Consider the following 72,089-nt stretch of genomic DNA (forward strand, 5'->3'; position numbering starts at 1 on the left):
GAAACACATCAACTAACTTGGTGCCAAGGGCTAGAAAGCAAAGACCTTCATAAAAGATGAATTAAAGCAACAAGGGCAGACACAAAAGTAACATTATCTTTATTTTCCCTTGCAAACAGGTATGTTCTTACATTACCATACTGACCAAGTTCATAAAATGTTATGAATACATCAAAATTGTGGAGAGTTTGTTTAGGCTAAAAGAAAGAGGGGAGCTAATTAAAAGAAAGAAAACTTGTTGTTGATCCTTAATTGAAACAAAATAATTATTTTCCTGTTTTATTTAATCACGGGTGGTTGTTGTTTGAGTTCTACTGCTTTACTAAAAACAATCTCAGAAATTCGTCAAAATTTCCTACAGAGCTTTTAAAAACTGTCTAACCCTCTTAAGTGCCCAGGCCCTATCCCATATAGAATCTTCAGAGTGGGCACCCAGTAATTTGTATTTTTAAAAATCCAACATCATACACAATGGTAAAATGCTCTTTAAATAAGTCCCAATATGCCGTGTGTGGGGCAGGGCAAGAGGTTGTTGATATCTTTCTCTTCCTATGATCTTAAGCAAGTGTCTCCAAAAGCCTTTCAGACAGTCTATTTAGAGATTTTTACTTTATTATTTCTCTTTCCTTTGCTGTTAGTTTAAACAACAGCTATCTTTCCCACTCCCAAAGTTTTTACTAGTTTAAAAAAATGAAACTCAATGAGGTATACCAGATATACAGAAGAATGTATAAAACATACATGTATAATTGAAGAATAATGATAAACATTCACGTAAACATCACCCAGTCAAAATATAAAACATAGCCACCCAGGACCGCAGAAAACCCTCATATGTCCATTACCAGTCACAACCTTGTTCACTCCCATGGAAATAACCATCCTTCCAATTTTTATGACTGTTATTTCCTTACAATTTTACCACTAATATCTGCATCTCTTACAATTTTGTTTCATTTTGACTGCTTTTGAACTTTGTACAAATGGATTCATACCGTATGTATTCATTCGTATTTGACTTCTTTCAGTGAGTATTATGAGAAGCTATAGTTCATTGTTTCATTGCTATGTGACTATCCATAACTTTTTATCCATTCTACTGTTGAAGGACATTAGGTTTGCTTCCAGTTGGCAGCTGCTAAAATAATTCTTACATGAACATTCTTGTATAGTATCCTAATCCTCCACAAGTGTACATATGTAGGAGTGATTTTGTCAGTGGTAAAGTAATCTTAATAACGACAGTACTAGCAAATAACAATGATAGCAAACACTTTATAGTGTTTATTTTCCAGGAACTGTTCTGAGCAGTTCAGCAAACATTTTATAGTGTTTAGTTTCCAGGAACTGTTCTGAGCATTAACTCATTTAATCCTCACAAGGGCAAAAATTGATTCTTGGAGGCAGGGTAGGAGGACAAAATCTTACTCTTTTCATGTATAAAGTCATATGCTCGAGATCACAGAACTAGAAAGATGGGCTTCAAATCCATATAGTTGGCAGCAGAGTCTGTACTCAACTACCGCATCATAATGTAATAGTATGTATAGGCTATAAACATCTTCAAATTTGTAAGAGAATGTTAAAATGTTTTCCAAAGAGGTTATACTAATTTATACTCCCACAAGTAGGATAAGAGAGTTTCCATTATTTCCTTTTACAACACTTGTTATTTGTCAAATTCCTTATTTTAATCTGGAGGTTGTGTAATACAATATCATTGTGATTTGCATTTGCATTCCTCTATTACAGATGAGGCAAAGGGTATTTTTTATGTTTACTGATCACGTGGGTTTCCTATTTGTGATTTTTTAAGTTTTTTGCCTATTTTCTATTGGATTTTACATCTTTCTCATTGATATGTAGGAATTCTTTAGATGTTCTGAATACTATTTCTTTGGCCACGATACGTGGTGCAACCATTTCTTCACACTCTGAGGCTTGCATTTGCACGCTTTACTCCTTTTAATGAAAAAAAGTAACATGTTAATATATTCAGATTTATTTACTTTTTTCCTTTACAGTTAGAACTGGTTGTGTCTTATTTTAAAAATCCTCTACCACCCCAACATTTTGAAGATATGCTCTGTATTATATTCTTACAGTGTTGTAATTTTGCCTTTAACATTTCAATTTTAAGAAACCTACAGCCAATTCTAGGCACCAAAAAAAGTTGTTGTTTTTTTTTTCCGCAAAAATACCCAATTGTCCAAGAACCATTTATTGAAAGGGAGTCCTTTCTCCACCACCATTATGGCAATGGAAGTACCACCATTGCCATAAACCAAACCTCCATATAATTAAATGCTACACTGTCTTAATAACTATAGTTACGTTACCGACCGGAGTTCTCCGAATCTTTAATCAGTAGAAATTAGTAAGAGGCCAGACAAGAAATTCAGGCAAGGCTTTATTGGGACTCGTGCTGCAGCACAAGGGAGCGAAAGCAAGCAACAGTTTCCCTTGCTAGCTCTCTGGGGTGTGGCCGAGCTGGTCCCTTAAATGGGGTGAGGGTAGGGGCAGGTCCAGGGGTCGGACAGGAGGGGTGGCTTGGGTGGTCTGCCCACCCCTTTGGTGGTGCTGTGATCACGCGGAGTAGCCTGTTTTGCTCCCAACACCTCAGAAGTGGTGGCTGGGTTTTGGTCTTTTTGTTTCTTGTTTTTCATAATTTGCCCCAAATGTACATGCACACAGTTACTTTTCAGTCCCTTGTAGTTTCTTTGTATTCTGCTGCTTGAGGAGACGTTTGTCCAGGTTGCAAGCACTGCAGCAAAGGGTCCCAGGTCCCAGCCTGTCTGTTGTGTTTGGATATCTCACAGGCAGGGTAAATCCTATTACATTGTTCTTCTTAGAGTGTGCCTTGGCTATTCTTGGTCTTTGCATATCCATATGGATTCTAGAATGTGCTTGTCAATTAGAAAAAGATCATCTGGAATTTTGATGAAAATCGCAATGGAACTACAAACCATTTGGGGATACTTAAGATATTTACAATATTCAATCTTTAAATCTTTGAGCATGGAGTTCAACTTTATTTGTCTTCTTTTAGCGTCTTTAAGTAAAATTTCACAATTTTCTTCAGAGAGTTTTGAATATCTTTTGTGAAACTGCTTTCTAAGTATTTAATACTTGATATTATTTTAAGGATACTTTCATAAATTTTCATGTTGTTTGTTGCTATATAGGAATGCAATTGACTTTCATATAGAAATTTTTGCATCTAACAAACTTGCTAAATTCTCTTATTCATTCTAATGATTTATAGATTCCTTTAGGTTTTCTACATATATGATAATGAGACTAACAGTTTTGACTTGAAGAGCAGTGATGATAGACATTCTTGTCTTTTCCCCAGCCTCAAGGAGAAAGCTTTCAAGGATTCTTCATCATGTTTGCTGCCAATGTTTGGTAGAAACCATGTAATCAGATTGATGAAGTAACCTTTATACCTACTTTGTTAAGAGAATTTCTATCATGAGTTGATGTTGAATGTTAAGCAAATGCTTTTTCTACATCTAACGAGATGATCATGAGTAAATCTCCTTTAATTTGATTATGTGGCGGATCACAGTAATTGATTTTCTAACAACTTTGGATTTCTGGCATAAACCTGACCAGGTCATGATGAATACTTAGTTTAGGATTTTGCAACTATGTTCCTAAGTGAAATTGGCATGTAATTTTCCATTTTATCATTTGCTATCAGGAATTTGCCAGTCTGATATAAAGTTAGTTAGGGAGCAACCCTCTTTCTCTATTCTCCGTAAGGGCTTAAGTTCGGAATTATTTATTTATTGAATACTTGGCAGTACTCGTGAAAGAAGTTATTTAGGCCTAGAATTTTCTTTCTAGGAATATTTATTAATTTAATAACTGTAAAACCATTCTTCTATTTTGGTAAGCTATATATTTCTAAAAATGTGTCCATTTCTTCTACATGATACAAATTTATTGGTTTTTAGTTGCTCATATCATATTTAAAAATCACAGAAATAGTTATGTCCTCTTATTCACTCCTGATATTATTTGTGCCCGCTCTTTTTTTTTCTTAACTTCACCAGAGACTTGTCACTGTTGTCTTTTTTCAAAGAATGAACTTTTGAATTTTTAAAATTTTCTGCCCCATCTTGATTTTCTTTTCTTTGAGATTATTTTATGCTGTTTTTCTTATTAAGTTAGATGCTTCTCTCATTAATATTCAGCCTTTCTTTTTTTCTTTCTTTCTTTCTTTCTGCTAGACACATTTAAGGCTATTAATTTCCTTCAACTACTGCTTTGGCTACAACCCACGTATTTTATTAAGTATTCCACTAGTGCTCAGTTTCACTTATATTCTAGGATCCATTAGGATTTCTTGATTAATTCATGGGTTATTTGGAACTGTTAACTTCCTAGAATATGGGGCTGTTTAATCACTTACTTCCCAGGTAAATACCAATTTAAAATGATCCTCCTAGTAAATTGAACCTTTCATTTTATGAAGTTACTTCCTTTAGCAATCTCTCTGCCTTAAACAATTTTTTTCAAATATGTATATATCTACATCAGCTTATTTCTGATTGGTATAACTTTTACCATCATTTTACTTTCAAACGTTCTGTATTTTATGCTTTAGGTGTGGTCTCTTACCATAGCATATAATTGGTTTCTTTTAACCAGTTGAACAATCTGCCCTTAACTGGATAACATCATCCATTTACATTTAAGATAATTACTGACATTTTGAGTTATACCTCTCAATTTTTCTCTCTCCAGTTATCTCCTCTTCTATGTTTTTTCTCTTTCCTTATTTTATAATGATTATTTTTTCCTATTTCATTTTTCCCTTCTACTAGCTTGGAAGTTATATACTCATTTCTATGTAACAACCACTAACATGTTATATAGAAATGAGTTACACACTAGAAATCACATTTCCACTTAGTTAATCAGTACTTTTCTCTTCTCAGTCCATCCAAACTTAGAGCACTTATTCCAATCACTACCCTACCAACTTACATATTATTGTTTTTTAAATCCCTCATTTCTTAACCCCAGGAAACATCATTATTGTTCCATATGGTCAATGTTCCTTTAGATTAATCTATATTTACAACAATCTTGGTCCTTTATTCCTTCTTTCATCACCTTTCTACTATACAAAGCACATCCTTTAGAATTTCCTTTTGTAAGAACCTGCAGGTGGCAACTGTGCTCATGCTTTGTTGTCCGAAACTGTCTTTATTCCACCGTCATTCTTGAAATATATTTGCTAAGTATAGAATTTTAAGTTATTTTTTGCTCACGCATTACAGTTATCCAACTGGGTTCTGGCTTCCAAATCAGCTAAAGAAAAGTCTAGCTGACGTTGCTCTGAAGGTTATCCGCGACTTCTGTTTTAGCTGCTTTTACAAGTTTTTGTCTTCAGCGTTCCACTGTTTCACTGCAGTTTATCTAAGTGAGGATTTCATATTTATCCCACTTGGGATAAATCTGTGGACTGGTATTTTTCATTGATTTAAAAATTCTCAGCAATGGTTTCTTCAAATATTGCTTGTGCCCCATCATCTATTTGAGACTATTATTAGCTATACATTAGACCCTTTGGATTTCTCCACTCTGATATTTTAACATTTCTCCTCTATGTTACATTCTGGATCATTTCTTCTATTTTGTACTCACTGATTCTCTTTTCAGGCCCATCTAATCTTGTGTTAAACCTCCACATTGGCTTATTTTTAATTTTAATTCTTCTATTTTCCATTTCCAGAATTCCTATTTGGTTCTTTTTTAAATATGCTAGGTCCGTTTTTATAATGCCTTGTTTCCTGTAGATATTTTAAAACTTTTTATTTTTTAAACATATAAACATAGATGTTTTATATTATACATGTGCTAATTCCAAAGTTATTTTCTGCCTTTCATTCATGATGCTAGTCTTCCTTATGGACTTTATTTAAACTTAAGGCATTCATTTCCTAGGAAAACTGTCTAGCATCCTCCAAAGATTTGTTTACATCTGCCAGGCATTCATTCTGGGGCCACTAAATTCATAGCTCAAGTTTTGTCTGTTGTAGCACCCAGATAACTTGAATTTGGGGTGACTTCACTTTGCACAAACACTGGAGCAGGTTTGCTTCTGGCTCACTCTTACCCTGATGGTGTAGCCCTTAGCGGCTGGCTTTCTCCACCTCTGGAGGGCTGTATGCTTTGTCCTCTGCCTACTGTTCCAAAGGACTATCAAAACCAAAGCTGAAATTCACCCTCGGAGCCAAAGAGGCTTCAGCAGTTTCACTTAGATATTGGCCTTGTAGTTACTTAATCTCTTAGAATACTGCCAACTCTAAATGCTTCTCAAAAATACTTTTATATTCTACCTAAAAGTTTTCATTTTCATGAGGAGAAATGCTCAGATTAACAAAGTCTGCCACATTACTGAAAAGGAAATCTAACATCTTTGTGAAATGTTGTCTATTTCGTAGCATCCTTTTCGTGCTTATCAATGTCAAGTAATTTCCCATGTCGTTAAAAACCCTTTGTAAATCTAAATTTAAATTGTTTGACTATACATGTTATCACAACTCACTTAACCTTTCTGATGTTTGGGGAATTTTTGTTCTCAAATTTTGACTCTTTTAAACACCAATAATATGTTTATATCAAAAACTTTGTCCACATTTCTAATTTTTCCCCCCCTTAGGGCAGAATTCTAGAAATAGAGTCAATGGGTCCAAGAGGTATGATAATTTTTAAAGTTCTCAATACACATTGCCAATTTCTATAAACTGTACTAGATTCCCCTCAACCACCACCACCAATGGTAAGTTGATAACTGAACCATCTCTAGATCAAATTTGCATGTCAATAAGGCGATGTTTACAGCCAAATGGAGAATAATATATTAAGGAGTATGCCAAAGACAAGGAAGCCATATACAACTTACTACAGAAAAAGAAAAAAATTCTGAGTCTGAAATATCAGCCTAGGTAGAGAAAAAGTAATGTTTCTGAAATAGTAAAGCAGTAGAGTTTATCAGTTTTAACTATATAACAAACCACCACAAAACACATAGTGACTTAAAAGGACTACCATTTACTTAACTTACAATTGGCAATTTGGGCTGGGATCAGCTGGGCAGTCCTTCTGGGCTTGGCTGGGCTTATTCATGTAACTGCAGTTGGCTGAGAGCTGGCTGGTCTAGGATGGCTTCGTCTCTGCTCCACATTCTCCACAAGACCAAGTTTGTTCACATGGTAGCCGGGTAGGTTTCCAGTAGTGCAGGTCGAAGTGTACAAGGCTCTGAGGCCTAGAGCCTGAGTTGGCATAATGTCATTACCCACATTCTTTTTAGCAAATCAAGAAACAAGGCCAGTTCCAGGTTTGGGGAATTCTAAAACGGATGGAATTCCTGACGGGAGGAACTGCAAAGTCACACTGCAATGGGTATGGGTACTAGAAGCAATAGAGAACTATGGCTGTTTTGCAGTCCACCACATGGCGTTGTCAGAATTGAATAATGAGAGGGAGGCCTCCAGGAAAATTGTGACAATCTAGGCTAAATTACAGAATTCTGGACTGTGTATATGTTGATATCATTCATTCCCTGAGGAGGGAAGAAAAGTAATTTTAAATATGAGTTGGAAAATGCCAAATAGAATTTTAAACACAGATCTGAAGGTAAGAAATGAGATTTAGGTTGGTGTTATAGATTTAAGAGTATAGCTAATATCTGAAGCAATGGATGTGTAAAGTAGGAGTCCTAAAGACGAAATCCCAGAGAACATCACTTTTTTAAAAACGAGAAAAATTATAACCTAAAGGAGAGTTAGACAGTATACAAACCAAGCAGGAGTGAGTTAAAAGCAGGAGAGAGTAAATAATACTATCAAGCCTCACAGGATAACATATCAATCTTTTTTTTTTTTTTTATTTTTTTTTATTTTTGGCTGTGTTGGGTCTTCGTTGCTGTGTGCAGGCTTTCTCTAGTCGTGGCGAGCAGGAGCTACTCTTCGTTGCGGTGCGCAGGCTTCTTACTGCGGTGGCTTCTCTCGTTGCGGAGCATGGGCTCTAGGCGCACAGGCTTCAGTAGTTGTGGCGCGCGGGCTCAGTAGTTGTGGTTTGTGGGCTCTGGAGCACAGGTTCAGTATTTGTGACACACGGGCTTAGCTGCTCTGCAGCATGTGGGATCTTCCTGGACCAGGGCTCGAGTTCCCTGCGTTGGCAGGCGGATTCTTAACCACTGTGCCACCAGGGAAGTCCTTAACATATCAATCTTATACTGATTAATACCCTATTAATTTTGGCAAGTGAGTGGTTACCTTGGTGAGAGCAGCAGATGAGGTAAAAGGAAAAGGAGACAGTGACATTGAGGGTATTGCTAAATGGCTGGAGGAAGTGAAAGATCACAGAAACTAGGGCAGATTGGGATGGAAATGAAGGCAGTAAAGGAATGATACTGAACAAACTGAGTGGTCAAAAGACTAATGAGTTCACAGTTACAGACCACTCTCTGACATGCTGCTGCTTTCATCAGTTCCCACACTCTTAGCGTCTCAGTATTTACACAGCACACCTACAGCAAACAAAACAAAACCCCACAACAGTTTCACTACATAGTTCAAACAACTCAGTAGGTATTTAAGTACTAACAAACAAGTTAGCACCTACTGGACACTACACAGCTTCTCAAACACTGTAATCATACTGGACATTTTCTGTCACTAATTTTTGTGTGGTATTTGCTTTTCTCACAGCAATTGCTAAAGTCCAGGTTTACAAAGATAGATATGTCATCCAAAAGAATGTTGCAGTACAACAGTAAAACTGAAATACCTCAAGCTAGTAACTGTGTGGTGTCCAATAAATATGGCTGTGATTTCCTGAAAAATCTGAAATATCCTGCAGCACCGCTGTGGTTCTCTGTGGTGCCCTGGGGCATCTCAGTTCATATTTTGGGAACCACAGCTCTATCCCCTATCCTTGCTTTATTTCTTCATAGTTCTAACCACCCTACCTACTTTATTTATGTATTTTGTTTCCCTCCTTTAGAATGTAAATTCCATAGGGATAGACATTTTGTCTTTGATAACTGCTGTATCCCAGTCTCTAAAATGATGCCTGGCATATGAAGGTTCTTTGGTATCTGTTGAAAGGATGACCAGGTGCAGAAGGAGTAAAAAACTAATCACATTAAGATGCAATGACAAAAGCATGGAATGTAGTAATTCATAATTTCAGAATTGGAGCTTATTCAGTTTTGAATAAAGTAGGTTTAAGTGTAGCCAAGAAAATGGGTGGTTGGATTAGTGAAAGTGACTAATGAACCATCAAAGAACCATCTGGCTACTAGGTAAGTCAACCACATAGATTAGTACTAATGTCACCAAAATGATGGCAAGACATGAGATGAAGAGGTATGAGCCAGGTACCAAAGAACAAGAAAATGTATAACCAAAAAGAAAATACTACAAATGAAAGAATTCTTAAGTAAGGGTGACATAGTGATGGGTTGAAAGGGACAACAGGAGGGGGTTCTATGTTACAGTGAGTTCTAAAGGATCCCCAACTCCCACATCACAAAACACAGAGAAGCAGTGTCCTTGCAGGTGTTAGGTTTCTATTAACCAAGAAGATGAAAAAGATAGATAGTACTATTAAGAGTTTAAGGACGTAACGTATTCGTTCATGATGAAACAGGGTTCCTGAATGCACAGTTAAGACTAACTTCAGGGCAAGGGCTTTATCTTATTCATTGTTTTATTCCTGGAGCCTGTTATAACGTAAAGACTAATTACTGATTGACTGACTTACGAGAAAAGACTCACTGATCAGTCTATAGACTGATCAGAGAGGAATAGGAGAAAGGACTGAGGGACCCAGCAGCCATACACATAGAGAAAGCACAAGACAGAAAAAACAGAGCAAATATGAATTAATTTTTTAAAAAGCTGACATAAACACAATTGCATCTGAAAAATGATCACTTAAGAATCTCAGAGTACACGTACATAATTATATATGCAAGTTGTTTTAGTGTACAATATTTTTTTTAATTCATAATCCCAGTCACATTCTAAAATGCTTATTATTTGTTTTTCAGTGTATAAATCGACTTAAGTGTAAGAAAAAAATAATGAAAAAGTGTTTTTATCTCCCCATGAATTAGGCCATAAATGAGATTCTCAAGGTAACTACAAATTAATTTAAGGGGTCATCTGTTATTAACAAAAACACCAGAGAAATGTATTAAACATTGTAAAATCTAGTAGACAAATGGTAATATGTATAATACTGAATCCTAAAGCATCTTTTTAACCTTTCATTGTAAATAAACAATGACTCAGGGAGAAGGGACACTTAAAAGAATAATCATATGTATTATTAAAGCAGAAGTGATAAAATTTTCAGGGTAACAATGTATTTAAATAATAACCTTGCTGGACTTGAGCTCACCTCCTCTTGCAAAAACTCCAAAATCACAATCAGCTGATTTTTCAGCAGAAACTCTGCAGGCCAGAGGGAGTGGCACGATATAATTAAAGTGATGAAAGGAAAAAACCTACAACCAAGGTTACTCTACCCAGCAAGGATCTCATTCAGATGTGATGGAGAAATCAAAAGCTTTACAGACAAGCAAAAGCTAAGAGAATTCAGCACCACCAAACTAGCTTCACAACAAATGCTAAAGGAACTTCTCTAGATGGAAAAGAAAAGGCCACAACTAGAAACAAGAAAATTATGAATGGGAAAGCTCACCAGTAAAGGCAAACATACAGTAAAGGCAGGAAATCATCCACACACAAATATATCAAAACCAGCAATCATGAGGAGAGTTACTAATGCAGGATATTGGAAATGCATTTGAAATTGAGACCAGCAACTTAAAACAATCTTGTATACATATAGACTACTAAATCAAAACCTCATGGTAACTGCAAACCAAAACTACGATGCACACACAAAAAAGAAAAAGCAATCCAAACACAACACTAAAGATAGTCATCAAATCACAAGAGAAGAGCACAACGGAGGAAGGGGGGGGGGGGAGGAAGGCCTTCCTGGGTGGCAAAGTGGTTAAGAATCTGCCTGCCAAAGCAGGCGACACAGGTTCGATCCCTAGTCTGGGACATGCCGCAGAGCAACTGAGCCCATGTGCCACAACTACTAAGCCTGTGCTCTAGAGCCTGCATGACAAAACTACTGAGCCCACATGCCACAACTACTGAAGCCCACAAGCCTAGAGCCCGTGCTCTGCAACAAGAGAACTCACTGCAATGAGAAGCCCACGCACTGCAACGAAGGGTAGCCCCCAGTCCCTGCAACTAGAGAAAGCCCACACACAGCAACAAAGACCCAACACAGCCAATAAATAAATAAATAAATAAAAGAAAAAGAAAATTTAAAAGAGGAAAGGAAGACCTACAAAAACAAATCCAAAACAATTAACAAAATGGCAGTAAGAACATGCATATCGATAATTTCCTTAAATGTAAATGGATTAAATGCTCCAACCAAAAGACACAGACTGGCTGAATGGATATGAAAACAAGACTCCTATATATGCTGTCTACAAGAGACCCACTTCAGATCCAGGGACACATACAGACTGAAAGTGAGGGGATGGAAAAAGATATTCCATGCAAATGGAAATTAAATAATAACCTCGGAATTCTACATCTATCAATCATTATCATAATATACTTATAAAGCTAAAGCCATGAAGCTAATGCTTGAACAAGAATAGCATTAAAACGAGTTTATACATAAAAAAATTTTGGGCAAAATTTCATCAAGCTTGTCCATTTTAGAGCCATTCTTTCTTGTTCAATCCAAAAAACAAATCTATCCAGCAAATGCTGTTACTTCAATAATGTAAAGTTTCATCCACTTATGATCCTGATCTGTATATTACAGAGAGCATTCATCCCCAGATAAAAGAATATTTCATTAACACCAGGCATTCTCAAAGCCTAAAAGCTTACAAAATAAATTTTAAAAACCAATGATAGTTAAAATAAGGGGCTCTGAATTTGAAATGCTTTGTTAAACTTTATTGTATAGACTAAAATTTTGGTTTCCTGGACTCAGTAATACTAAACTGCCTATTGGGTTTAGTAGCTTCTTGCATCAGCTCCTGCAACTGTCCAATTTGTTCATCACGAAAGTCATTAAGTCTTTCTTCTGGTAGGAAGATTCCAAAACATGCTTTTTCAGTTGAATTGTGTCTGTTTTCATTAGCTTGTTGCCGTAGCACTGCTGCATATGCCTAGTAAAAAGAAAAAAAATTGAAGGTTATAGATATTAAAATGAGATCTGTATTCATTTAATGTTGAAGAACTTACTTAAAGAATTCTATCACTGAGTCCTGTGCATTTGGCAAATAAGACACGAACAATATAGAGCTGTGTCTTTACTATTCAGTGATAATTTCAAATACATATATCTTATTTTTAGCATTTTAAGAGTTTTATTACCAAAGTCCTGAATCTGGAAATCTAGAAGGTTCAAGGCAGGTAGGAGTGGTCCATGAATGGCTTTGAGAGCATGCATGAACCACCCAAAAATCATACACAAAATTGTATGTACACAAACATGCACAGAGTTCTGGGGCCATAACTTTCATCAGATTTTCAAAGGGGGAGCCATGGGTCTTATAGGCTTAAAAGTGGGTCTCAAAATTCTTTAGGTTCATTCCCCTGTCTTCAATTTAAAAACGAATTTAAATCACACTTAGAAAAAATTTTCAAACCTTTAAGCTTTCAATATTTAACAACCATCTTTGCCAGAAAAAAATTCTACATTTTTCACACTGTAATTTTTCTCTCATTCGGTCTTCACTTTCAACTTAATATTCCAACTACCATTATCTAGCACAGATTAATTAAAAGCAGATTCTCACTCTAAAATCAATATTTTAATCAGGCAGGAAGTACCACTGTATTTCAGTTCATGAAGTTAAATTATGTGCACCCTCTGGGTAAGTAAACAAATTAGTTAACTCTGGATAATGCTGCTATTCTATCTGGTTTAAGATAATTAAATTGCTTATAACTAACTGTTAGATACCAGCATCACCAAAGAAACTTTAATTTCAGATATTCCAAACCTTTATTTGAATTGGAAATAATATCTTTGTCACATTTTACAGAAACCCATTTCATATAATACCAAAAAATTGCACACACCCTAGGGCTTTATAAATTCCACTTCTAAGTAATTGTAAAATTTGGATAATACTTTGTAATAGGGTGGGTGGGAAATCTGTTTCTGCATTGTAGGATGTTTAATAGTGTCCCTGGTCTCTACCCACTAGATGCCTGCAGCACCCCTCCTCTTAGTCTTGATAATCAAAAATGTCTCCAAAGACTGCCAAATGTTTCCTTGCAAGCAAAACTGCCCAGGTTGAGAACTACTGTCCTAAAGACACTTTCCAGCATGTGGACAAGAGGCATTCAAAGAATGTTCATTGTGGCATTCCTTTTAAAAGCAAAACATTGTTTATTAATAAACAAAGTGTTTATTTAGACACTTCTTTATAATCCATTAAGTGAATTAAATGTCTGTATTAACATGAATAAATCTCTAAAATAATCAGAATCCAAAAAGCAAGTTAAAAAAATTTATTCATTTGTAGAAATAGAAAAACCAATACTCAAATTCGTATGAAAATGTGAGAGGCCTTGAAGAGCCAAAACAATCTTGAAAAAGAAACAAAGTTGGAGCATACACAGTTCCCAATTTCAAAACTTACTGGCTTTAGGGTAGATATATATAGACCAATGGAATAGACCTGAGCATCCAGAAATAAACCCTTACATATATGGCCAACTGACTTTTGACAATGGCGTCAAGTCCATCAATGGGGGAAAGAATATCTCTTCAACGGGTACTGCTGGGAAAATTGGATTTCCACATGCAAAAGAGTAAAGCTGCATCCCTACCTCCCACCATATACAGAAGTTAACACAAAATGGATGAAAAACAAACACAAGAGCTAAAACCATAAAACTCCTGGAAGAAAACAGGGGTAAATTTTCATGACCTTGGATTTGGCAACGAGTCTAAGATATGACACCAAAAGCATAAGCAACAAAAGAAAAACTAGATAAATTGGATTTCATCAAAATTAAAAACTTCCGTGCATCAGAAGACACTCAGAGTGAAACGGAACTGCAGAATGGGAAAAAATATTTGCAAACTATATGTCTGATAAGCATTTAATAACCAGAATATATCAAGAATTCCTACAACTCAACAATAAAAAGACAACTCAAAAAATGGGCAAAAGACTTGAGTAGACATTTCTCCAAAGATATATAAACCATCAACAAGGACATGAAAAGATACTCAACATAATTAGTCATTAGAGAAATGAAACTCCAAATCACAATGAGATACCACTTAATACCCACTAGGATGACTATAATAATAGATAATAAATAAAAGGAAAATAACGCATATGGGCAAGAATTTGAAGAAACTGGAAACTTGTACATTGCTAGTGGGAATATAAAATGGTATAGCCACTGTGGAAAACAGTTTGGCAGTTCCTCAAGATGTTAAAGAATTACCATATGATCCAGCAATTCCACTTACAGGTATATACCCCAAATAAATGAAAGCAGGAACTCAGACACTTCTACATCCGTGTTCATAACAGCATTCATTATTCACAACAGCAAATATGTGGAAACATAGCCATCAACAGATGGATAAATAAAATGTGGTATGGACATATAATGGAATATTATTCACACTTAAAAAGAATTCTGATACATTCTACAGCACAGATGAAACTTGAAAACATTATGCTAAAACTGAAATAAGCCAGACACAAAAAAAACAAATATTGCAGGATTCCACTCACGTGAAATATGTAGAATAGGCACATTTATAGAGACAAAAGTGTAATAGAGGACACCAGGGGCTGGGGGAGAGGGAGTGGGGATGTACTGCTTTTGGGGCACAGAGTTTGTTTGGGTAAGAAAAAGTTTTGGGTATAGACAGTGGTAACCGATGAACAAGACTGTACATGCAATTAATGCCTCTGAGTAGTACACTTAAAAATGGCTAAAGTGGTAAATTTTATGTTATATGTATTTTTACCACATTAAGAAAAAGCTATGCAAGGAGTTCTACTCCCCTTAATAGTGGAGTGCCTTCTATCAGACCAACCCTCCTGCAGATAACATAAAGTCTACACAAAATATAATCAAACAACAATCCCAAGACACTGGAGAGCAACCAAATCAGAAAGTAGAAAGGAGATGACAGAATGGAGAATGGCAGGGAACACAGGGTTAGATTGCCACTTTTATGGCATTTTTCCTGAAGGAAGATGCCAGTTGGTGCTGCAAGGTTACTGAGGACTCAGAGCACAGTGCGGGAGAACAGCAGCAGTTGGAAAGTAAGAAAGGGAAATCTCAGAAAAAGAACTACAAAAGGGGAACCCCAAATTCTGCAAATAAGTTCTGCCAAAATCTCTGGCTAACCCCTTAACTAAGCATGCTCACGACAGACTACAAGCCCAGCTAAGGCAAAAAGAACTAAATAGACACTTCTTGTCAAGGGGGACACAGAGTTTGGAATCTGAGTTCTGCCAAGTTAACTGCTTGATAAAACAAAAATCAATACACTTTGGAAGAACATAGTGGAATAATGTCTCTACGATGTATCTATCATTCACAGTGTCCAGAAAAAAATCCAAAATTACAGGAAACATGAAGAAACAGAAAATGTGACCCATAATCAAGAGAAAAGGCAATGCCTGAAATGGTTCAGACATTGCCTGCAGCAAAAGATTTTGAAGCAGCTATTATTTATGTTCAAATACATAAAAGAAAATGTCATAATAAATTCATAGATGAGAAATCTCAGCAGAAAATGAGAAACTGTAAGAACCAAATGAAAACTCTAGAACTGTAAAATGCAGTTATCTGAAATTTAAAAATCCTCACTGAATGGGCTTAACAGCATACTAGAGATGAGAAAAGAAAGATTCAATGAACTTGAACGTATGTCAGCAGAAATTATCCAACCTGAAAGTGAAAAACTATTAAAAAAATGAACTTAATCTATATTTCTGTTTTTGTGCCAGTACCATACTGTCTTGCTTTGTAGTATAGTCTGAAGTCAGGGAGCCTGATTCCTCCAGCTCCGTTTTTCTTTCTCAAGATTGCTTTGGCTATTCAGGGTCTTTTGTGTTTACATACAAATTGTGTGATTTTTTTGTTCTAGTTCTGTGAAAAATGCCAGTGGTAGTTTGATAGGGATTGCATTGAATCTGTAGATTGCTTTGGGTAGTAGAGTCATTTTCACAATGTTGATTCTTCCAATCCAGGAACACGGTATATCTCTCCATCTATTTGTATCATCTTTAATTTCTTTCATCAGTGTCTTATAATTTTCTGCATACAGGTCTTTTGTCTCCTTAGGTAGGTTTATTCCTAGATATTTTATTCTTTTTGTTGCAGTGGTAAACGGGAGTGTTTTCTTAATTTCACTTTCAGATTTTTCATCATTAGTGTATAGGAATGCAAGAGATTTCTGTGCATTAATTTTGTATCCTGCTACTTTACCAAATTCATTGATTAGCTCTAGTAGTTTTCTGGTAGCATCTTTAGGATTCTCTATGTAGAGTATCATGTCATCTGCAAACAGTGACAGTTTTACTTCTTCTTTCCTGATTTGGATTCCTTTTATTTCTTTTTCTTCTCTGATTGCTGTGGCTAAAACTTCCAAAACTATGTTGAATAATAGTGGTGAGAGTGGGCAACCTTGTCTTGTTCTTGATCTTAGTGGAAATGGTTTCAGTTTTTCACCATTGAGGACGATGTTGGCTGTGGGTTTGTCATATATGGCCTTTATTATGTTGAGGAAAGTTCCCTCTATGCCTACTTTCTGGAGGGTTTTTATCATAAATGGGTGTTGAATTTTGTCGAAAGCTTTGCATCTATTGAGATGATCATATGGTTTTTCTCCTTCAATTTGTTAAAATGGTGTATCACGTTGATTGATTTGCATATATGGAAGAATCTTTGCATTCCTGGGATAAACCCCACTTGATCACGGTGTATGATCCTTTTAATGTGTTGTTGGATTCTGTTTGCTAGTATTTTGTTGAGGATTTTTGCATCTATGTTCATCAGTGATATAGTAATCAAGACAGTATTGTACTGGCACAAAAACAGAAATATTGATCAAAGGAACAGGATAGAAAGCCCAGAGATAAACCCACACACATATCGTCACCTTATCTTTGATACAGGAGGCAAGCATATACAGTGGAGAAAAGACAGCCTCTTCAATAAGTGGTGCTGGGAAAACTGGACAGCTACATGTAAAAGAAGGAAATTAGAACACTCCCTGAAACCATACACAAAAATAAACTCAAAATGAATTAAAGACCAAAATTTAAGGCCAGACACCATAAAACTCTTAGAGGAAAACATAGGCAGAACACCCTATGACATAAATCACAACAAGATCCTTTTTCACCCATCTCCTAGAGCAATGGAAATAAAAACAAAAATAAACAAATGGGACCTAATGAAACTTAAAAGCTTCTGCACAGCAAAGGAAACCATAAACAAGTTGAAAAGACAACCCTCAGAATGGGAGAAAATATTTGCAAATGAAGCAACTGACAAAGGATTAATCTCCAAAACATACAAGCAACTCATGCAGCTCAATATCAAAAAAACAAACAACTCAATCGAAAAATGGGCAGAAGACCTAAATAGACATTTCTCCAAAGAAGATATACAGATTGTCAACAAACACATGAAAGAATGCTCAACATCATTAATCATTAGAGAAATGCAAATCAAAACTACAATGAGATATCATCTCACACCGGTCAGAATGGCCATCATCAAAAAATCTACAAACAATAAATGCTGGAGAGGGTGTGGAGAAAAGGGAACCCTCTTGCACTGTTGGTGGGAATGTAAATTGATACAGCCACTATGGAGAACAGTATGGAGGTTCCTTAAAAAACTACAAATAGAACTACCATACGACCCAGCAATCCCACTCCTGGGCATATACCCTGAGAAAACCATAATTCAAAAAGAGTCATGTACCAAAATGTTCACTGCAGCTCTATTTACAATAGCCAGGACATGGAAGCAACCTAAGTGTCCATCAACAGATGAATGGATAAAGAAGATGTGGCACATATATACGATGGAATATTACTCAGCCATAAAAAGAAACGAAACTGAGTCATTTGTAGTGAGGTGGATGGACCTAGAGTCTGTCATACAGAGTGAAGTAAGTCAGAAAGAGAAAAAGAAATAACATATGCTAACACATATATATGGAATCTAAAAAAAGAAAAAAAAATTGGTCAGAAGAACCTAGGGGCAAGACAGGAATAAAGATGCAGACCTACTAGAGAATGGACTTGAGGATATGGGGAGGGGGAGGGGGAAGGGTAAGCTGGGAGAAAGTGAGAGAGTGGCATGGACATATATACACTACCAAATGTAAAATAGATAGCTAGTGGAAAGCAGCCGCATAGCACAGGGAGATCAGCTCGGTGCTTTCTGACCACCGAGAGGGGTGGGACAGGGAGGGTGGGAGGGAGGCAGATGCAAGAGGGAAGAGATATGTGGACATATGTAGATGTATAACTGATTCACTTTTTTATAAAGCAGAAACTAACACACCATTGTAAAGCAATTATACTCCAATAAAGATGTTTAAAAAAAAATGAACTTAAGATCAATTATCTGTGGGACAATGTCAAAACTGTGTTTAAATGGAATCCCAGAATAAAATGAGGCAAAAATTGTTTTTGAAAAATAAATGTACAGGTTCAAAAAGCTTAGCGAGCCCCAAGCAAGATAAAAACATAATGAAGCCACACCTGGGCATACAGTAGTCAGATTGTTGAAAAGGACCCATAAGGTAAAAATCTTAAAAGAAACTTATATAGTATGACCATACGTATAGAAAATATATATTCTTTAGAGTTATATACATATGTCCAAACTGAATGAAAACAAGCATGGAAACAACAGACACCAATGTCAGGATACTGATATCCCCCTTCCTTGTTTTTTGAGGCAAAGACTGGGGTAAAGTTTTAGCTGTACTTTTAGTATTCTATTTGCTTTTTAAAAGACTGACTTAAGCAAATACTGTAAAATGTCAGTATTTGTTAAATCTGGGTGGTGGACACATGAATGTATTTTATACAATTTTCTTCTTCCTATATTTTGGAAATTTTCATAATTTTACACTTATAAATTTAAGTATACAAAATTCTAGAACATTTCACTGGGGTATAATTTATAATAATTAAGGTAACAATCTAATGCTTATCTTAAATTCTTATGTTTCTTGAGAAAACTAGAAATGCATTTCACACAGAAGTGTGAGGAGGAGGTCCCAATTCAAGATGACAACAAAGAAGGCTCCTGAACTCTTCTCTTCCCACAAACACCAAATCTACAGCTATACATAGAACAATTTCCTCTGAAAAAAATCCAGAAACTAGCTGCACGACTCTTACATATTGGGTAAATAAGAAAAAATCCACACTGAAAAAGGTAACAGAGGCTGAGACACAATCTCCCTATAAACCCCAACCCAGCACTGAGGATCTGCAAATAGGTGGGCACCATCCTGGCATGCTCCCATTGCCCTGCCACAGGTTGTCAGTATCTCTATGAAAGAAGCTTGTAAGGCTGGTCTAATAGTGATGAACTCTTTCAGCTTTTGCTTCTCTGTCAATAGTAAGTCCATATCTATCAATAATTATTTTAAATGTCATGAACTAAATTATTCAATCAAAAAACACAGAGTAGCTGAATGGATTAAAAAAACAGACATAACTATATGCTGCCTATAGGAGACTCAATTCAGCTTTAAGGACACAAACAGACACATGGAAAAAGATATTCCATGCAAGTGGAAACCAAAGGAAAGCTGGGGTAGCTATACTTAACATCAGATAAAACAGACTAAGGATAAAACAGACTAAGACAAAGACTAAAAGAGAGACAAGGAAGGTCACTGTAAAATGAAAAGGGGGTCCATCCAAAAAAGAATGACATTTTTAATATGTATGCAGCAAATATTAACAGATCTAACGAGAGAGACAGGAAATACAATAATAGTAGGGGGCTTTAGTACAATACTTTCATCAATGTACAAATAATCCAGACAGAAAATCAGTAAGAAAACATTCAAGTCCATCTGGTGTAACAAGCACTTTAACAAACACTTACAGAACATTTCATTCAAAAGCAGCATAGTACACATTCTTCTTAAGCACACATGACACATTTTGCAGGATAGATCTTATGTTAGGACACAGATTAAGAAGACTGTAATCATATCAAGCATCTCTTCCAACCACAATGGTATTATTACGCTAGAAATCAATTCCAGAAAGAAAACTGGAAAATTCATAAATATGTGGTGATTAAATACCATGAAATTGAACAACCAATGGGTCAAAGAAGAAATCAGAAAATATCTTGAGACAAACAAAAATGGAAATACAACACACCAAAATGTATAGGATGCAGCAAATGTATAGGATGCAGCAAAAGCAGTTCTAAGAGGGAAGTTCATAGTGATAAATGACTACATTAAGAAAAAAGAAACACCTCAATAAAAAACCTAACTATATACCTGAAGAAACGAGAAAAAGAAAAACCTAAGCCTAAAGTTAGTAGAAGGAAGAAAATAACAAAGATCAGAGCAGAAATAAATAAAATAAAGATAAGAAAGGACAAAAGTTCAATGAAACTAAGCTGATTTTTTGAAAAGATAAACCAAGTACACATACCTTTAGCTAGATTCACTAAGGAAAGAAGAAGACTCAAATGATATTAGACATGAAAGAGGAGACAATACAACTGTTCCCATAGAAATGCAAAGGATCATCAGAGACTACAATGTACAATTATCCATTAACAATTTAGACAACCTACAAGGAATGGATAAATTCCTAGAAACATAAAACCTACTAAATAAGACTGAATCATGAACAAATAGAAAATCTGAACAGACCAATTAGAAATAAGGTGATTGAATCAGTAATCACAAACCTCCCAAAAAACGTAAGTCCAAATGGATTTACTGGTAAATTCAACCAAACATTTAAAGAATTAATACCAATCCTTTTCAAACCCTTCCAAAAGACAGAAGAGAACACTTCCAAACTCATTTTACGAGACCAGCACTATTACTCTGATACTGAAACTAGACAAAACAAACAAGAAAAGAAAATTACAGGCCAATATTCCTCATAAACATAAATGCAAAAATTCTCAACAAAATATTAGCAAGCCCAATATAACAATACACTAAAAGGATCATACACCATGATCAAATGTGATTTATCCCTGGGATGAGATGGTTCAACATTAGCAAAACAATCAATGTGATACACCACATTAACAAAACTAAGGATAAAAATCATATGATCATCTGAGTAGATGCCGAAAAAGCATTTGACAAAATTCAAATTCAATTATGACGAAAACTCTCAACAACTGGGTACAGAGGGAACATGCCTCAACATAATAAAGGCCATATATGACAAGCCCACAGTTAATATCATACTCAGTGATGAAAAACTGAAAGCTTGTCCTCTAAGATCAGCAGTAATAGAAGGATGTCCACTCTTGCCACTTTTATTCAACATACTACTAGAAGTCCGAGCCAGAGCAATCAGAACAAAAAGAAAAAAAAAAGAAAAGGCATCCAAATAAAAAACAGTAGTAAAGCTGTCATTATTTGCAAATGACATACATAGAAAACCTTAAAGACTCCAAGAAAAAACCTTATACATGAATTTGGTAAAGTTGCAGGATACAAAATCCATATACAAAAATTAGCTGTATTTTTATACACTAGTAACAAACTATTAGAAAAATTAAGACAATCCCATTTACAACTGGATCAAAAAGAATAAAATACTTAGGAATAAATTTAACCAAGGAGCTGAAAGACCGGTATACTGAAAACTGTAAGACATGGATGAAAGAAATGGAAGAAGGCACAAATGAAGAGATACTCCATGCTCACGGACTAGAATATTGTTAAAATCCATACTACCCAGAGCAATCTATGTATCCAATGCAACCCCTATCAAGATTCCAATGGCATTTTTTTTCACAGAAATACAGTAAACAATACTAATATTTGTATGGAACCACAAAATACCCCAAATAGCCAAAGCAATCTTGAGAAAGAAGAACAAAGCAAGAGGCATTACACTTCCTGCTTTCAAACTATATTACATAGCTTTAGTAATCAAAACAGTATGGTATTGCAATAAAAAAACAGAAACAGATCAATGGAACAGAAATAGCCCAGGAGTAAATCCGTGCATATGTGGTCAACTAATTTATGACAAAAGAGCCACAACTATACAATGGAGAAAGGACAGTCTCTTCCTGGATAAAGAAAATGTGGTATATGTGATTTTATATATATAATACCATATATAATACGATATATATACACGCACACACACAAAGGAATATCATTAAGCTATTTGCAACAACATGGGGGCATTGTGCTAAGTGAAATAAGTCAGATAGAAAAACACAAATATAGTATAATCTCACTTATATGAGGAATCTTAAAAAAAAAACCTCACAGATTCAGAGAACAAATTGGTAGTTACTAGAGGGAGGGAGCTGGGCAGAGAAAGGAGGAAATGGGTGACGGTAGTCAAAAGGTACAGACTTCCAGTTATAAGATAAATAAGTCCTTGACATGTAATGTATACATGGTAACCATAGTTAACAATACTATATTGTATATTTGAAAGTTGTTAAAAGAGTAAATCATAAAAATTTTCGTCACTAGAAAAAACGTAAATGTGTGGTGATGGATGTTAACCAACTTATTCTGGTAGTCATTTCACAATATATACATACATTAAATCATTATGTTGTAGACCTAAAACTAATACAATGTTATACAATCATCCCTTGGTATCCACAGGGTATTGGTTGCAGGACCCGCTGTGGATACCAAAATCCAAGGATGCTCAAGTCCCTTATATAAAATGGTGTAGTACAGTCGGCCCTCTGTATTAGTAATTGCAGAACTCACAGATACAGAGGGCCAACTACATGTCAATTATATCTCGATTTTTAAAAATCTGATAATTCAAGCCCATATTGGTTTGATAAAATGCCAAAAAAAAAAAAAAAAAAGATCTAAGAGGAATGATCAGTGAACACTTTGAGTGTAAAGATTGTCACAGCAGGGAAAAAGAATACCCTTCCCCCCTGCTGTCACCCTCTATTGCCTACCAGTCTGCCCCATGCACTTTCAACATTCCTCTATTGACAGGATACAAGAAAAATGTAAAACAAACAAACAAAAACCCCAACAACTTTAAGACAATTTGTATGTGTCCAGATACAGGGAGAAGCAGCAATAAAATATTAATTTTCTGACTAGATCCCCTGCCAAGAAAACCTACCTAGAGGGAGAAAGACAGAATAGAAAAACATCTCATATGAGCTACAGCACCCTTTGGTTTCAAGCTTGTCATGCTAGCCTCTAAGAATAAAGCTATCCCAGAATTTTCCTAAAGTTAGAAGACTCCTATGATTTGATCTCTTGAACCAAAAAGAATGCACAGTGCTTCCTCAGGTAGCAGAAAGCCATCAAAGGAAGACTCTTTGAGTATGGTGAGAGAAGATGTAGTGGGTTGAATGGTGTCCTCCAAAGATAACAAGTCCTGATTCCTGAAACCTGTGTTACCTTATATGGTAAAGGGTTTGCAGATGTACTTAAATTACGAATCTTTGAGCTGAGGAGATTATCCTGGTGGGCTCTACATACCATCACAAATGTTCATAAAGGAGAGAGACTGAGAGAAATTAGACACACCAGAGGAGAAGGTATTGTGAAGATGGAGACAGTTTGGAATAACATGGCAACACGTCAAGGAATGCCTTCGCCCACCAGAAGCTAGGAGAAGCAAAGCATGGTTTCTCCCTGAGAACCTCCAACATCTTGATTAGGACATAGAGCCTCCAGAACAGTATGAGAATAAAATTCTGTTGTTTTAAGTCACCAAGTTGTGCTAATTTGTTACAGCAGCTCCAGGAAATGAATACAGCAGTAAACTACAGAAATATGATGTTAGGAAAGGCTTGTAACAGGAAAAACTACCCTTCATGCTATGGTAACAAATTGAAGTGTGGCTTGCTAATTCTCTTTCTCACTAGAGTTTTTAAGAAGGCAGAGAACCTAGAGTACCAGAGTACCTAGTCTTATCTGTGACAATAATTAGAAATATTTTAAGAGACTAGTTATGCCTTCACTGTACTTTCTTATTCTTTATGTATTAAACTTGTCTATAGTCTGAATCCAATTGATTACCATTAAATTACTGGTAACAAAGTAAATAGAATCTTTTATAACATGACTTTAACTTAAAAGATAAAAATAAACTGTCCATCTAATAAAATTACCTCTAAAGCAAAGTATTAGCAAAATGCAGGCAAAGACTTTTTTAAGAATAAAAATGAACTGTATTAGATCTTTTTTAAACCAGCTTTGGGACTTAAAAAACTAAAGGAATAACTCAACAAGAGAAACAACCAGATATTATGGGCCTCCTGATGGAAGTACTTAACACAGAAAATCTATCTGCACTGACTATCCTCTACATTTAACCCAATTTACAGAATATGTTAAATATCACTATGGAAATTCAATCAGCAGAATCCAGACTTTGAAAAGCTACAAAAACAAACAACCCCAGTCTTAGAGCTAATAAAGAAAAAATAACTTTACAGTGGAGAAACCTAGAAGATACCACATTAACCAAATGATCAAGATTAACATTACCAGTAATAAGTGATACTGAAAACATCATGGTGGATTAAGATGCTCCCTTTGTCTCTCCCCTTCAATCTGCAACCACTAAAACATCTGCCCTCAACAAAGGTACCTCTGCCCAACACATCAGGATGCCAGAGATCCACACATCTGTACATCTAAAGGTGGGTAGACTGGAACACATAGAGAAGACAGAACCAGAAAAAGAGCAAAGGCAGTGCCTGCAATCCCAGCTACCTGGTTGTGGCAGCAGAGCCCACAGCCCCAGGGAGCCCAGTAACAGCAGAGGAGGTAGCACACATGACTCCAGACACCTGGCCACGTTGGCACTCCTGGCCATGGTAATTGGGCAGCAGCAGCAGAGGGGCCTATGACCACATTCCTCCAGCCACAGAGGCACTCACCACTCTGACCCCTTGCTCAGAGCAGTGGTGCCTGCAAACACGATAACCCCAGACACAGCAGAGGCAACCTTGCCCCAGCTCCTCCCCATTCCCCTCCCCCCAGCAGCAGAGCCTGTGGCTTGGGAGATCCTGGACACAGCAAAGCGCTTACCATCCCAGTGCCCCTGGTGGCAATGCCAGCAATACCGCAGCAGCAAGGCACCAACAACCCTCGAGGCACAAGCAGCAACAAGGTCAACTGGCAACACCTATGACAGGTGGTAGAGGGTGCAAAGTGCCAACTCTCAAATATAACCAGAGACAGCTAAGGTAAGAAAAACAAAAAACTTGTGCCATAGTGTCACCCACTGGAAAACAAAAGAAAGGACTCTAATTTCTAACCTGTTGAATCATTAGAATGAGAAAACCAAAACTAAAACCAATCACTTTAAAGAAGAAAGATGTTTGCTATTTAAAATGCACCAGCAGAGGAACAAGTCATCAAGTACCATGAAGAACCATAGTAACACTATATCAGCAGTCCCCAACCTTTTTGGCATCAGGGACCAGTTTTGTGGAAGACAATTATTCCATGGACCGGGGCTGGGTGGGAATGGGAACGGTTTCAGGATGATTCAAGCACATTACATTTATTGTGTACTTTATTTCTACTATTATTACATTGTAATATATAAAGAAATAATTTTACAACTCACCATAATGCAGAATCAGTGGGTGCCCTGAGCTTGTTTTCCTGCAACTAGAGGTCTTGCCTGGGGGTGATGGGAGACAGTGACACCTGAAGTGTGTTGCTTATTTCCAGTCTACTCCATAAGATGCAGCTTAATTGTCACTTGCCACTCACTGATAGGGTTTTGATATGAGTCTGCAAGCAATTGATTTATTATGGTCCCTGTGCAGTCAAACCTCTCTGCTAATGATAATCTGTGTTTGCAGCCACTCCCCAGCACTAGCATCACCACCTCTGCTCAGATCATCAGGCATTAGATTCTCATAAGGAGCACACAACCTAGATCCCTCACATGCACAGTTCACAGTAGGGTTCACGCTCCTATGAGAATCTAATGCTGCTGCTGATCTGACAGGAGGAGGAGGCTCAGGCAGTAAGGCGAGCAATGGGGAGCAGCTGTAAATACAGATGAAGCTTCGCTCCCTTGCCCAGCACTCACTTCCTGCTGTGCAGCCCAGTTCCTAACAGGCCGTGGACTGGTACCAGTCTGTGGCCTGGGGGTTGGGGACCCCTGCACTATACCACAAAAAGAGAATGACAATTCTCCAGAAACCAAACTTAAAGGCATGTAATATTGTGATCTAACTGATAGAAAAGTCAAAATAGCTGTCACGAAGAAACTAACAAGCTTCATGAAAACTCTGAAATGAGCTCAGGAATAAAATTAATGACAAGAAGGAATACTTCACCAAAAAGATTGAAAGGTAAAAGAACCAAACAAATTCTGGAGATGAACTCAATAATCAAAATGAAGACTGCATTAGAAAGCACTAAAAACAGAGCAGACCCCATGGAACAAGGAATTAGTAAGCCTGCAGATAGAAATCTATAAATAATATAGGTAGAAGAAGAAAAAGAATGAAGATCCAAAAAAAATTGAAAAATAAAAAAGAAAGAATGCCATTTGCAATGACATGGATGGACCTAGAGATTGTCATACTAAGTGAAGTCAGACAGAGAAAGACAAATATATGGTATCACATATGTGGAATCTAAAAACATGGTACAAATGAACTTATTTACAGAACAGAAATAGAGTCACAGATGTAGAAAACAAACTTATGGTTACCAAGGGGGAAAGGGCGAAGGGACAGATAAATTGGGAGATTGGGATTGACATAAACACACTACTATATATAAAACAGATAACTAATAAGAACCTACTGTACAGCACAGGGAACTCTACTCAATACTCTGTAATAACCTATATGGGAAAAGAATCTAAAAAAGAGTGGATATATGTATATGTATAACTGATTCACTTTGCTGTACAGCAGAAACTAACACAACATTGTAAATCAAATATTCTTCAATAAAAATTAATAATAAATATTTTTTAAAAAGAGGAAATTCTCTAAGAACTATCCAACTTTTTAGGAATGGTAACATTAGGATAATGAGTATCCCAGAAGGAGAAGGGAGGGAGAAGGAAACAGAGAGTTTATCTAAAGAAATAATAGCTGAGAACTTCCCAATCCTGGGGAAGGAACTGGATATACAAGTCCATGAAGCTAAGAGAACACCTAATTACCTCAATGTAAAAAGACTTTCTCCAAGACATTCTATATTTAAACTGTCAAAAGTCAATGACAAAGAATTTTAGAGGCAGCTAGGGAAAAATGTATAACTGACAAAGTAACCACCACTAGGAAATGAGCAGATTTCTCACCAGAAATTCTACAGTCCAGGCGAGTATGAAATGACCACCTCAAAATTCTCAATGATAAACACTGTCAGCCAAGGACACTCTATCCAGCAACGTTATTCAGATATGAAGGAGAAATAAAGACTTTCCCATCTCTGAGGGAGCTCATCAACACTACACCTGCCTTACAAGAAATGTTGAAAGGAGCTCTTCTACCAGAAACAAAAGGCAAGAGTACACAAAACTTTGCATAAAGTGATAAATCTGAACATTTCAACTCTACATCAGAATAGGTTTTTTAACACATTATAGAATAAAGGTTAAAGAGGAAAAAAAGCAGCAAAAATAACTATAGCTACTTAATTTGGTAACGAACTCACAATATAGAAAAGGATAATTTGAGACAACAAAAACAAAGGCAGCAGGGGAGAGGAAAAGGACAGAACCCATGTAGGCAAATGAAGACAAGATGCTGTCATCACAAAAAGGACTATTCTACCTATGAGACATTTTATACAAACCTCATGTTAACCACAAAACACAAATCCAGAACACAGACACTAAATATAGAAAAAGAGGAAACTGAGAAAACATAGAAGACCACCAAAGGAAAATGGCAGACAGAAACATAAGAAACAATGGAGATAGAGAGCAACCAGAAAACAAAGCATAAAATGGCAATACTAAGTTCTCATTTATTAATAATCATCCTAAATGTAAATGGAATGAATTCCCTAATTCAGACACAGAGTGCACAGATGCATTATAAAACACGACCCAACTATATGCTATCTCCAAGAGACTCATCTCAGCTCTAAAGACAAACTTGGGCTCAAAAGTGAAGGGATAGAAGATGATACTACAAGCAAATGGCAGCCAAAAGAAAGCACGCATAGCCATAATCACATCAGACAAAATAGACTTCAAGCCAAAAAAGGTAACAAGAGACAAAGATGGACATTAATAATGATAAAGGAGATAATTCATCAAGAAGACATAACAGTTATTAATGTAAATGCACCTAACATAGGAGCACAAAATATATACAGCAATTATTAACAGACCTAACAGGAGAAATTGACAGGAACACAATAATAGTAAGGGACTTTAACACCCCACTTACATCAATAGATAAATCATCCAGACAGAAAGTCAAAAAGGAAACAGTGGCCTTAAGTGAAGCACTAGACCAGATTGATTTGCTATGTTTTTATAGAACATTCCATCCAAATGCAGCAGAATACACATTCCTCTCAAGTGGACATGCAACATACTTAAGGACAGACCATATGTTGGGATGCAAAACAAGCATCAATAAATTTAAGACTGAAATCATATCAAGCATCTTTACTGATCACAGTTGTATGAAATTAGAAATCAACTCTAAGAAAAAAACTGGTAAAATCAGAAATACGTGGAGACTGAACAACAGGCTACTGAACAACTACTGGATCAATGAAAAACTCAAAGAAGAAATTAAAAAATACCTGACTAGAAATGAAAATGAAAATACAACATACCAAAATCTATGGGATACAGCAAAAGCAGTGCTTAGAGGAACATTTACAGGAATATAGGGCTACCTCAAGTAACAAGAAAAAATCTCAAATAAATAAACTTACACCTAAAGGAATGAGAAAAAGAACAAACAAATCCCAAAGTCAGTAGAAAGAAGAAAATAAAAGAGATCAGGGGAGAGATAAATGAAACTAAAAGGACAACAGAAAACATCAATGAAACTAAGAGCTGGTTCTTTTAAAAGATAAAATCAACAAACCTTTAGTTAGACTCACTAAGAAAAAAGAGAAGGTTCTGATAAATCAGAGATGAAAGATAAGAAATAACAATGGATAGTACAGAAATACAAAGGATTATAAGAGAATATTATGAACAGCAACATGCCAACAAATTGGACAACCTAGAAGAAACGGACAAACTCTTAGAATCATACAACCTTCCAAGACTAAATACTGAATAAAACAAATCTGAATAGGCCAATCACTAGTTAAGAGATTGAAACACTAATCAAAATCTCCCAGCAAACAAAAGTCCAGGACCAGACAGCTTCACTGGTGAATTCTACCAAACATTCAAAGAAAATCTGATACCTATCCTTTTCAAACTCTTCCAAAAAACTGAAGAGGGAGGAATGCTTCCCAACTCACTTTATGAGGCCAACATTACTCTAATACCAAAACCAGACAAGGACAACACAAAAGAAAATTACAGGCCAATCTCTCTGATGAACACAGATGTAAAAATTCTCAACAAAATTATTAGCAAGCCCAATACAACAATACATTAAAAGGATAATACACCATGATCAAGTGGGATTTATTCCAGGTATGAAGGATGGTTCAACATCATCAAACCAATCAACTAACAAAATGAAGGATAAAAACCATATGATCATCTCAACAGATGCATAAAAATGATCTGAAAAGATTCAACACCTATTTATCATAAAGTCTCTCAATAAAATGGGTATAGAAGGAATATACCTCAACATAACAAAGGCCATATATGACAAACCCACAGCTAACATCATACTCAATGATAAAACACTGAAAGTGATCCTTCTAAAATCATGAACAAGACAAGGATGCCCACTCCCAGCACTCTTATTCAACACAGTATTGGAAGTCCTAGCAAGAACAACTAGGCAAGAAAAAAATAAATAAAAGGCATCCAAACTGCAAAGAATGAAGCAAAACTGTCACTATTTGCAGATAACATTTTATTTAGAAAACCCGTAAGACTCCACCAAAGAACTATTATAAATAATAAATAAAGTAAAATTGCAGGATACAAAATCAAAAAAAAAAAATCTGTTGTGTTTCTAACACTAACAGTGAGTTAGCAGAGAGAGAAATTAAGAAAACAATCCCATAAAAATGTTATAGACAAAAGTTACATGTGCCTTTTCTTTACATTGTTAATTCATGGATTTATCATTTCATACTCTGCTCTTTATTAAATATTTCATAAAATTAATCCATATCATTAAAATTCATCACAAACTTAAAGAAAAAAGAAAATCCCACTTACAATCGCAATAAAAAGAATAAAATACCTAGAAATAAATTTAACCAAAGAGGTGAAAGACCTATACACTGAAAACTATAAGACACTGTTGTTGAAAGAAATTGGTGAAGACACAAATAAATGGAAAGATAGTCAATGTTTATGGATTGAAAGAACTAACACTGTTAAAATGTCCACATTACCTAAAGCAATCTATGTAATATCTATCAAAATCCCAAGGACATTGTTCATAGAAATAGGACAAAAAATTCTAAAATACATATGGAACCACAAAAGACCCCAAATAGTCAAAGCAATTCTGAGAAAAAAGAACAAAGCTGGGGGTGTCACACTCCCTGATTTCAAACTATATTACAAAGCTATAGTAATCAAAACAGCATGTTAGCAGAAAAACAAATACACAGATCAATGGAACAGAATTGAGAGCCCAGAAATAAACCCCTTATATGTGGTCAACTAATTTATGACAAAGGAGCCAAAACTATACAATGGGGAAAGGACAGTCTCTTGGGAAAACTGGACAGTCACATGCAAAAGAATCCCTATCTTATACCATACACAAAATTAACTCAAGATGGATTGAATATCAGACCTGAAACCATAAAACTCCTAAACAAAAACTATAGGCAGTACACTCTTTGACATCAGTCTTAGTAATATCTTTCTGGATATGTCTCCTCAGGCAAGGGAAACAAAAGCAAAAATAAACAAATGGGACATCAAACTAAAAAGCTTCTGCACAGCAAAGGAAACCATCAACAAAATGAAAAGACAATCTATCAAATGGAAGAAGATATTTTCAAATCACATATTTGATAAGGAGTTAATATTCAAAATACATAAAGAAGGCATACAACTCAACAAACAACCTGATTAAAAAATGGGAGGAGGAACTGAATAGACATTTTCCAAAGATGGCCAACAGACACATGAAAAGATGTTCAGCATCACTAATAATTAGAGATATGCAAATCAAACCCACAATGAAATATCACCTCCTGCCTGTTAGAATGGCTATGGTCAAAAACAAGTGTGGGCAAGGATCTGGAGAAAAGGGAACCCTCATACTGTACTAGCAGGAATGTAAATTGGTGCAGTCACTATGGAAAACAGTATGGAGATTCCTCAAAAAACAGAACTACCATATGATCCAGCTATTCCACTTCTGGGTATTTATCCAAAGAATATGAAAACACTAATTCAAAAAGAAATAAGCACCCCTAATATTAATGGCAGCATTATTTACAATAGCCAAATATGGAAATAACCTAAGTGCCCATTAACAGATGAATGGATAAAGAAGAAATGGTGTGTGTGTGTGTGTGTGTGTGTGTATAACCATTCAGACATAAAAGAGATGAAATCTTGCCTTTTGACAACATGGATGGAACTTGAGGGTATTATGCTAAGTGAAGTAAGTCAGACAGAGAAAGACAAATATATGACTTCACTCATATACGGAATATAAAAAACAAAATAAATGAACAAGCCAAACCAAACAAAAAACAGAAACAAACACATAGGTCAGAGAACAGATTAGTGGTTACCAGAGGGGAAAGGGTTGGCAGGGCAGGGTGAAATGGGTAAAGAGGATCAACCGTATGGTTACAGGTGGAAACTAAATTTTTGGTAGTGAGCACAATGTAGTGTATAGAGAAGTAGAAATATAATGTACACATGTTTAAAACACATATGAAGTTATAATCCAATGTTACTTCAATAAAGAAAAATAAAAAATAATACATGATATTAATATCATGACCCTCAGATAATTACACACTGAGATGGGTATATAAGCTCTGTAATATTCGTCTCAGTAATATACAACCTCAATCTAATCATAAGAAAATATCAGACAAACCTCAATTAAGAGACACTAGAGGGACTTCCCTGGTGGTGCAGTGGTTAAGAATCCGCCTGCCAATGTAGGGGACACCACTTTGACCTCTGATCCAGGAAGATCCCACATGCCACGGAGCAACTAAACCCATGCGCCACAACTACTGAGCCTGCACTCCAAAGCCCACAAGTCACAACTACTGAAGCCCACGCGCCTAGAGCCCATGCTTCGCAATAAAGAGAAGCCACCGCAATGAGAAGCCAGCACACCGCAACGAAGAGTAGCCCTCAGTCGCCGCAACTAGAGAAAGCCTGCGCACAGCAACAAAGGCCCTATGCAGCCATAAATTAATTAATTAATTAATTAATTTTAAAAAAAGACACTCTAGAAAATAACAGACCAGGAATCTTCAAAAGCTTTAATGTCACAAAAGACAAGGAAAAACTAAGGAACTATCACACATTAGAGGAAACTAAGGCAGCATAACAGCCTAATCCAATGTGTAATACTAGATTAGGCCCTAGAACAGAAAAAGAATATTTAGTGTAAAAACTGGTGAAATTGAATACACTTAGTAACAAATATTGCACCAATGTTAATTGCTTACTTCTGATAATTGTACTATAACTCTGTATGAAGCTAAAAAAATAAGGAAAAAATATCTAAAAGAGATTTAATGGACATATCAACTAATCACAATGCATCAGTTTATTTGGATTCTTATTCAAACGAAAGTGCTATTAACAAATAGACAACAAGGAAATTTAAAAAACTGATTAGATGTTTGATGATACATGAATTAGGAATTATTTCTAATTTTGGAGGTATTATGGTCATTATTTTAAAGTCTCTTAAATATTGAAATATTTGTGAATAAAATTATATGCCTGTGATTTGCTTTAAAATAACCTAGGGGTGAGAGGAAAAGTAGGTGGAAGTACGGATGAAACAAGACTGGCCTTAAACTGATGTTAAAATGTTGGAAGCCAAGTGATAGGTACATGGTGGTTCTTTATATTCTCTCTATATTTGTATACGTTTGAATTTTTTTCCATTAACTAAAAAAAAATGTACATACATATACACATATGCATATATAACATATAACTTAAACAGAATTAACTGTGTACAAATAGCATTAAACTAAAACTATTCCAATCACTTATAAATTTCAACTATGAGTATGAAATTTAACTTACCTCCAAAGCTTCCCAGACACTGAAACGCTACCTTTGGCCTAATCTAACCCCAAGCCTGCAACTCTAGAGAGTGCTCTCATGTTGCTTTAACTTCTCAAACCAAAAATCATAGCTCTCAATTCTTTTTGTTTCAATGAGTGAGAAATATTAGGTGTCTTCAATGTTAAATTTAAATTAATTTTTATGAATCAGCACAGAAAAAAGCAAACTTTTATTCAAATTCGAATATTATTTGTTCTTTGCCGTCTCAACTTGTAAATTACCCTTCGGAGTTTTTGTTTGTTTTTGTGGATTCAGCAGGGTTCAAATAAGAAAACTAGTTAGCTTTGAGGGTATCTTTTCTCAGTCCTGAGAACTTTGTTTCCAATGAGGTCATAATGATTACCTGGGTAACAAAGTTTCATCCCTTTTAGTTCTTGTTAATTAATCTTATTTGAGCCTCAGTCTCTCCTGCACCAATTAACCATTTCCTTAGGTTTCTCCTTCTTCTCTATTAAGTGTTCATTAGAGAGCACACTAATGTTCTTTAAAAAAATCCTACATTCATCATCCATTTTTCTTTTTTCTGTTTCTGACAATATTCTTAAACACCTTAGAATTACTATAATTTTTAAGACAGACACATTTTTAAAATCTAAGTAAAACATACCAAAATCATTTTTAAATAGGCTTCACAACAATTTCCTCACCAAAAGAATAGAATTTTGAATTGATACTTTAACACATGCTTGTGATTGTTGATTAAATTCACTTTGTGCACCACTTAATTACCATTTGTATTTATAATTAATGTGTATCACTGGATTTGTGCTACCTGCCCCACAGGCTAGCATCAAAGTAGAATAAAATTCCTTATACACCTGACACACAAAACTTGAGACTGATTGGTTCTTATAAACAAAGCTGGGCCACAATTTTTTAAGATGCCAATGAGAAACACAGTTGGCAAGAAGAGAAGAGAATGGGATTGAATATGAGATGGTGATAGAATCTCAGAAAACCCAGAAGCTATAGATTTCAGAGAATTGAGACTTTAAGTGCAAGTAACAGGAACATGTGGGCAGAAAAGATACTGGACATATTCATATCTTTAAAAAATACATGTATATAGAAAAAAATATAAGGATTGGTCAAATTAACTGTGGTACATCTATTCTATAGAATAGTATGCAACAGTTAAAAGGAATAAAGTAAAAAATGTACTGACATAAAGAGCTCCCCAAGACAAGTAAAAAAAGCAACTTGCAGAATATTATGTGAATACAATTTCATTTGCATATGTTTTTAAAATATGTACAAATTTATATATGTAATAGAATGTTTATATATTTATGTAAACACAGAAGCTGAAAGAATGCCCACAAAAGTTTGGGGGGATGTCTTTCACATTTTGTTCTGAACATCTCACCTCTGTACTGTTTTGATCTTTTATAATGAACATTATTTTAATAGTTAATATTATTTAAGTAGTTAAACGGGAGGGAAAGAAAGCAAAGAGAAGCTTACATGAGAAATTTTGGAATGGAGGAAGTTACAACTCTGCTTTTTCATGATTTATCCTAACAGCAGAGACCAAATCAATTTGCCTATTGTGCTTAATTAACTTGGCCATAAAGATTAACAAAAGAAAACTCAAATTCCATTATTTTGTTTAATCACATACCTACTACTTGTCCTTCTTTGTTCTTTAAAACAAAATTACAACTAAATATCCCAAAAGCACAGTCAGAAACACTTTTGATTCTGTAAGAAACCATGACATATGACAATCCAAACCATCAAACTCTGTAAATAAAAGGATTGCATCCCAAAAGGATATTCATACTTAGAAAAGCATTTATCATAGACCCCCTTTAATGAAACCAAATGGTTTAAGATATCTTTCTTCTGAACTATATAAATCATATTATTAATTCCATTACAAGATAGGCATATATGGTGCTGCCATGCCCACAATTTCCTGGAAAGCTAAAATGACAATAATTTTTCAGAGTTTGTGGATGACGTGACACTATACATAGAGAATCCTAAAGATGCCACCAGAAAACTACTAGAGCTAATCAATGAATCTGGTAAAGTAGCAGGATACAAAATTAATGCACAGAAATCTCTTGCATTCCTATACACTAACAATGAAAGATCAGAAAGAGAAATTAAGGAAACAATCCCATTCACCACTGCAACAAAAAGAATAAAATACCGGAGGAAAACCACGGTGGGGTGGGGATGGTGGTGTGCTGAATTGGGCGATTGGGATTGACATGTATACACTGATGTGTATAAAACTGAGTGACTGATTAAAAAAAAATAATAATAAAATACCTACAAGTAAACCTACCTAAGGAGGCAAAAGGCCTGTAACTCAGAAAACTATAAGACACTGATGAAAGAAATCAAAGATGACATAGACAGATGGAGAAATATACCATGTTCTTGGATTGGAAGAATCAATATTGTGAAAATGACTATTCTACCCAAAGCAATCTATAGATTCAATGCAATCCCTATCAAATTACCAATGGCTTTTTTTTTTTTTTTACAGAACTACAACAAAAAATCTTAAAATTTGTATGGAGACACAAAAGACCCCCAAGTAACCAGAGCAATCTTGAGGGAAAAAAACGGAGCTGGAGAAATCAGACTCCCTGACTTCAGACTATACTACAAAGCTACAGTAATCAAGACAGTATGGTACTGGCACAAAAACAGAAATATAGATCCATGGAACAGGATAGAAAGCCCAGAGATACACCCACGCACCTATGGTCAACTAATCTATGACAAAGGAGACAAGGATATACAATGGAGAAAAGACAGCCTCTTCAATCAGTGGTGCTGGGAAAACTGGACAGCTACATGTAAAAGATGAAATTAGAACACTCCCTAACACCAAACACAAAAATAAACTCAAAATGGATTAAAGACCTAAATTTAAGACCAGACACTATAAAACTCTTAGAGGAAAACATAGGAAGAACACTCTTTGACATAAATCACAGCAAGGTCTTTTTTGACCCACCTCCTAGAGTAATGAAAATAAAAACAAAAATAAACAAATGGGACCTAATGAAACTTAAAAGCTTTTGCACAGCAAAGGAAACCATAAACAAGACAAAAAGACAACCCTCAGGATGGGAGAAAATATTTGCAAACGAATCAATGGACAAAGGATTAATCTCCAAAATATATAAACAGCTCATACAGCTCAACATTAAAAAAACAAACAACCCAATCAAAAAATGAGCAGAAGACCTAAATAGACATTTCTCCAAAGAAGACATACAGATGGCCAAGAGACACATGAAAAGATGCTCAACATCATTAATTATTAGAGAAATGCAAATCAAAACTACAATGAGATATCACCTCACACTGGTCAAAATGGCCATCATTTTAAAAATCTACAAACAATATATGCTGGAGAGGGTGTGGAGTAAAGGGAACCCTCTTACACTGTTGGTGGGAATGTAAATTGATACAGCCACTCTGGAGAACAGTATGGACGTTCATTAAAAAACTAAAAATAGAACTGCCATATGACCCAGCAATCCCACTACTGGGCATATACCCTGAGAAAACCATAATTCAAAAAGACACATGTACCCCAACGTTCACTGCAGCACTATTTCCAATAGCCAGGACCTGGAAACAACCTAAATGTCCAAAAACAGATGACTGGATAAAGATGTGGTACATATACACAATGAAATATTACTCAACCATAAAAAGGATGAAATTGGGTCATTTGTAGAGATGTGGATGGACACAGTCTGTCATACAGAGTGAAGTAAGTCAGAAAGAGAAAAACAAATATCGTATATTAATGCATATATGTGGAATCTAGAAAAATGGTACAGATGAAGCTATCTGCAGGGCAGGAATAGAGATGCAGATGTAGAAAACGGACATGTGGACACAGCGGGGGAAGCGGAGTGTGGGAAGAATTGGGAGATTAGGAGTGACATATATACACTACCATGTGTAAAACAGATAGCTAGTGGGAACCTGCAGTATAGCACAGGGAGCTCAGTTTGGTGCTCTGTGATGACCTAGATGGGTGGGATAGGGTGTGGAGTGGGAAGGAGGTCCAAGAGGGAGAGGATATATGTATACATATAGCCGATTCACTTCGTTGTACAGCAGAAACTTACACAACATTGTAAAGCAACTATACTCCAATAAAAAAAAAAGTTTAAAAAAAAAAAAAAAAAAAGACCCCACACTTCCACTGCAGCGGGCACAGGCTAGATCCCTGGGTGGGGAACTAAGATCCCGCATGCCGCGCGACACGGCCAAAAAAAAAAAAATTTTGTCCAAAAATGCTACTATAAATGGAGATAAAAAGACAGTACCTGTTAAAATATTGTGGCTTAAATATTTATACAATTCCAATACAAAAAATACTGATTTGAAAATATTCTCCATCGAGCAGAATTTGCCCTGAGCTTCTTTGATATCTCAACATTTATAGAAAGATAGTTTTCTCAATTAAAGAAGTCAACAATTCAAATGCATTAGTCATAAAATGTAACTTTGATAAAGTTTGTTGCAAGCAATTTTAAGAAAAAAATTTAAATAACAAAACCATATTGCAAAACCTATATTCTTCAGAAAAAATGACACGTTACAGACAACAACATCTAAAAAGAAAGTACTTTAATATATCCCAAGAGTAATTATTCTATTTATGTTCTTTTTGTAATGGTCATATAATCATCATAAAGGCCATTTTTTTTGGCCTTAAACAGATATATATAATTTTTACATTTTAAAAACAGTTTTCATAAAGAACTATTTTATAGCTCTATCAACATAATAAACCAAATTTATAAGTCAATAAATATACATTTCAGATGTGTATGTGTGTTTTATGATTTTATTTTAGTACTTCTAAACTTCCAAGTGTCCCAGTTTTAACAACAAATTATAAAATCAAATTCAGACATAAGATAAAACTGCACATTGAAAAAGACCAGATCAACTATACTTCAATAAAAAATTTTAAGAAGCTTAATGAATATCAATATGTAAAAATAAAATAGCTTCTTGATACATATCATTTAAAAAAAAAAACGACAGAATGTTACTAGCCAAAACAAAAAATGCCATGTTATTCCCCCATCTCTTTTTTAACTAGATCATCTATCATCTAGTGGTCAAAAAACAAACAAACAAAATACCTTGGTCTATTTACATTTTCACAAAATTTCCAAATCTTTATATTGATGTTTTTCAGGTCATTGTTCATCTAATTCATGCTTTCCCAAGTAATCTACCATACCTATGTAAAAGCTGCATACTCTTTAAAATTTTATGCAAAGTATACTGCTTTATAAGAACCACAAACATTAACTCAAACACAATAATGTATTTGGTAGCTATCTGCCTTGTAAGACTGTGAACTCCAGCAAATGAAGATTACATCTGGTGAATTTTTTTTTTAACACTATGAATTATCAATGTTGAGGGCAGTATATGAAGCATGGTAAATATTTAACAAACATATACAGAATGAATGAATTTCTCTCTCTCTCTTTTTTCTTTTTTTTTTTTGCCACACTGTGCAGCATGCAAGATCTTAGTTCCCCAACCAGGGATTGAACCCTAGCCCCCTACATTGGGAGCGTGGAGTCTTAACCACTGGACCGCCAGGGGAGGCCCCAGAATGAATGAATTTCTTAAATTAAGACAGGGAAGATTACAGAGAAGACCTGACAGTGATAGAGAAGGGAGGCAAAAAACAAAACAGTCAAGAGAGCATGAGGTGGCCATTCACACAAAAGAATGTATGTTGAATCAATTCCTTAATTTCTAAAATAAAGTCGAATAAAAGTCCACATATTTGGTTTCACACATTTATCTATAAATAGTAAATAACAACTCAATCTCCACTAAACTGGCTTACTAAGAAAAATGACATTTACCAAAACAAGTCTTTAAAACACTATTCAGGGGAAACCCATGAAACCTTCAAAAATGAATTTAAATTATATAAAAGAAATTGGGAAAAAAATTATTCTTTTTAAAATTTTAAAATGAGTGAAAACATTTAAAATGTTCTAAATAGCAATAACTATCTCTATCAGACAATACAAGCGTGAAAATTACTAGTAGAAATATGAAAAGACACTATTTCAGATAAAACTGAAATACAAAGTTTTCTGAATTTCATTCAATAATGTGTTTCCAGGTATCTTCTGCCATCACGTGGAAATTTTTGAAATTACACTTACACAAAAAATTCCTGTATCTGACTGGAGTATTCCAGTCAATACTATAAGGAATGAATGAATCCGGTTGTAAAAAAGGTAAATATTCTTAGAAGAATTTAGTGAAAATGACCATGCACAGTTGCTCCTAGTTTCTCTCTTCTTCCAGAGAGAAGATGGTGCTCATTGTAGCTTAAGGAAACTGCATGACAGACACTCAACTTCTTTTTCTGTTTCCAAGATTCTTAGCAATTATGCCTGTCCTAGGACTCTCCCAGTTCATGATCTTAAATTTCCTAAATACTCTTTAATTATCTCTCTCCATTCTTAGGCACTTAAAACACTATATTAAATGGAAAAAGAAACAGATATTAAGCTACTTTAAATTGTCTTGAATCATTAGGAACCACAGATGCTTGATACAAGTTTTACACATAGCAAAAAAAAAAAAAAATATATATATATATATATATATTATATATATATATATTATATATATATATAAAAAACTGAACCAGAACATCCCTGGTGGTGCAGTGGTTAAGAATCCGCCTGCCAATTCAGGGAACACGGGTTAGAGCCCTGGTCCGGGAAGATCCCACATGCCACGGAGCAACTAAGCCCATGTGCCACAACTAAGCCTGCACTCTAGAGCTCGCAAGCCACAACTACTGAGCCCGTGTGCCACAACTACTGAAGCCCACATGCCTAGAGCCCATGCACCGCAACAACAGAAGCCACCACAACGAGAAGCCCGTGCACTGAAATGAAGAGTAGCCCCCACTTGCCGCAACTAGAGAAAGCCCGCGTGAAGCAACGAAGACCCAATGCAGCCAAAAATAAATAAATTAATTAATTAAAAAACTGAACTAGCTATTCATGCATTCATATGCCTAGTGACTTGACAGCATATCTAGATAAAAACATGGATTAAAGTGCTTGGAATAAGCCTAGTACACTATGAAATATAACACTGAATTCTCATTTATTTATGAAATATAATTTAAGAATTCCCATAATCAGGATAAAAGCCTTTGCTTAAACTATTAATCTTTATAAACTATAATTCACATATTTGGTTAACTTTTTATCCAACATGTTTGGTCTTCATCTGAAAAATCACACATTTTTCTTTTGGAGGAAAAAAACCAAGATTTACTGAGCATCTATCATAAGCAAAATACTGTCCTAGGAGCTTTAAAGTACACAAAGAGGGACTTCCCTTGTGGCACAGTGGTTAAGAATCCGCCTGCCAATGCAGGGGACACAGGTTGGAGCCCTGGTCTGGGAAGATCCCACATGCCGCGGAGCAACTAAGCCCACGCACCACAACTACTGAGCCGGCACTCTAGAGCCTGCAAGCCACAACTACTGAGCCTGCGTGCCACAACTACTGAACCCGCACGCCTAGAGCCTGTGCTCTGCAACAAGAGAAGCCACCATAATGAGAAGCCCACGCACCGCAACAAAGAGTAGCCCCTGCTCGCCCCAACTAGAGAAAGCCCGTGTGCAGCAATGAAGACCCAACGCAGCCAAAAATAAATAAATAAATTTATTTAAAAAAAAAAAAAGAAGTACATAAAGATACGTAAAACATAGTTTTCATCCTCAAGGAATTTACCCTCTACTAGCACCAAAAAGGATGTACACAAATAACTATAATACACTGTAGAAAGCATTAAGAAAACAAAAATACAAAATAATGTTTTAGGAAATTAGAAGACAGAGTTTTGCTTTTTACTGGGAGAATTAAGAAAGAGTTGATAGCAAAGGATTGATTGGAGCTGTTATGAAAGACATTTTAGGATTTGGCTATACAGAATAAGACAGGAAAACATTTAGGGCAAATGACTAGCGAGGCCAAGACAACTTAAGGCCACATTCAGAGAACAATGCTCAGTTGAACATGACTGGAACTTAGGAAACTTGACAAAGAATATTGAGATGTAAGGTAGGAAAAACATATTCAAGTCAGATTTTGCATAGTTTTGAACTCGGGTTAAAGAAAGGTCAATGGGAAAACAGTGATGGCTTTTGACGAGGGCAATAATATGATCAAAGTTGTGTTTTATAAGCTGACATTTAAAAGGGACTAAAGGCAAGATTATTTATGAAATTACTACAAACATCCAGAAGCAATGAGAATGGAGACAACAGGTCAGAGTTCTGATATGGTAAAAGGAATCAACCAGATTTGGCAACTAACTGGATATGGAAGATAGGAAAGAAGGAAGAACTAAGAATAATGAAATTACAAAATTTGTTTTCAGTACCTTCAAAACTCCTTCCTATCAAATCTCCTTCCTACCACACGCTACAGCTAAAATAGTTAACACTGAGAACTTACCATGTACAAGGCAACTATTGTGCATATATTGTCTAATTTAATCCTTAACCTTTGAAGTAAGTACTGTTGGTATTCCCATTTCACGGATGAGGAAACTGAGGCTTGGAGTGGTTAATCAAATTATCCAAGTTCACACAGTAAGTAGCTGGATGTTAATCAATGTCATTGTTAATCATTAAAGTGTTAGCTGCCAATAATTTAAAATGGAATCTCTCATAGGGTAATTATATTTTAAAAAGAAACTCAAAGATAAAAAGATCTTCAAAATCCAACAGAACAGGGCTTCCCTGGTGGCGCAGTGGTTCAGAATCTGCCTGCCAATGCAGGGGACGCGGGTTCGAGCCTTGGTCCGGGAAGATCCCACATGCCGCGGAGCAACTAGGCCCGTGAGCCACAATTACCGAGCCTGCGCATCTGGAGCCTGTGCGCCACAGCAAGAGAGGCCGCGATAACGAGAGGCCCGCGCACCGCGATGAAGAGTGGCCCCCACTTGCCACAACTAGAGAAAGCCCTCGCACAGAAACGAAGACCCAACACAGCCATAAATAAATAAATAAATAAATAAAAATTTAAAAAAAGAAAAAAAATCCAACAGAACAGAGTCAGATTAAGGAACAGCAAGTGACAGGGTAGATATACTGGGTAGAGAACTGCCTAACAATCATAAATTGAATGGCTAAGGGAAAGAGACGTTTCCTCCTGTAATCACACCACTCTTTGTTTGCCCTGCTGCCAGAAGACCAACATTCTCAACCACTATTCTTTAGAGTACAATGAGTCTTCTATCTTATACAGACTTGTACCAGACTTATAAACTCCTTACGGATACTGACCATTAATCTCTGTATCCCCTGAAAAATAGTAGGCATTGAATGAATCAGTGAACAAATAAACTCAGTTGGGCTCCTTCTGTCTAGTCCTCCCTAGTAGTGTGACCAACAGCCTCATACAATTCAAGACCTACATTTGAAGCAATTTCTCCATGTCCCATCTTGAACTTGTTGCTGAAACCTCTCCTCCTGATTCTTTGCTTTCTTTCCAGTTTTTGTCCTTAATAATGTCTTCTAGATTATCCCTGACACTCAACTTGTTAAGGCCATGAACAAACAAATGGCTGGCTTTATTTATATTAGAAGACGTGTCTCTACTAGAGCCTAGGACGTTTCCAAGGGTTCTCTAACCCACTTCTGACTTCTTCCTCAGTTACGAGGAAAGGCTTTACTTTCCATGGAATCAAACAGTACCCATATTAAATCATGAGAGGCTTCTCCTTTGACTGACTATCCAACAGGTTGTGCAGCTGGCCTAAGAGATGGGGCCAAGTTCCCAATGCTCTAGACTTAAATTTGTATATACTTTCCCAGAGAAACAGTATAACAAATAGTAGTTAGGCTCCCAGACAGCCCTGCAGAAAAAGTCTATTTCACCACAGTACAGTTAAAATATTACACAATGGCAATTACATTTTTATTTTTTCATCATAAATATACACCATATTTATGCTATATTGTGGACTAAATAGCTGTTTATGGTTAATGCTGGTTAACAAGATTTCAGTATCCAAACTAAAAGTAGGATGAGTTATCATCCAAGTATTAAGCAGAGGAGTAAACTGCTGGGTATCACCAAACTACAGTTAAGTAGAAAGCTAACAAACATAATTAAAAGCAACATATACGTCTACCTCTATAAGTACAGACTAAGATAGAGCAAAATTTTTAAAGAAAAAAATCATTAAGATTTGAGATTCCAGGTATACTTTTAAGAAAGAAAAGATAAAACTACTAAATAACTTTTTAAACTTTATATAACTTCACACTAGCTCTATTACTATTTAAGAAAATATAGTTTAAAAATTTACTGCAGTTCAATCTTAATATATGAACTTCTTGCCACCCCTTAATTAAAGGTGTAGAGCATATTTTGATAGCAAAATGCTATCTAAAATATGCTTTAGTTGAAAAGAATAGAACTAAAATAATCTGGTATGTCTTACTTCTCAAAAGTGCCAAATCTGAATTTGTTCTTCACAAACAGAAATTAAATTTTCTTCTTTTTAGACACATGCATCGACATTTGTAGACAAACCCTATTTAAAACAAATTTCATGTATGCAAATGCAGGTTTACACAAAGAAGGAAATTATGGGCTGATTATTCATTTTACAAAAGGATTAACAAAAGAATTTGTTTAAATAGTTAATCTGCCAGTATACTTAAAATACAGTTAAAATTTTTAAAAACCAACTTATAAACAACTTTTCAGAAATGCACTCATAGCATAAAAGCAGTTACAAAAGTATCAAGCTTCCAAAACGTTATTATTACAATCTTTGTCCCAATCCCTTGACTAACCTAGCAGGTGACACAAAAAGATTAAATACAATAGCTGAAAATGGCACAGAAAAGCAAATTTTATATAGTTCTTAACTATATACATGTATGTCTCTCATAATCATTAATACTGGTTTCTTGTTAACTGTTTCTTTACTGCGTGCAGTGAAACTGCACGCAGAGGCTAGCAAACAATGAATCAATATGGCTGAAGGTGACCTAAGAAACCACAGAGCAAAGGGTCTTCTCTGCCTTCATCGTGCAGGCAAGCCAGAGGTACAAAAGAAGAAAAATCCAAGAGGTCCTATCAGCGTTGCAGCTTGTTTTTGATTTTTCCTTTGCAGTTTTCTAAGAAGTGCTCTGAGATATAGAAGACAATGTCTGGGAAAAGGAAATCCAAATCTGATGATCCAGAAATGGAGCATTTTGGAACAACTAAGGGAAGCAGGAAGGATCCTAATGCTCCCAAGTAGCCACTACTGGGAGTGTTCGGTTCAGAGTTCCACCCTGAGATCAAATCCACAAACCCAGGCATCTCCACTGAAGACCAAACAGATGTGGAGTAATCTGATAGCAAAAAAAGCAGCCTTACAATAATAAGGTAGTGAGGCTGAAGGAGAAATAGGAAGAAGATTTGGACAATGCAGGAAAATCTGATGGTGCAAAGGAGACAGATGTTGCCTAAAAAAAGGAAGATGAAGAGGATGACAGGAGGAAGTAAAGAAGAAGGGGGTTGAGAAAGAGGAGGATAGAGAAATAAACTTGAGTATCTAACTCCACATGAATTCCAGAGTAGGGAAAAACACAATAAACTTCTTGGAGATGGCTCTGCCCTCATTAGATTTAATTACAAAATTCGAATATAATCAGATTGCAGTTTCTAAAAGTGCACTAGAAATTTTAAGTAATTTACATGAAGTAGCCAAGAGTGTTATTAGTACCCTGAAATTGTATCAAAGTTGTATATATTTCCAAATATTTTAAAATAAGACGTTTTTCTCACTCTGTGCATCTTGCTTAGCCTAGTAAAAGCATTTAAATATATTCATGGTGTTTTTTAAGTGGTGTTAACTATGGTTATTGGCTAGAAATCCTGCATTATCAACTGTACATATCTATACCTTATAGAATGAATAAGTAGGCAGCCAGGCTGGGAAGTGTGAGGCAGTGAACAAGGTACCTTTTGGAGGGGTTAGAGTTTTGGGTCTGTGCTGTAAGGCTGGACCCACTGATGCTGCGTGCTGATGTTATTATACTTGTTTGTCTGTTTATAAATTTATTTATTTATTTATTTATTTTTGGCTGCACTGGGTCTTCATTGCTGTGCACGGGCTTTCTTTTTAGTTGCAGCAATCCAGGGCTACTCTTCGTTGCGGTGCACTGGCCTCTCATTAAGGTGGCTTCTCTTGTTGCGGAGCACGGGCTCTAGGTGCGTGGGCTTCAGCACTTGTGGCACACGGGCTCAGCAGTTGTGGCTCGCGGGCTCTACAGCACAGACTCAATAGTTGTGGCACACGGGCTTAGTTGCTCCGCGGCATGTGGGATCTTCCCCAGACCGGGGCTCGAAGCCATGTCCCCTGCATTGGCAGGCGGATTCTTAACCACTGCGCCACCTGGGAAGCCCTATAGTTGTTTTTACATATACGTATTTGCCATGCCATCAGCTGCCATTCTTAGTTTGGAAAGGGGAAAGTTCCTATGAGAAGTGTGTGATTTTTTTTTTATTCAATGGGATAGTTTTAAACAAACTAGACAACTTCATCTTCAGCAAAGTGAAGAGTCACTGCAGCAAAGTCCAGAAAGCTTTGCTACTTAAACATACAATATACAACATTCTGCTATTTTTTTATGTTTATAATGATGAAATGTTTTTTGAAAAAAAAACAGACCATGTATATGTTTAAAATTATTAAAATAAAGCATAAATATTTTAGTGTTTGAAAGCTTATAAGTCAAAATTCAATTTATTTTAGAAATGCTTCAGGTTCTACTAATTTAGGATTAGGGAAGACCAAAAACTTCTAAATAAGAGAAATATGATCCTCCCTTGGGAACTGAGCTAAAAAAAAAATCAACACACAATGGGAAACATCTGAATTCTCTCAGGCCCAGAAGACCAATGAGGTAGCTTAATCTATCAACACACTGATAATAATGATAATGCTTTGGCAGAAAAAAATGTGCTTAAAGTAAAAATGAAGTATCAAGAGGGGGCAAACTTCCTAATGTGTGCTCAGCACTGTCCAAGAAAAAAGGGCAGTGAAGCATGAGGACCCACAATGTTTTCTACTGTAAACTAAACGGATGTTTTCTACTACAAGGCCTGATGAAAAATCTCTCATGCCTACCCAGTTCCCATTATTTTAATTCCATGTTTACCAACCATGGCAACCTTCTAAACGTTAATTCAGTTTCCTAGAAAGCTTAATAGAGGTCCACAATCCCTTACTTGCAATTCTGAAGTCAAAGAAGTTTCAAAAAACAAAAGCTCTTTCAGAACTCATCTGGTAGCAAATCCGGACCTAAATCGACATGAAGCGTTTATTTACTCTGCTTAATATGAACTGTCAAATGCTTTACTGCAGAAATATTAATGTACTTGATTACAGGGTACTACTCCAGATCCCACAGGGGTGTGTCTTAAAATTCAATCATACTCCTCCTTACCTTTCTAAAATCTAAAAAATTCTAAATTCTGAGACACCTCTGAAAGAAGTGTCCCTGGATCTAAATATGAATATTCTGACTCCTGGAAAAGGAGAGCCCTCTTCATCAGCCCCCACTCCCCAACCCAGAGAAATCAGCATTCTAGCTTATACTTCAGTATTACATAAATTTAGTTAGTGTGAATCTGAAGTCAATATTTGATCATCTCTGGGTATGCTGATAAAGTCCAATTCCAAATGTACAAGATCAATTACCAGGACTTACAATGACAATCTTGGGTGGCACAAACCTACCTAGAATCTCCTTCCTAAGCCTACTGGTTTCCAAGCCACCTTCCATCCTCTCTGACCTGCCAGAAGACAAACCAACAGTTAACCAATTTCCTCTGCCAGTCCTAATACACTGTCAGCCTTCATGCAACCTTCTACAATACTTAGAAAAAGAAAAGGTAAAAAATGAAAATAGATTTCTAACAGTTATTAAGTAGCAACTTAATTTTGATTAAATTAAGTTACTGGAGAATTATGACTATTTAAGTATGATCTCTAAGAAATTAACATGAGAAGATTCTTCACGTTGCTTAAAAAGACAAAACTATACCAGATAGATGGCCCTGATGACTCTTTTCTGACCTCAGTTTAGACCCCTAAAGATTCTAAATTCTAAATATGTCTTCTAGTGGTTAAGGAAAAAAGAGTAACTAGATAAAGTTTAATTTTTAATCTATACATGTTTATTCTTTCCCAGCAATGCTTTGTAGTTTTCAGTGTAGAGGTCTGTACATCCTTTGTCTGAATTTTCCCTAAGCATTTCATTTTTTGATGGTAAGTGATATTTAAAAAGTTTAATTTCCAAGTTTTCACTGCTAGTATATAAAAATACAGTTAATTTTTATATATTGATCATGTATCATACAACCTTGCTAAACTGACTTATTAAATTCCAGAAGTTTTTTAGTAGATTACATCAAATTGTCTACATAATCATATCTCCTGTGAATAAAGGCAGTTTTATTTCTTTCTTTTCAATCTGGATGCCTTTTATTTCTTCTCTTATTTCAGTGGCCATTTACAATACCGAATAAAAAGTCTACACATTTAGATTGTTTTAATTTTACAAAACTCAGCAAGAAATAATTAAAGTATATAGCTGACATTATTTATTAAACATGAAGAAGTCTAAGTTTAACCTACAAAATTTAAAGGGCAAAATTAGGAACTATATTTATAAGGTGCTAGTTGACTCAATGTATGTGTTTTCCTGTGCTTTGTGACACAAGACTGGTAACAAAAATGCTGAGTATACCCAACTGCATTGTTTAAAATCACATTTATTGGCTTTCTTATAATTACTAAAGTAGCACATGATCTGGAATTTTGAGGTACAAGGAAGAAAATTATAATCATCCTTAATCCCAGCACCCAAAGATAAACACTATTTATTTTTAATTGTATCATGAGCAGTTTTCTATACCATTAATTCTTCTGAAACACCATTACTAAGAGCTGCATACTAACCCATCCATCATATGGCTATGTTATAATTTCATTCTTCTGCCATCACTGGACATCTATACTGATTTAAATTTTTCACTATTACCATATACATTCAACACAGCAGTTAAATTCATATATAAATCAGAGAATGACCTCTTATTAGAGTCCCTTTTGCCCATTCCTGTATTAAAGCTGTTAAGTGTTTTCCCAGTCCAAGCTAAGTTCTTTTTATACTAATGCTATCAATCATCTATCACATTACTCCCAAACACATTCCATTTGCCTTTTTATTTTAACTATTTTTTAATTCAGGAATTATTAATTTTATGTTAATGGTAAGTATTACAAAGAGAAATAAAATGTACTGTATTTTTATTGTCTGTGGTATCACTATGGTAACACATAACCCTAAAACTAAAAGAAAAGATTAAAGAGAAAAATCAGTGGTGCCAATGAAAAGTGTAAAGTGGGTTAAGCCGTTTGATATAGTTTTAATTCATCTCCTAATATAATCATATCTTAGAGGTAAAAGAGAACTTTTTGGTCCATCTGTAATTTCAAGGGTAAAATATTACTTCCCTTACTAAGACAACTGAAGCCAAAAATCACACAGGAAATATATGTGCCTGACTAGCACAATAGTTTAACAGTTACATTGCAGCAACTTCTATTCTCATGTCATTAATGAAAAAAATCTTTGAGAAAGAAATGTGTCGCAATGAGCATCTTGGGCTAATAAACATACAAATAAATCATTACCTAAACAATACCTAAACATTTCCTAATTATGCTAGAGGTGTATTAGATAGAAACATGATTTTAAAAATCTTCCCTATCCCTTAGGAAAAATACCAAAAAATGGAAAACAAACCAAATATACAAATAAACTGTAATAAGCAAACAAGCAAAATTCAAAGAAAAAAATATATAATCATTTTACATTAAACAAAAGTTGAATAGTCTTTTGGAAACATTAATTTCCAAAATCTTAACGGATTTTCATGAGGTGAGAGCACAAGATTTTCATCGTGCTAGTTGTGTGGCACCAAACAAGTCATTTTACTTCTACAGGCCTTAGTTTCTTCATCTTTAAAATGAAAAAACTGAGAATCCCCAGTTTGAGATGGCAGATTGGAGAAATCAGAGAAGCTTATTTCTTATTTCTCCTCCCTTCCAAAACTCCACTGAACTGATAATAGAAAAACTTTTAAAGGAGCGATCCATAATGACTAAGAAAGGAGCCATTAGAAGCCAAGAGATTTCAATAAGGTTCTCAAGATGGAAAGCAGGTGGAGAAGTTTAACTAATAAAACAGCCTAAATAGAAGCAGCCACAGCTTAGAAAACAAAACAGAGAATAAGAGCTGAAGATAAAGCCAAACTGCCAGAACCAACTGAACACAAACACCAGGGAGGTAAAGAAAATGAGGAGCAAGAAGCAAATCCAAGGGAGATTTACTGAAACTCTGTAATCCTAAAAGTCATTTTCTAATCAACAAGCCTACCTATATGCAGAGTTCTCAGTTTCTTATTGCTTTACTTGTAAATTTGGACAGATAACCAAATTCACAAGATACCTGAAACCTGAAAGATACCAAAATAAAATGAAAAATGTCCCCAGAACCGATAAATTAAGGAATAGTAAAGAATATATTGCTCTTTATTATAAGCCCTCCCACACTAATTTTTTTTAACCACATATATACATTACTTTGGTTTTTCAAAAAAGCTGAAGAGCATTAACCGAAAAAACAAGTTTACTGAAGCAATGTGAAGCCCCTTTCAATCAATTCTAATACTCCCTATGTAAAACTTCAGACATTTGTTCTTATTAAGCAAGCGTAAAATAATTTATCTCATAAAATCATAAGTAAACCAGTAAAATCAACATTATGCATATATATATAATCCTTTTATTAAATTCTATGCAAAAACTTACTTCAAATTCTTAAGTCTGTGTGGTATACAGACATACACACACCCCTACACACACACAGATCTGTTTTAGAACCATAACTACTAGCATATTAATATTATCATGCTATTACCATTATTTTAAATCTATAAATTCCAATAACTTTAAAATCACTTAAATAAAAGGACGTACCTCTATGTTCCAGTAATATAGTATAAAGTCAATAATATAGGCAATGTTGATCAAACTATGATTTTTAAAAACATCTTAATTTACTTTATAACATAAGCACTGTTAAAACGCATCTGACACCAATAAAAGTTAAGTATTTCTAAACAAAAAATACCGTAAAAGCTTCCAAATACTTCAGAAATGAAAACAACAAAAAAAAAATTTTATGTTCCAAGGATATACTGTTTCAAATCCTCACCTTCACCCCTTTTCCAACCATTAGTTAAGGACCAGAGTATGGCTAAAATTTTTTAAATGGTAAAGCTTAACGTAGAAAAAACACATGTGTGACATATCACCATTCAATAAACCATCACCATCCAATAAACCATCACAAAAACACTACACTGAGTAACACGCAGAATAAACAGGACAACTAAGAGGTTCCCAGATGACTCCCTCATACTTGGTAGATGATCCCCCACACATACAATCCATCTATTGAACAGAGAGGTAATTCATTCCTTTTCTCCCACAAACTAAAATACAAAGTTCAAATCAGGATGTTCAAAAGCAACAAAGTGAGGTCCTCAAATTAGATAAGAGAGACGTACAATTATAAAAACTGCAAAATACCCATCCAACCCTAATTATATTAAGTTAAGGAAACTCTAAATATAGATGACATGCAACGTAATCATACATTTTTTAATCTGATGATCCACTTCAAACTCATAAGATATCCCACATGAGTTACAAAGGGACAGTTACATGAAATTTGAAGCATTTCCTCCTCTCTAAAATGAATACAACAAAATAAAACAAAAAAGCAAATATTATGATAAAGACTATCATACAAATCTAAAGACTTAAACATAATCAGGAAGGGTAAAAGTATGTTCTTTTGCAGAAGTAGCTTAGGAACAATTGAGTACAGAAAAAGAAAAGAACAGAACAGTTCCAGCACTACACTACTACCTTCATTCTCTTTAACTCCTAAAGGTTAGTGGTCTATCTTTGACCACTATCTATCTAGCTTCCCCTGTTACACCCAGCCTGGGCACTTTAATTCACACCTTTGGACCATCAATTACAAATAATGAATTCCAAATCTCTATCTCCAGCCACAATCTGTCTCCTGAGTATCAGAGTAAATGTATCTCAGAACATCTCCACCTGACTGTCCCACCAGAATTTTTAACACAAAAATGTACTATACTGAACTCATCCCCCACCTGCTCCTCCTATATACTTATTCTGGTTATTGGTATCGTATTCCAAAACTTGAGAGTTATCCATTCTATGGCCTCCCCTCTAATTAATCCTGTATCAGTCACCAAGTCAAATCCCATTCTACCTTAAAAAGGGTAACACAAAAACCCATACTCTCCATCCTCAGCACCTCTGTCTTGGTTCAGGCACATACATATTTGGGATTAATACCTCTCTCCTAACAGTTCTCCCTACCTTCAATCTGTCTCATTCTTCAATCATTCCTTTCTATTGCTGTTAAAGTGATCTTTCTAGAATATAATTTGAATCGTTTCACCACTGCTTAAAATCTTTCAATGATTCAAAATAAAGACCTAAAATCCTTAGCAGAATATCCTGTCTCTTGTCACCTCTTTAGCTTTCTCTCTTCCTTATCTCCCATGTAATACACTAAATTCTAAACACATCACTGCAGATCCTGGAAAAAGTCATACTGTTTCTTACCTCAATACCTCTGCATAGGTTATTCCCTCTTTCTAGAGAGTCTTTTTCTTGACAAGGTAACTCTGACCTGCTCAAACCTCAGCTCAGACATTACATGTGGCCTCAGCTTCCTCCATTCCCTCCTTGCCCCTACAGCACTTCAGAGACACCCTTTCATACTATAATCGTCTATTATACTCTAAACATGGACACCATAAAAGTAAAATACACATATTATTCATTGTTGTGTCCTACAATGCCTAGCACTTTGCCTGGCAATAAGTGATCAATAACTATTTAAAGAGTGTTTAAGCATTTTGCTTTTTCCAGAAACTTCCACTATAAACCTCCCCCAAGAGACAGAGAGCAAAGCAGCTACTTAAGGAAAACAATGGAAACCAGGCAAGAAAGCAACAGACATAAATAAATGGGGCAAAAAAATGAAAAATTAAACACACGGAGTCTTTTCAAAGTGGCTCCTAAGGAGCTGTTTTTTTGTCTCACATTCTAACACAAACGTCTTTTACTTGCTATTTAATTTTCAACATTTATTCTAATTTCCCAGAAAATAGTGGTAAGAAGTTCTTCTCTCCACAACTGGGTCGGCACAGAAGGAAAAATGGAAAGCATTACCTAAAACAGCTATTCTTCAAAACTGAGCATAGTCAGAACTTTGAAAGTGCCATAATAAGTAAGACCCCCTGATCTACCCAGCCCCAATTCCACTTTTAACAGTTGTCCCCTAAAAGGCTTGGGAATAAGATTACAAGGGGTATTTTACTAACCAGTTATCAAACACCTCTCCCTGAACTTAACATTTTTTCTCTATGGTAAGGAATTAAATAAATTCACTATTTACTCTGTAAATATGCCATTTACATTTTTATCCTTAAGATAAAATGAAATACTTTCCTCTTACCTTCCCCCAAAGGTCCTTGAACAGAAATTTCCCGAGATGAATTTGCTCTAATATTTGCCACAGTTTTCTGTGATCACAGATGAAGGGAATAGAGAACTCTCCTCCCAATACTAAGTCCTCTCATATTGCTGAACCTTCCCCTTTCTCTTCTCCAGTGGTATCCATACCCAACTTTGCCTTTTAAAGTAAAGCAAATTCAAGTTCATAAGTAATTTTAGAAGTGTGTGAAAGAATCCCAGAGACCAAATGCCACATAGCACTAGGAGAGTTTTTTGTGGGTTTGTTTTTTTTTTTAAGCTGAATTCCTGACACCAAGTCTCCTCGGTTGATCAACACATTTTTTTTTAAACGAGTTTTTTTTTAAATGTCTCTTTCCTCTAGCCTATTATCAATTTATTCTGGGTTCCTACTCTTTCCCTAAAAAGCTTCCCAGTTCTTAGGACCTCCCAAAGTGCCCTTATTTCTTCCCAACATAGAGCTAGACTTCTTCCTGTCCTGCCACAAACTGACTTGGCTTAAAAGATGTCACTTACATTTACATACACTAATTTAGAGGTGCATATTGTAAATACTGTTACGATTTTACAGATAAGAAAATAAGACTAGGAAAAGTGATCTGACACTTATTTATTAAAATAAATGCCGGTACCTGAATTTGAATCCAGTTCTTCTGGCTTCAAGAGCAAGTTACCATATTAAAAGAAAGCAGTCTGCAGCAGTCTGCATTTTAAAAGAGTCAACTTCCCTGGCTCTAGGCAGCCTCACTACATCTAATACACACGATTTTTAGGCAAGTTCTAAATTTCACCATTGTCCTAAATGTCCCTCTTGCAAGCATCAATGAGTCTACAATAAAAATTCTGCAATTCAGTGAAAAAGTTCGGTGTTCACCCTAATGTTCACCCTGTGTTCACCCTTTATGATTTTTTTTAAAAAACAGACTTCAATAATCTCTGTAGCCATCAACTTTTTAGGCTGAAGAATTGCTTACCTCAGTTCTTAAACCAACAGTGCTTCATGCTTTCAAATACCTGTCGCTCTAATTGCCAATTTCATTCATTTCTTGATATTTGCAAATAACTAGGGGCAGTGCTGCATGGCTCCCAACCCCACGAAATACTCTAAATGAAGTACTCTGAATATCATTTGACTTCACTCAAAAAAGGGAGGGAAAGTCAAAGGGTTAATCCCTAATGCATGTGTCTGCTTAAGATTTAGTGCAATGATGCAGAGCAATTCAACAGAATAACGTGACTTGAGACTACGAAGAAACCGACTTTCACCTGACTTACCTCTGACCAGCATTTTTGCCCACCGCTTGTAATTACCCCCAGTCTTATCCAATTTCTGTTATCAGTCAACTGAGAATATTATTAAGACCCAACAAAGAGCACTGGGATTTTAAAAATAGTAATTATAGAAACAAGCCTCTAAAACTCTGAAAACTAGTAACGAGAAAACCATTAATTTATCAATAGGCGCTCGCTACGTGCAAGGCATTGGAGGAGACAAAAAAGCTGCCAAACGGTAAGCTCTTTAAGCACTTGACGGTGACATTCAATTTTGTAACCTCCATCCTCACCCCTCCAGCGCTTGGCAAAACCTGAACTGAACTGGACACGCTGTTGTAACGGGATGTGCTCCAGCGAGGAACCCGTGGGATAAACAGACCAGCTTGGGACGTAACTTTGGGAAGTAGTGTTTGAACGGCTTTGCGCTGTTTAATTCAAACGGAACAGGCTGCCGCTGTGTTCGAGCTCGTGCGGCCCGGGGAAACCAGCCGGGCCAGGCGGTCTCTCCCAGAGACAAACGGGGACACCGCTGAGGGACCTCAAAGGTCTGGGGCGAAGAAAAGGGGGCAGTTACTTGCCTCCCATTCCTGCAAGAATCGCTCGGCCTCGTCAGAACCAACGGTCTTATGTCTCCTAAATTCGTCCTTCACGTACTGGTCACCAAGGGCTTTGAGGTCTGGGGGCAGAACCCGGTGCAGCAGCAAAATGCGCCGATACAAGGCCCGGACACGCGAGACGTGCCGAACAGACATAACTCCGCGCGAGGACCACAGGCCGCGCCTGCGCAGAGAGACCGCGCGCGCCTGTCCTCCTTACAAGCCGAGTATAAGTAACCCAAACACAAGCGGAAGAGGGCGCGCGGCTTTCATCCGGTTTGGTCCGGCCTAATATCAGGACCTTCCGGAAACGCGAGGGGCAGAGGCGGGCAGAAATGGGCCGGTCCTTCTCTGAAAGGGGCGTAGCTTTAGTGGAGCGCCAGCGCAGCGACCACTTAGGGGCTGCGTCTGGGGCGGAGGGGTCGTCACGCTTGCACGTCAAGCAGCCCACGCTTGTCACCCCTCAGTTACACCCCATCATCTTTACCATTCATCTTACCTCTTTCCCTCCTGATAAAGGCTTAAGAAAGGCTTCGTCAAAATCGGGCTCCTCCAGGAAGCCTTCCATGGTTGGCTAAAGACACTTCAGATGTCTTTGCAGTCTTCCTGCGTTCTGCGAGAGGGATCGGAATGGGATTAATCTCTCCATTCACGAGCCCACACACCCACGTACCTTGCACAGGGCTGTGCTCCTAATTTGTACCCTGAAGGCGTGGCCTGTTTCATGTAACTCAAGTGAGACCTGAGCCAGCAGGTTTCAATCCTTAGCTCAAGTCAAGTTGGCTTTAGAAGAATAATTAGAGAACATTTTAAATGTATTGTGTCCAAGGCCACGATCCAGGAGATTCTGATTAAATAGTCTGAGATGAAAACGTAGAATCAGAACGTTCACAAATCTTCATCTTTTACAACAGCGATACTGAGAGTGTGACCAATCAAAGCTGGCAGCAGTTTGGCCTCGTTCTTTCTGTCCCATCACACATTTGGACCTTCAACAAATCCTGATGGCTCCACCAACAAAATGTATGCAGAATTCGATCATTTCTCACTACTCCCTATTCCACAATCGTCTCTCTTTACCGGATGCTGTAGTCACTTTTTGTGTTTCTGCTTCTGCCATGATCAACTTTGATCGTGATCCACCTAAACTGTAACGGCCTCTGCTACTGGTAGTATCTGGATGCCTTATAAATCCTTGCTGGTTCCCATCACTCTGACCATACCTTTTTACATAGCTTTTTATTAAATTATTAATAGGTTAAAAAAAAAAAAAAAACCATGTCACTACTCTGCTCGCCAAAATCCTCCAGTGGCTTCTCATTAGAGTAAAACGCAAAGACTCTCCACTTCTTAGCTCTCTAAATTTTCTCCTACTGCTCTCTCCCTAGTTGGCCGATTCCAGCCACACTGGTCTTCAAAGCCCCTAATTCATCTTTGAATAGGCCAGGCACTCTCCCAACTGAGGGCCTTGGTATTTGCTCTTCCATCTGCTTGGAATGTTCTGCTTCAGGTATCTTCTTGGCTAACACCTTTATTTCGCTCAACTCATTACTTCAGGTCTCTTTCTGATTGAGATCCTCCCTGGCAAGCATATTTGATATTGCTACAACATCATGCTAAGAACTCCCTAAGCCCCCTTCTGCTTTATTTTTCTCCGTAACACGTACATATTTTACTTGTTTGCTTATTGCCTGCCCCCCCCCCCTTGCCCCCACTAGATTACAAATTCCAGGAGGGCAGGGATTTTGTGATTTTAAGGGTGTCAAGTGATTTATATGACCTGCTGGTGATGAAAGGGCAAGAATGTGGGAAAATTTATGTGATTCCCTCAGAGACCCCAGATTTTTGTTTATGCAAAGACTTTTTGAAAGACGAAAAGACACACACCCCTCTACCAAGGGCAGGGACTTACTCATTTTAGTATTCTTTTCAGGGTCCACCACAGTGCCTTACAAATAGTAAGCACTCTAATATTTATTACCTTGAATGCACTTTTTTCCTTTTGCTTAAATTTTCGAAAAATATTTGTTTAAAAGAACACAGAACATTTTTTTAAATGGATTTAATTTGGTTTTTTGACAAACCACATTCATGGCGAGGATTGAACGGCAGCATGGTTATTTTACTTCAGGAAATTTTTTTCTAACCATACTTCATCTCTTAATATCCCTGTAAATTAAAAATTAATTTCTTGTTCCAGTTTACTTTTTTCTGGTTTCCTTTGGGGTTAAAGTATATGTATAATAAATGCTTCTTTTAGAGCCAAAGCTCTTATAAAAATGTGGGAAAAAATTCTACCAGTAAATTAACAAAACGTAACAATAAAAGAATTAATTCAGCATAAAGGGAGCAGAAAAGGTCCATAAAGCTTTGGGTAATCAATGCTCAAAAATGACAAATGATGGGTAAGAGAAAAGCCAAGACATAATGGTGTGGTTAGGCCTTGAGGAGAAGAATCAAGAATAACAGTGAGAAGAATGGTAGATGACCTTTATTTTTTTACAGCGGGCTGAACAATGAGTTATGTTTTGAGGACAAAATTTTCTGTTTCTTTGACCTTCCAATTTAGGCTGACCAGTTTTCCTCTTGTGGTCAAAATAGCCATGAACTGAAAATAAGATCTGAGTTCTATTCCTGGCCACTAATCCAGATCAGTACACTTCATGCAGGCCTTTCCTTTATCCTTCCTCCATGTAATTCGTTTTCCTGTGTGTTATTCAGCAAGTCACTCAACCAATCTGCGCCTCGATTTTCTCACGTGTCAAATAAATTGGGTTAGGTAATTCTCAGTACCTTTCAACTCTGCTAGTCTAATCATGATTTCTCCCCAATCCCCTCCAAAATTTTTTGTAAAAGGAGAAGCAGGTATGTACCCACTCTGAAATAACTGCTTTGAAAAGATTTTTGTTTAAGAAGGGGAAACTCCTCAAAACTTGAATCAAAGAGGTCTCCATGTTTTCCTTTATGGAAGTGCAATTGACAAAGAAAAATCAGGAGGGAAAATTGCTTTTGGAAATGCATTTCACTTTAGTCATATTGAGTTTGCAGGGACAGTCTATGTTAAATGATGCATTGAACAAGTTGCCTAATAGTAAAAGTGCCGTTGGTCTAAGTCAGTGGTTTTCAACTTTGGCTGTATATTATAATCACCTGGGAAACTGGTTTAAAAAAACTGATAAGGCCCACTCCAAACCACTTGAATCAGCATCTTTGCGAGTGGGGTGAGGCATGGCTATTGCTTAGAAACCCCTCCAAGTGATTCTAATGTGCAGCCAGGATTGATAACCAATGGTCTAAGTTTCCAACTTGGAAACACCTGTGTTCCAGGAATAGTACCCAAGTTATTGACACTGTTAAAAACTGATTACTAAATATCCAGTCCTTCAATATTAAAGTGTTCCTGCAACAATGGGGATAAAGATTTTGATATAGCTAAAAATATTTTAAACATAAAAGTAAAACGGGGGGGATAAATTGGGAGATTGGGATTGAAATATACACACTACTATACATAAAATAAGTAACTAATAAGGACCTACTGTATAGCACAGGGAACTCTACTCAGTACTCTGTAATGACCTGTATGGGAAAAGAACCTAAAAAAGAGTGGATATATGTATATGTATAACTGATTCACTTTGCTGTACACGTGAAACTAACACAGCATTGTAAATTAACTACACTGCAATAAAAATTTTAAAAAGCATAATCAAAAAGAAAGAAAAACAAAGTAAAACATCTCAAGAAAGAGAATGTAAGAGTGAAAAGTAAATTATATAACTCCGGGCTATATGCACATTTATCAACAGGAGGTGATCAATAACTTAAGGTCTATCTGAAGCGCTCACTCCAGAATCATCCCACTTCCCACATGCCACATCCACAGCACCACCGTGTCTCCCAGAGGACATGGTTTAAGCTTTCCAAATAAGTAATGAACATTCAGAACACAGCTTACTTATGCAAAGTTGGCACTCAATAAAAATCCACAAAATCTCTATCATCTGTACTCTCCTCCAACCCAAGCCTTCCACTAGAGCTCTTGATTGTATCCCAACTCTTCTGAGAGGTAGCTTCATAATTATCCCCTCATTCTTTCTCTCACTGGCATCTTCAATTATTCTCTTCATAAGACTAGTCAGTTCAGCTCATAAACATTCACAAGAACACTTCACATTAAAAAAAAAATCCCTCCATCTATTCTACCTCCCCCTCAAACTACCATCCTATCACCCTGCTTCCTTCATTGGCAAACTTGAAACAAATATTTCTCCATTTCCATTCTCATTCCCTGCTTAATCCCTTTTAATCTATTATTGTCCCCACTGCTCCTCTAAAATCACTTTCTTCAAATTCCCTAGTTACTTGCTTCTGTTCACACATCTACTCTCCCCTGACCTTCTAGAAATCTTTCCATCTTTCGGCTTCCATATGTTTGTACTGTCCAGGTGGTCCACCTCTAGGGCCCCATTGTCTCTGTGTCCTTAGCTAGCTGCAGTTCTTCCTGCCTCCAAATGAGAATGCATCAGTCCAAACATCAGCGTCAGTGCCCTTGTCCTGGCCAGCCGTCCTCAGCAATTGGTGATGCTCTGCTGCCCCCACCTGGCCAACCCCATTCTAACCATTTTAGAGGCCCTCGCTGGACCCTTACCTGGAAAGGGTAAGGACATCTTAACCAACTCTCACACCCACCCCGACCTCTCTACAGTTTCAACCTTCCTGGCTAAGCACTGGATAAATTCAAATTGGATATCCTGTCATTCCTTCAGAGTCTACGTCCCAAATTAAACTCATCATTTTTCTCCAAAGACCTTTCTCTCGCCACCGTTCTTAAATTTACCTAGGCTCAAGACTTAGGGTTCTGTAACATCTTTCACCCTCTTCATGTATCTTGTTATTGAGGAACCTTTGTTGAGACCTCTTTTGGAAATCAGTCACTTTTTTCCTATGTCATTGACCCACCTGCCTTGACTCCATATCCCTCGTTTAAATGACTACAACAGTCTTCTGATTGGATTCCCTTTCTTCAAAATTCGAAAGATATTCCATTGTCTTCAGGGAGAAGTATGTGCCCCCAGAATATAAAATTGTATTTAAAAAATCACATTGCAACCAAAGGCAAGACTTGCAGCTGAGCTATTACTGATCTACTTTTTCATTATATTATACATGTATAAAATTATATTTTCATTATAATATACAACTATACATTATACAATTTTCTTAAAATTGAAGGAAAAATTCTAAATAACTTCAGACAGAGATTTCAATTTTATAATGCCATTACACTTTTAACCTGCAGAAAGCAAAAGTAAGTAAATAGATAAACAAATGCAAAAAGTAATTGTCTTACAAGAGAAGGCATTCCTCTCCCCACTCCCCAAATTAGAATAAGTTCACAGTATGTGTTCTTCCTGCTCACAAATTTAAAGTGACTAAATTATATTCATATACCATTAGGTTCCAGCTTTACCATTTCTTAACTATGTGATCTTGGACTAGTTGTTTAAGCTTTCTGGGTCGCAAGTTTTCTTCTCTTAAAATGAGAATAATATTATGTACCTAAAAAGCTTCCTGTGTGTTTTAATGATTTGATATGTAAAAGGGATTTAGACTAGTTTGTCTGCAGCATATAGAAACTGCACATAGTGTTAGCAATGATGATGATGACATAAAATGATGGCCAGGGGACCTCCCTGGTGGTCCAGTGGTAAAGAATCCGCCTTACAATACAGGGAACTAAGATCCCACATGCCACGGGGCAACTAAGCCCACGCACCACAACTACTGAGCTCACGAGCCTCAACTAGAGCCTGCGTGCTGCAAACTACAGAGCCCATGCGCTCTGGAACCCGCCCGCCACAACTACAGAGCCCACATGCCCTGGAGCCTGTGCACCACAACTAGAGAGAGAAAACCCGCACACCACAACTAAAGAGAAGCCCACGCACCACAACGAAGAGCCCGCATGCCACAACTGAGACCTGATGCAGCCAAAAATAAATAAATAATAAATAAATCTTTTTTAAAAATTTAAAAAAATAAAATGATAGCCAGTAAAAACTGTGAATCTTAGTTTAAGGTTTTTTAAAACTGTTTCCTGCTTCAGAATACAACAACCTTAGAGGTATGAAACTTTAACTGAAATGATATAATGCAATTACACTGTGACACCTAAAATTTTAAACCAACATTTGTGCCTGAGCCCCTACTATACACATGCACGATGGCTTTCCTTTGAGCAACAAGAACAGCTGCTCTTGAGGTGAGAATCTCCTGTAAATCTGGACTGTGTTTATTGATTCAAGATAAATCCCGCAGTATCTAACAGGCCCTCAGCATCAACAATGGGAACGGAACTTTTCAGTCTCGGGCTTGTGTTGTGAAATCACTTGAATTGCTATTACTCATGATGGCTGGGAATGACTAACAAATTAAAGGAAAATTAGTGTTCAGTCTCTGTCTACGATACTGTAGCCATGAGGATGAGGAAGGAGGATCTTTTATCTACAGAATAAAGAGTGGGGGCTGGATAATTCTTGAAACTACATAATTCTGAACCAATAACTTCTTAAAAATTAATTTCAAGATTGCATTAAGAGTGTTTAAACAGGGGCTTCCCTGGTGGCGCAGTGGTTGAGAGTCTGCCTGCCAATGCAGGGGACACAGGTTCGAGCCCTGGTCTGGGAAGATCCCACATGCCGCGGAGCAACTGGGCCTGTGAGCCACAACTACTGAGCCTGCGCGTCTGGAGCCTGTGCTCCGCAACAAGAGAGGCCGCGATAGTGAGACGCCCGCGCACCGCGATAAAGTGTAGCCGCCGCTTGCCGCAACTAGAGGTAGCCCTCGCACAGAAACGAAGACCCAACACAGCCAAAAATAAATAAATAAATAAAAGAGTGTTTAAACAAAGAAGCATTTGTTCTTCCTTCATTAGACAAGACTTTGGCAACAAAAGATTACAGTATTTCTTTAAAAATATAACAGCAAATATCATGTACATCTTAAATTCAGCTCAAGTTTTAGAACAAATCATAAATTTATTTTAATTACTTTGTTTAATCGAACCCCAAATGGTCTTTCAGATAGTACAATAATGTTCTTAAGCAGATGAGATTATTTTAAAATTGTTACATTCTTTCTCAAGAATGTGACAACACATGCAGCCAGTGATGAAATATGCATTTCAGTTAGATCAAATAGGGTCTATATTAACAAAAAATTTAAAAAGAAGAACATAACTCTAGTGTTCCTTTATGGATATATGATGTGATTATAGCCTTTTTCAAAATCTGTGGCAGAATAAACATTCTATAGAGAAGCTACTTTGCCACATATAGGTATATAATATTAAAGAATATTTTTTGTTCACGAGTACCCAATTTAAATGTATTCATAAATGAATAGTAAATCAATTTTTAATGTACTAATTATAGTCCAGAACCATTATAAATTAAATTCAGACATAATTAAAGGGGAGACTTAAAACCTTGTGCAGTGATTCTTCATTTTTATTCTATGTAGCAGACTTCTAATGAGTCCATAAAAAGGCCATTCAAGATGCCTAAGGAAGAATCTAACCTGAGCATACAGAACGTTTTTCCTACTGGAGAACCTACATCATGTCTCACAGAGATGAGTCTGAGGGAAGCGGTGCTTCTCCAACTGTAATGTACTCACTAATCATCTGGGTATCTTATTAACATGCAGATTCCAGTTCAGTTGGCCTGGGGATGGCCCCGAGAGTCTGTAGCTCCAACAAGCTCCCAGGTGATGCTAATGCTGATGGACCACTCGCTTGAAGAAGTGAGGTCCTAAAACATAATACATATCAGAAGCAAACAGAGAATGACATTTTAGTTCCCCAAACTTCGTCTTCTTGTTTAGATATATATCGAATGTGGATATTTTGGCTGACATGTAAACATTGAAAATTTCTCCAAATTGAAGTCCTATTTAAAATATTTTGCATTGCCCTCAAAAAGAAGTGGTATGAGAAGCAAAGAGAAAGGAGAGTTATTCTTTGTTAAATAAATATATCATCTGAAAGGATAACATAAATCATTGAGAGCAGAGAAGAGCAAAAATAAGGCTCAAGTATGATAACCTTGAGTTAAAGAACCAAGGCAGGAGAGAAAGGAGACTACAGAGGGAAGATGAATCAGTCCAGCCTCAGACGTATTGCCTTCAGGGGTGGGGCTCGCCCAGCCTCAGTGGATAACCTTGGTATGGGGTATGGGGGAGATTAAGTCTTAAGTACTTAAGGCTCAAAGTATTCACGAAGACCTACAGTTGCCTAATCAAATTGCTTTTATGCCTTTGGATCAGCGTTACATTACCCCACAGGGAACTTAAACACAACATAAACATGTATTTAAATGCACTTAAAAGAAAGCTTGTTGTCCCGTCTCCCGTTTTAATTAGATATGTCTTATATAAATGCAGACTCTGTGGTTTCCCTGGCAAGGCTACAGCACTAAGTAAATCCACTATAGCATTATTTTGTTTGCTTTTTTCCCCTTAATTAAGTTTTTAAAGTTTCCTTAGCTCTCTGTGTGGCTGCTTCAGCTTAGGCAGCCGGGTTTGTGGTGAAGGGTTGGGAGAGCACATACCAGCCACCTCATACCCCTCCTGGGCGCCTTATCCTACCTCCTTGCGGCTAGATAGAAAAGCAGGAGGAAGAGGAGGGCAAAACACCCCAACTGCACAAGTAAAGGCCCTCCATGGAAACCCCCTTATATCATACCTAAGAAAAGCCCATTATCTTCCTAGCATATTGACAGAGTGGGGATACTCAAAACCCTTAACATCAAGTACGTGGACAGCCATCCAAGGCTTATGGAAAACAAGGATACTGTCCACTTTTATAGTGCCAATGTATTAAAATATTTTGCTGGCTCCTGTGCTATCTTCACCATAGATCTCTGGCCTGGAGGCTCCCTCTACAAGCCAATTTCAAAGGCTGTAATCATGTCTTAGCAAAATAACCAACAAGGGGGCAATCAATACACAGGCCTCTAACATCTTTTGTGCAAGCCTTAGTGAGGAAGGCAAGGTCTGACTAATGGTCACACGCTGAACAGCTGCCTAATTAGAAGGCTGAATGGCCTCAAAACGTTGTGAGTTTTTGCCTGCCTTTTTGTTTTGGATTTTGTTTTTAGTTTAATATTAATTCGACTTTAAATGAATGCTGCTAAAATCGAGAGCAAAAAGGAGCACATGTATAATATGACGTGTGTGTGTTGATACAGCAGGCTCCAAATGTGTGATTAAGCTAATGGTGACTCACATAAAATATAGGTGTATATTTACATATCTTTTTTATGTTTTCAGACTACAGCAGAGAAGACAATAAATCCATATAGTATTCTTTAATTTATGCTTCTGTTCTTCAGGTTATATACTTGGTTTAAATAAATTACAATTTATACATGAACAAAGATATACATAGGAAAAAGACTGGAAGAAATAGACCTACATGTTGAAAGTGATTACCTTTGAAAAGTGAAATGAGAGGTGATTCTTTTTATTTTTTATGTGTTTCTTCTCCCCTCCCCCACCCCAAATTTCTGAGCTGTTTAAAACAAAAGCAAACAAACAAAGAAGACTATACTACAAGCAGAAACATAATTAATGATTCTTCTTATTGATACTTGTTTCCACAGCTGTTTTACATAGGTTACTTAATTCAGTCATTCAACGCAATTTATTAAGAATCTCCTATGTCCCAGACACTGTGCTTGGTACTGCAATGCACTAATATACATACATTACATGTGTTTATCAAACAAATATTAGCCAAATCCTCTTCATTGACCTATGGAAGGGTACTAGAAATGCAGGCTCCAAGTTACACCTGATCCTTACTCTCCACCTTTTCTTAACGTCACTGAGAGTAGACTTACTCTAAGCAAACTTTTTAAAATCACTTTGTTTTGATCTTTAGTGAAAGTAATGTCACTTGATGTTAGCAGCGGAACCGCCTTCAGCCCTGAAGGCACAAGTGCGCAGGCCTCATGTCTGCCTTTTTGTGGCTCTGTGCTAAGAACAGCAATGGCACAGCAGCTCCCACCCCCCCTCGAGGCAGAGGCAGGCTTGGGGAGACGTCTGTGAACCCCTGCTCCTCTCCCTTCTGAAGACACTCCTATTTAGGGAGCCCCGAAGAAAGCTCTGTGAGAGCAGGCTCACCAAACAGAATAAACAAAAACTGATTAAACACTCAAAGACCAAAGTCTGGAAAAGATGCTTAGCTAGTTAAATATAGATCTCTTCAAAACGGAACTTTTGTGTATGCCCCCCAGGTTCCAGAAGAAACCACTGTGATTAACAACTTCCAGCTAACATTTAAATTCCAATGTAGCTAAGTGGTGTGCCTGCACTGTCTAGGTGTAGCGTGTTATTTAAAAACATCTGTTGCCAAGCCCGCCTGTTGCTTTCCACAACAGACAGCATATTAGAAAGATTTCTTGACTGGGCATTCACGGTCCTTCATACACTGACCCCAGCCCTTGTTCCTCACACTCTGTGTCTGCATGACCTTTCACTCCAGTCAACTGTCATAACTAGCTAGTCTTAGAACATGCCTCTCATTTTCCCTTTTTTGTCTCTTAATCTCAAAAGACTTCCTTTCTTTTCTCTATTTTATCCATTCTCCAAATGACTTTTACTTCTTCAGGAAACTTCTTAAGAGGACTTCAACCTCCAGAAGGGCCTCTATCCTTGGACTCCATTGTGCTTCTCTCTATAGAACTCATTAGGCCATGAGTGGGACTAAGGGGGTAGATGGTTGCAATTGGGTGAGGCTGTCGATCCCCAGTCTACACACTCTTAGAGCATCTTCTCTCTCCAGCTCCTTACCACTCAGTACTGTTGTTTTGGCTTTCTTGTCTTTGGCCTGCATAAGACAGCCCATCGAATAGCGAGCTTAGATGGCTCTTCAATGGGCCATAGGGTTCCTTTGTGTTACAGAGCACACGAAGAGTAACCAAAGAAATGTTAAATCATCATTTTATAACCTCGTGGCTCTTTAACTTTTCAAGATTGAGTCTATGCAAGTAGACTTTATGTTCTTTGGAGACAAGGAGCATCTCATACTCCTTTTATCTCTCAGGTTCCCAAGGCAATGCTCTGCATTATCTTTGGTGCTCAACAGATTAGTGTTTCTTTATGCTTTTATTCAATACTATCAATGACAAAGTGGTCCCCTAGAAATACCACAAAGCAAAATACCCATGACATTTTTCACAGAACTAGAACAAATAACCCTAAAATTTATATGGAACCATAAGAGACCCAGAATTGCCAAAGCAATCCTGAGGAAAAAGAACAAAGCTGGAGTCATAACCCTCCCAGACTTCAGCCAATACTACAAAGCTACAGTAATCAAAACAGTGTGGTACTGGCACAAAAATAGACATAAGGACCAATGGAACAGAATAGAGAGACCAGAAATAAACACACCTATGGACAATTAATCTTTGACAAAGGAGGCAAGAATATACAATGGGGAAAAGACAGTCTCTTCAGCAAGTGGGGTTGAGAAAGTTGGACAGCTGCATGTAAATCAAGGAAGCTAGAACACACCCTCACACCATACACAAAAATAAACTCAAAATGGCTCAAAGACTTAAATATAAGACAAGACACCATAAAACTCCTAGAAGAGAACATAGGCAAAACGTTCTCTGACGTAAATCATAGCAATATTTTCTTAGGTCAGTCTCCCAAGGCAAAAAGAAACAAATGTGACTCAATCAAATGTATAAGCTTTTGCACAGCAAAGGAAACCTGAAACAAAATGAAAAGGCAACCTACAGACTGGGAGAAAATATTTGCAAATGATGTGACCAACAAGGGCTTAATTTCCAAAATATACAAACAGCTCCTACAAGTCAATAACCAGAAAAAAACCAAACAACCCAATCAAAAAATGGGCAGAAGATCTAAACAGACATTTCTCCAAAGAAGACATACAGATGGCCAATAGGCACATGAAAAGATGCTCATCATCACTAATTATTAGAGAAATGCAAATCAAAACTACAATGAGGTACTACCTCACACCAGTCAGAATGTCCATCATTAAAACATCTACAAATAATAAATGTTGCAGAGGGTGTGGAGGAAAGGGAGCCCTCTCACACTGTAGATGGGAATGTAAATTGGTACAGCCACTATGGAGAACAGTATGGAGGTTCCTAAAAAAAACTAAAAATAGAGTTGCCATATGATCCAGCAATCCTACTCCTGGGCATATATCCAGACAAAACTATAATTCTAAAAGATACATTACCCCAATGTTTATAGCAGCACTATTTACAATAGCCAAGACATGGAAACAACCTAAATGTCCATTGACAGATGAATGGATAAAGAAGATGTGGTACATATATACAACGGAATATTACCCAGCCATTAAAAAGAATAAAATAATGCCATTTGCAGCAACATGGATGGACCTAGAGATTATCATACTAAGTGAAGTAAGTCAGAAAGAGAAAGACAAATACCATATGATATCACTTATATGTAGAATCTAAAACATCTACAAAACAAAAACAGACTCAAAGATATAGAGAACAGATTTGTGGTTGCCAAGGTGGGGGGAAGGGAGGGCAAGGGAAGCATTGGGAGTTTGGGATTAGCAGATGCAAACTATTATACATAGAATGGATAAACAACAAGGTTCTACTGTACAGCACAGGGAACTATATTGAATATCCTGTGATAAACTGTAATGGAAAAGAATATTTAAAAGAATATATATATGTTTAACTGAGTCACTTTGCCGTACAGCAGAAATTAACACAACATTGTATATCAACTATACTTCAATAAAATTTAAAAAAAGAAATACCACAAAGTAAAAAATGTCCCTTGTAAATCTGGAGCTGATCAGCTATCTGGCTCCATTCCCTTTGGACCCTCAGTCAGACCCCTTTTATAATCTGGATATTCTGCAAATATACTCAGACTAGATACGGTTGCAGTGGCTCAGACGAGAGTGAAGAGGGCACAGTATCCTCATTGTAATCATACCTTCTACCAGCATTTCTATGTGGACTCTGTAACTCCATGATAATTTTGTGGCAGAGACTATTTATTGTCCCTGATACTATCCTCACGTCTCCCTTTTAGAAATAGAAATCTCACATTTTAACTGAACCCATGGCTGCCAAGCTGGCATCATACAGTCTAGTTCTCCTTGTACCTAGGGAGAGGCATATGACTAAATTCCAGCCAGGATACAATCTCAGATATAGCTCCCACCCAGTTTGCGGAAACACTTGTGTTGAGGCCCTGAGATGCCATGTTAAGAAGTTCTACCTTTCAGCTGCCATGCGGTGAGGAAGCCCCAACTAAACCTACACAGAGAGTCCACAAGGAAAGGCCTCTAGGACTATAGGAAGAGAGAGATGACAGGCCAGCTTCCAGATGTTCTAGTCGTCTACTATTCCAGCTCCAACCACCGTCTAACTATAATTAGATGAGAGATTCTGAGACAGAACTACCTAGCTGAGCCCTTCTTGAATTGTTGTCTCATAAAAACCACAAAATATTATAAAATATGCTGTTATTTTAAGCCACCAAGTTTGGGGGTAGTTTGTTACGTGGCACAGATAACTAGAACAGTCACCAAAAGCACAGAGCTCACTACCCAGTTTTGCTGGGGCCATGAGGGAAAAGGAGTTTTTCTGGCCAGAGGCCTTGCTGCCTGAGAATTTTAGCATACAGACCACAGGGTTTGGAGGTAAGAGTCTTAGTCTTTCCCCTTTGCTCCAACTTGCCTAAAAAGGATGAGTTTAAGCAATTCACCTGAGTTTTTGTATTCCACAGACTCTTCTACAAAGAGCCTATGTGGCTTTTAGGAAGGCTGTGAGGGTCAACAGGACACAGGAGGAACAATCCTCCCAAGGCAAGTGTTCAGTAACTGTCACCTGTGGCTTGATATCCTCGTGCCCGCTCATCTTCATGAAAATCTATGAAGAAGCAGAAGCTGCATGAAATAGATAACAATCTGATGAGCAGACTTCCTCTAGTGCATCAGTAGAGCCAATGGACTCCAGTTCAATGTCAGTTACCTTCTGACTTGTTAAATTACAGATGAAAGGCACTAGCCCTTCCATGACTTGCAGAGGGGAATGCTGCTTCCTACCCTAAATCTCTCTTCCGTAACTCCACAGGGGCAGGTCCCATTGTTTTTCAATGGGAGGAACAGTAGAAAAAGTCTTCTCTAAATGGCCTCTTTTTCTGGGCTTTGCTCTCTGTGAGATCTCAGAGAACACATGTGGTCAGGATCACTTCTTCCAGCACCACAGCTCTTTTTCAAAATTCCTCCTTGGGCAGCCAGCACGTCTCTTATAATCCCCCTGGAAATAGCTTTTCCCTGAGAATAATCGCCCTGGCAATGAGGCAGGGAAGAACACATTACAGTGTCCCAGGAAAGCCCTGTCTAAGGCCATCATTTAATGGCCATCCTAGCATGGTATGGTGACCACTGAAGGAAAATAACACTTTACTACAGAAATCAGGCTCTGTGGCTTCTCAGCATGGGTGGCCAGCCAACCAGGTGGGCAGCAACTGCGGGGACAGTCCTCAACCTAGGATACTTCTAATGTTCAATGGTTAAAGGAAAATACTGAAAATTAATTATTTTTACTACATATTTCAGTATTTATCCTGCCTGCAACCAGACAGAAGCAGAACCAGAAATAAGCTGCTACCCTAAAAGCTAAAATTGAGACTATTTTCTGAAAAATATATGTCTATACTTCTACACATATGCAAAATGAATTGTTTAATCATTGTAATTTTTGAGTGAAACTCTTGAGCAAGCTACTAATTAATAGTAAGGTGAGCCAAGCTCAATATTTTTGAAAAAAGAAAGATGGCCACAGGTCATTGATACTGCACTACTTAGGCTTCTGGAAATGTAACTAAATACTTATGTTGAAATGGATTTTGATTGCATCAGTATAACTGATAACATCCCATAGAAAAGTATAAATTTAGAAGAACAGGCTGTATTTCACAGGCTATGTTTTGGGTAATATTCTTCTCATCTTTCGATCTGTTCCCACAACCCCATTTTTGCCAGAGCAGGAACACAAAGAAATTCTGTTTCTGGCTTCAATTTTTAAAAAATCTAAAGTGAAGCAAAACTCAATTCTGAAGGCTACTTTGCCTCTCACTTTTAAAAATATTAAAAATACTAATTATTGGACATATGAAAAGATATATGCTTTTGAAAAGATTAATAGATTCAAAGCAATTTTTAAATCAGCCTTTTTCCTACTATTATAATTTTTAAGTGTTTCAGGCTTTTTAGTGGAAGCTTTCAGAGCTGTATCCTGAGTCATTTAATTTCTGTTAACAGATCTGTCCTGGCTTCTCATTGGCATTTATTCCTGTGCCACCCACGTAGAACTCCAAATGTGGATCCAACGACTGCTGAGTTGTGAACACTCTATTTGTGTAATTCTGCCAATGACCACCCTTAAACCTCAGAAGAATCAAAGGAAAGCAAAGATATGCTGAAATGTTAAACACACACACACACACACACACACACACACACACACACCAATTTTGAGGACACAAACAAGAATGTGAGTTCTTCTATACTGCACCCTGTCAAATAGAGCTCCTAAGGGTCAGGACCACCAATGTACAGTTTTTAGCTGTGAAGGGCATGATCTGTGGCAAAGTTGTATATCCATCTGTACCAGCCTGCCCAGTGCTCCACACAGAAACCAAGACTAACCACAGCTGAAAGAGGAAACCCTCATTTGGTGCAAAGAATAGGTGAATTGTGAGCCCTGGGTCAAAATACCTTCTTTTACCTTCCTCTGTCCTTAAATAGGATTTGTGTCTGTGTGTGTGTGTGCACGTGTGTGTGTGCGCACGCACGCACATGCTTTGTACCTTAAATCACAATAAAAAGACATCAGACAGTAAAGCTCAGCAACTATGGATTGGGCAAAAGCTAAACAAAAAGAATCTACAGTAGTCATTTGAACCTTAACTACCAACTTTCTTGCCAACATCACTAACACTAAGACCTTTGTTTCATTTTGATTTCAATTTGTAACTTCAGTTTTGTTCAGTGCTCTAAATTAAAGTGAGGGTAACATCAGTTAATTATAAGTTAATTTTGGCATAATCTGTAATAAATTAGAAGATTGCTTAGTTCCCATAAATATATTGTAATCATAAATAGAGACTTTAGACTCTGAAGGGCGCTTTGAAATTATTTCCTGTCTAAACCTCTCATTTTAGAGATTAAAAAAAATATATATGGAGATCCATTGTGATTAAGTGATGTGCCCAAGGTCATACAGGTAATTAAAAGTTGAGTAAGAACTAGATTCCATGTCTCTAGCTTCCCCATCTGCTGTTAGTTTTTTCTATTACACCTCAACTTTTGATTAGCCATAGTAAGAGGTAGCAGTGAGCTGGATTAAACAAAATAGCAAATAAACTCGGTGCCCCCTTTCCTTGTTCCTGGGCTCCTTGAAAGTGGGGTTGTTTTGATTTGTTTGTTTAATTATTTTTATATCCTCCATAGTATCTAACACAGTATAGGTTTTCAGCAAAAACGTGTTGAGTTAAATGCACTGAATAATTGGGGGAAATCAACTGAGATATCTTTCGAGGAGCAGCAAATTAAGGTTAACATTAGCATTATAGATGGTGAAGGAAGTCTGCCAGAGAGATGGAGAATGATGGGGGAAGCTGGTCTGTAATTTACATTTTCCATTTCTATACCACAAAGAAT

General features: G+C 36.7%; 1 protein-coding gene across 1 annotated transcript; it reads right to left on the reverse strand.

Annotated features, from left to right (window-relative positions):
• Positions 1 to 12,007: 12,007 nt before the first annotated feature.
• SDHAF3 (succinate dehydrogenase complex assembly factor 3) lies at positions 12,008 to 55,540 on the reverse strand. The gene is made up of 2 exons (XM_068550030.1): positions 55,295 to 55,540; positions 12,008 to 12,244 (listed from the first exon to the last, which is right to left on the reverse strand). The coding sequence occupies exons 1-2, from the start codon at positions 55,466 to 55,468 to the stop codon at positions 12,041 to 12,043; spliced, it is 378 nt and encodes a 125-aa protein (XP_068406131.1). The 5' UTR covers positions 55,469 to 55,540; the 3' UTR covers positions 12,008 to 12,040.
• Between the last annotated feature and the right edge of the window lie 16,549 nt (positions 55,541 to 72,089).

Source organism: Eschrichtius robustus, chromosome 8 (genome assembly GCF_028021215.1).
Source record: "Eschrichtius robustus isolate mEscRob2 chromosome 8, mEscRob2.pri, whole genome shotgun sequence".
Classification (NCBI taxonomy): domain Eukaryota; kingdom Metazoa; phylum Chordata; class Mammalia; order Artiodactyla; family Eschrichtiidae; genus Eschrichtius; species Eschrichtius robustus.

What these genes read in the sequence shown, in the direction of transcription:
- SDHAF3 (XM_068550030.1), bottom strand. Translation starts at nt 55,468, where the DNA reads ATGTCTGTTCGGCACGTCTCGCGTGTCCGGGCCTTGTATCGGCGCATT. An exon ending in GATTCTTGCAGGAATGGGAG is followed by an intron (nt 12,245 to 55,294) that starts GCAAGTAACTGC and finishes TCTTTTTACTAG; the next exon opens with GCATATGCAGCAGTGCTACG.